The 72,089-nt window shown below is 35.7% G+C and overlaps 1 pseudogene; it reads left to right on the top strand.

The window, feature by feature from the left end:
• Positions 1–52,016: 52,016 nt before the first annotated feature.
• On the top strand, positions 52,017–60,845 carry LOC122276938 (annotated as a pseudogene).
• The last annotated feature ends 11,244 nt before the right edge of the window (positions 60,846–72,089 follow it).

The following is a 72,089-nucleotide window of genomic DNA, read 5'->3' as shown; positions in this document are numbered from 1 at the left end:
CTGGAATGTGCAAACTACAAAAAGGCAAATGAAAGAGCAAAAATTGCATCCTTAAGTGAGAGTGAATCAAAGTCAAGTGATTCATCAGGGAACTCTTCCCCAAAAAGAAATCTGAATTACATGGCATTCACTGTCTCGGTAGATAGCAAGAGTCAACGCAGTGAAAATGTGTCGGATGATGAGAGCAAGTCTGGAAATGAATCTGAATATGAAGATGAGCTGCAAGAAGTTTATGAGAAGTTATACAAGGAATGTGTTAAATTGAGGAAACTCAACAAAGTGCACATTGAAGAGATAGACTTCATTAAAAGAGAAACTGAAGAGCTTCAAGGCAAATTAACTGAGGCCATTGTTCTAACCGATCAGTTTAAAATGAAGAAGGTGTTTCTGGAAGATGAGTTAAAAACTCATGAAAGTAAGATAACCTTGCTGAAAGAAAAGCTGAAATCCTTCTCCAGTGGGAAACAAAAGTTGGATGAAATCCTAAGCTTTGGAAAGTCCCCTAGTGACAAGAGTGGACTAGGATATGATGCAGTAAACTCTGAGACTGCAACCACCTCAAAGGTCTCCCACAAAAATGAGAAGAAAAATGTGTTTGTTTGTGAATCAGCTGTTAATGGAAAGACTAACCCATCTGACAAGGGCAAGAAATCATCTCATGTCCAAATGGGTGTTCTGTCTCATGTGAAACCAAGAACTAGAAATGCAAGACCTATTTGTCATCACTGTGGTAAAACAGGTCATGTTGTAACGGAGTGTTTTAAGCTGAAAAGATACATCGCGTATGAACATGCACCTTCTCAAAGCAAAAGTATGCACCCTCCAAACATGGGTAAACGTCTCATAACTGCTCCTAAGTATACCTCTTCATTCAGGAGACAAAGAGATAGCAAAGAAAACTATGTGTGTCATAATTGTGGTAGGGCTGGCCACATCCGACCAAATTGCTATGAGCTTAGGAAGAATCACATGAAAAATGGAGATAGACAACCAAGAAGAGGGCATCTGAATCTTTGGAGTCAAGTCATGGCCTTAACTAGGCAGAATGAGATGCTGAATGTCAAGTTATACCAATTGTCAACTACCAAAAAGGGTGGTTTTCCAAAAGTTAGAAAGATGTGGGTCAGAACTGGAGAAAGAAACACATGTCATGTGGCACACTTTGCTCTAAAGACTAGAGACACATATGTGTGGTACCTTGATAGCGGATGCTCACGTCACATGTCAGGTGATAGAAGTTTGTTTAAAACTGTTGAGGAATACAAGTGTGGAACAGTAACTTTTGGAGATGGTGGAAAAGCTGATATAATTGGAAAAGGTGAAATTGATATACCTGGACTACCCGTCTTGAGGGAAGTACTGTTTGTTGATGGATTAAAAGCAAATCTCCTCAGCATAAGTCAAATGTATGACAATGGTGCTGAGGTTCGCTTCTTAAAAGAAAAATGCATTATTTCAGATAATGATGGAAACTGCATGATGCAGGGAACGAGGACATCTGACAATTGTTATGGCATCACTCCTAATTTTCAATATAGTTGCAACAGTGCTAAGAGTGAGGCAATAGACTTGTGGCACCAAAGACTTGGACATGTGAATCATAAAAATATGTCCAAGATTGCCAAGAAAGATATGGTGATAGGGTTGCCTGAGCTGGGTAAAGTGGAAACTCCTGTGTGTGGGTCATGTCAATTGGGATTTGTGCTTTGACATAAGCCCTGAAATATGCATAACATGCATTACATGCTTTTCATGCACTTTCATTTTTTTTGTTTGTTGTTGATGTTTGGGTTGTATTTGTTAGTTGTTTAGTTTCATTGTCATTGATTGCTGCCCCTACATGCACTCCATGATTGCGCTATATAATAGTGGGGTTGTTAATTCTAAAATCTAGGTGCATGTGTCTTTTGAGATTTGTATCATATACCTATATTTTACAAAGGTTTGGAACATGAGTATCTCTTGTAATTTGTGACTAGCATCACACACTTCACTCCAAACTCGGTCAATTGACATTTCACCACTTGTGAGTTTATTGGGGAGGCAATCAAAAGTGGTAGGAAGCTCAACCTTCATACAGAATTGACCACGGGCTAGATGACCTCATCATGGTTCATTTGTGCAAAAATATGTATCTCAAAAGGAAAAGAAAAAGTGAAGTTGTAATACATAAATAAATAAAAAAGGTGAAAAACAGAATAAGTTTTCTGTTTTCTTGAACATACTAAAACAAGTATTTAAACAAAAAGATTCAGGTCCTAGCAGCATTGGGTTTGACTTTCTGTGTCTTGAATGAGCTTCCCAAGCACTTATGGTTTCATGTTCAGCCCAACCCCGCTCACGCCTTACGGTTGAAATTTCTTGATTGAGCAAGGACCGCTTTAAACACGCACGTCTATATTACTTGTGATACTTTGTTTTTTTACCTGCATATTTTATGGGAATATGATGCTCCTCTACATTTGATATGTACTCTTGGTGTGAAAATTGACATTCCCAGTATTTGTCCAAGTCATGTGAGTGTTGTGTGCTTCAAAACTGGGCAAAATGTGCTTTTTTGGTGGTCTTGCTCGACCCTCGCTCAACTCCGCTCAAGCGAAAACCGCTCGACAGCCGCTCGAGGGTTTTAAGTTCGCTCGAGCGAACGCCTGCTATAAAACTCGAGCGCCACTTGAGCACAGTGGCCTTTTTCCAGTTTTTCCACCTTCCGTGCGATTTTCTTCCTTCTTTTCTCAAATTTCTTCGTTTAATCGTGTGTTTTCCTTCCGAAATCATCTCTAAATCAAGGTAAAGCCCTTTCTCTTTTGTATTTTCATGATTTGGTGCTTTTATTTTGGTTGTTTTCCGTGTGTTGTGCGCATATGGGTTTCAGATTCAGTTTTTGAGATATTTCTTCGATTGGTTTCCATTTCTTTTGGTTTATTGAGGCTATTGTGGAGTCTGTGTTGGGTTTTTGAGTGTATTTAGGAGGTTTTTGGAACTCACATGGGTTTATGCTCGAGTTTCCCACTTGAATGCACTCCAAGTGTTCGATAAAATGCCTAAATGAAGTGTGTATTCTCTTTTTCATCATGCATTGGCATAACATTGTCCCCATATCTATTTCATGTCTATCCTAGGTTTGGGACATCGTTTAACTAGGATTGCATTGGGTTTGAAGGTGTTTTAGTTTAGAAGTGGCATTGGCTTGCATGTGGGTTGTCATTGCATATGTGTCATGCACATGGGTTGGCATTAGCATGCATGTTGGTCATGCACATGCGTTGGCATTGTTGTGTCAGCATGGTTGGCATGCATTCATCACGTCTTTACATTGCCTTAGCCTTGTCTAACGTCATTGACTTTGTCCATAGCCAAAACCATGTCTCGACGTGTTCGTCCTCGCCAAAACCCCCTGCACCCGCTCAAGCTCACTTCTATAGTGCCCGAGCCCAGGAGTTGTATTCTCAGAACTTCTCGCATCGTACTCCCATAGTCGAGCGTGAAGTGGCCTTAGGTGAGCTTACCGAGACTATCATTCCCCGCATTTTTGAGTCTCGTCAGTGGCAGGCATTGACCACTGGTCATCCCACTCTTTCTGTAGAGTTGGTTAGGGAGTTTTACTTCAACATTCATGACGTGTCTGTTGATGACTCATTTGAAGTCAGTCTCCGGAACGTTGTTTTTCGAGTAACTCTGGGCATGATAGCGACTCTGCTAAATGCCCCTCGTGTGTCCTATCCCGAGTTTCCCTACTCATGGACATCTCCTCCCAGTCCACAAGTCATTGCTAGATGTCTTTGTGGTCGGCCTAGTAGTTGGGAAGGGACAACCCCTATTTCAACTGCTCGTTTTACCCCTGATCACCTCATTCTCAGTAGGATTGTTCTTACGAACTTAGATCCTACTGGTCATAATAGTGATGTGGGTCTTGACCGTGCCATTCTTCTGTATGCCTTGATCAATGGTGTCTCCATTGATCTAGGAAGTCTTTTGTGTCGGGTTATTATTGATGCGTATAGGTCCTCCAAAACACAGACTGGTTTGCCCTTACTATGTCTAATCACCCGCCTAGCCCTCTCCCAGTCTGTTGCTTTACATCCTCAGGAGCTTAGAATTGCACTTAAGGCTCCTATTGGTCGTAGGACGGTCCAGCTGAGTCGTGCTCACACAACTCCACACCCTCTACTTGTTGAGCACCCTCTATCTCCCTCCTTTCAGCCTTCGAGCTCCCGACCATCTAGTTCTCAGCGAACTCAGGCAGATTCAACCGCTCGACCCTTGCTCGACACCAAACTCGAGCGAACCCAGGCAGAGTGTGTCGCTTGACCCTCGCTTGAGCGAACTCAGGCAGAGTCAACCGCTCGATACTCGCTCGACAGGGCGCTCGAGCGAACTTTGGCAGATTGTGGCGCTCGACCTTCGCTCGATACTTTGCTTGAGCCAATGTTCCAGATCTCTTACAATGTAGGGTTTTGAAGCGCCTCATTTGATGGGAACTATAAATGGAACAGCTTAACTTCTGTTCTTTGTGTGGAGAATCAGAGCAAAAACCCTAAGGGCCTCCAAGAACTTCTTAGAGCAAACTCTCCCCCATTTGGTTGATTCTCTCTTGGATAAACATTTCTCCACCACAACACATTCAAAATCAACTCTTACTTGAGTCCATTGAAGTGGACATTTTTGTTGGTCAGAAGGGTCCGGAGCTGCCGTTGATGCAGAGATCGAGAGGTTCTCGTGGGAAGCTATAGGACGGTCGAAGTTCCGACACTACATGCGTGTAGAGATCGAGTGGGTCACTCGTGATGTTGCAAGCCAAGTTTACCTACTACAAAGGTTTTGTGAGTGTCTCTAAATTGGTTGTAACAAACTAAAATTTCTATAGTGGATTTGAGGTGGTGTCTTACACCCGGAGTAGTTTTAGATTTTGAAGATGTTCTTCAACTGAGTTTCCACTCCGTGATCAAAATCATGTGTTGATTATTTGTGTTATTTGATTCATTTATTAACTGCTTGTTTGTCTAATTTTTAAAAGGCCATAAAAATTGGATTACACCTATTCACCCCCCCTCTAGGTGTAGTGTTGGGTAGAACCACTGCCTTTTCAACTAGTAATAGGGATTCAGATTCAATAATTAAGCTTGCAATGCCAAGAGGAATGCAAAACTGCAGACCACGTACCACAGCCAGTAGCTCAATTTCAATTGGGTCATTTACTGCTCTTTCCTTCTTACTCACTGATAATAGCACCTCACCTCTGTCATTTCGTAGAATCATTCCAACACCAGAACTACATTGATCTGCAAAAGTAGCCCCATCCACATTTAACTTCACTGCTCCATTCTGAGGTGGTCTCCATCTGCACTACTGCTGCATACTGTGATCTGTTAACTCATTCATTGCTTGATATTTCACAGCCAAGGAAAAAGCATAGTCTATTGTTTTACTAGGACTGAGTACTTGATTCTCATACAGTTGTTTGTTCCTTCTATACCATAGGCCCCAAGCAATTAAAAAGAAATTTTCAAGCTCACCCTTGTGTCCCCCATCTGCTCACTTTCCTCACTGTCTGTAAAAAATCAGTTTGCTCTTCTTCCACCCTTAAACCATGAAAAACTCAAATCTATTGCCCTCGATGGTTTTGGCAACAATTATTTATTATGGATTGTTGATACTGACATTCATCTTGATACAATGAATCTTGGAATTACTATTAAGCCAGGAAATGAAGCATCCTAAAGGATCGTCCTAGAGCAATAAATTTTCTTCATCATCATTTACATGAATAACTGAAAATTGAGTACCATACATTAAAAGATCAATTGATTTTATGTAATAGTTTAATGGAATGATACGAATACCAAAAGACTGCGTTCCTCCAAAAAGCTCATTCTGATTGGATGTACTTGAAGTTGCAAGATTATTAGTGAATAAAACTTTACACTTAAAAAAAAAAGGTTAATAATTGAAATTATGTAGAGAAAAAGCCACTGATGTGGATATATTTGAAATGAAACATATAACATATTCATGCCTTGAATATGCTCCTGTAGCAGCAATATCGAAAGCAAAATTTTAACAGGCATTGTAAAGTAATATCTTGTTTACAAGTAGTTAAACAAAACAATAAGCTGTTAATGAAAAATCATCAATCTCATTCAACAGCTTCTACTCCATTCCCTATAGTGAATGTAATCTCATTTATCATAATAAAGGAAACTGTGGTAGTAGACATGTACATGGTAGAAAAACCTATCGAAATCAAGAAGAGCGTATTCAAAGTTTTTCAAAAATAAACGCTGCATATCACCAAAAGTGGAACTGCATCACGATAAGGTATGATGAAAATAAAGGCTTGTAGAATAAACCTATAAAAAAAATATAAAGATAAATATCACAGGTGTGGTATGAAAGGGCATTGGTCACATACTGTTGTACATCCAACTTTGGTGGACCTATATCAAGCATATATAAAAGAAAAAAAATGTCAAAGAAATTTTACAGACTACAAGGAATGAGCAAATCATCTAATTCATTTTGATAATTCAAATAGGATGAACCTAACTTATCTCGATGTTTCTAATTTCTATGGATCCTAACAGTGACAGTTATTTTTTTATACTAGTGATACATATGGCCATAACAATTAATTTTCTTCTTTAATTATGTAATCACATTATGTTTGAGTAGTTATATTTTAATACATCTTGTTAAAAAAAATTTTGCATTAATAAATTTTATTCATATTTTTGTGTATAAAGATATATGGGTTCTATCATGTTAGCTAAATGAACAAAATTTAATATTGACAATAATTTGTGTTCTTCGAAATCTAGAAAAAGTTTACTCAATTTTAAAGATATTCATTATAATCGTTATCATATTGAAACCACTAATGAAGGCAATGATAAATATCTTACATTACAACAATAAATCAAGGTCAGAAACTCATATTTGAAAAATTGCTAGCTTTCACTTCTAGGTTATATTATACAACAATAAAAACAAATGGATCACAAGTTGCAGTGCACTAAAAGTGCTCTAACCTAAAGATCTTTATTCCTTGGCGTTATTGTCTTGGTTATTTGAGATCAATCATGAAATAATCTTTCTACCATTTGGGAGAGAAAAGTTTTCTGAAGAAAAAAACAAATAATATGGAGCACTTTGACAGTATTTCATCTTCATTCTCGTACAAGTCAATGTGAACAAGAAGTTCAAAATATCATTCATTTGCAAGCTATTGCAAATCAATAATTGGATGTCTTTACTAACAATACTAAAATAGTGAAGTCTCATATTTCTACTGCTAATACTCTAGCAATGATCAATGTCCCTGCAGGACAATTGAATAATATAGCTAGTAAGTGTAAGATACGCTTGAAATGTTGAAAACCTATTAGTGCAAAGGATAAGACTCCCCCAAAAAGAGAAGTACAAAAGAAAAAAATTGATGCTCATGAAGAGACTATACCTACAAAACATGCACCAAGAATTATAGATCCATTCAAATTCTTTATACAAAATTCTCCTAAAATAGAATCCCCTTAAGCAGAATCTTCTAAAGAGTTATCCCCCAAAGAGGAAAATGTAATTGAAAATAACAAAAGATCAATACATTATATTAGTATAGGAGAGTTATTCGATAGAAATAAAATTGTTGTATATTGCATATTTTCATTTAAAATTGCTTTAGATATCACCATAAGTGATGTTGAAAATTAACAAAAAATCATCGAATAATGTCGACATAGAAATTTTTGGCAAAAACGGAAACAAGCAATTCATGCAGAATTAATGTCACTAGCAAAGCATGAAATATTTGAACATATAGTCCAAACACTTAAAAGTGTGATACCTATTGGATATAAGTTGGTATTTGTAGGTAAGCATACATAACGAGAAAAATGAAATTTTGAGATACAAAGTACAACTTGTTGCACAAGGTTTCTCATAGAAGCCTAGTATTGATTACGAACAAACATATTCTTATGTGATTGATGCAATTACATTTAGATTTTTTATTAACTTGGTAATCACAAAAAGTTTGAATATGCATTTAATGGATGTTATCACAACATATTTATACGGATCACTGGATAATGATATATATACATATATGTGTGTGTGTGTGTGTGTGTGTGTGTGTGTGTATTTATTTATTTATTTATTTTTGATAAAAAACTCACCTTCATTAATCAGAGTCATAAAGAGAATTACATACTGGCATCATGCCAAACAATTTGGGAAATACACTCAGGAACTGAATCCCACCAAACTGTTAAATCCTCTACAAAACGTTCTAGTTTTGCCAGGCCATCAACTGCTGCATTGTGCTCTCTGCTAACATGTTGGAAGCTTACTCTTGGTAACTGTTTTGAAAGGGCGTGGATGGAGTAGATCAGATTGCCTTGGGGAGACATGGACTCCCCTTCTGTTACTATGGCCTTAACACTGAGCAAAGAGTCAATCTCCACAATTAGCTCACTGATGCCCAACGGGATACATAATTGGAGACCTCTCAAGATGGCAAGTAGCTCCACTTCCATAGGATCAGAGAATTCTAGTTCTTTGTTACACGCAGCCAGCATTACTCTCCCCATCTCATCTCTCAATATAATCCCCACTCCTGTTCTACAGTGCCCCTGGAATAAAGCCCCATCTATATTGAGTTTTAGGACCCTTGTGGGAGGGGGTCTCCACCCCACATTTCTTATCAAAATCTATTTACTACCATCTTGAACTCCTTGAGACTCCTTAAGCATGGATAGGGCATGATTTGCAGACTGTTGTGGATGCTGATCTTGTTCTTCAAAATAGAACTTATTTCTTCTATACCAGAAGGACCAGGCAATGAGAAAGAATTTCTCTAAGTCCCTTGCTTGCCCTTCTTTTTCCACTCTCATTGCTATCTCCATAAAGCCCTTCTGGTCACCTTCCTAAAATAAATAGCCAAAAAGTGTCTTCCATATGGGTAGAATGAAAGGACAATAGATCAATGCATGACTTGTGTCTTCCCTGCTCTCATGACAAAACTTACAGGTATCCTCAGTAACAACCTTTCTGACCACCAGGTTTTTCAAAGTGGGCAAACCGTGCTTGCATGCTCTCCACGAGAAGACTCTGACCCTGTGTGGTAGAGGCAATTTCCATAGATGCTTCCAAAAACTTTGTTGGGCCTGATAGTTTGAACAACCTCCTTCTGGCCTGTGATTCTTTAGGGACCAAAACAGCTTATAAGCACTCCTCACTGTATATTCCCCTGAGCTTTCATGGTGCCATATTAACTTATCCTCTCTAGGGGAAAGACCTAGAGGCATCCTCAAAACTTCAGCAGCTTCTCTAGGGGAAAGAGTTCTCCCGACTAACCCAGCATCCCACTAGTTTGTCTCCCTATCAATCAACTGTGCAACCTGTTGACAATTGTTTCTAATATCTTGACCTTGGATTAAGGGAACTTGGTTTTGGCCTGGCAACCAGACATCAGTCCAGATGTTTATGGACTCTCCATCACCCACCTGCCACCTGCATCCTTTCATTAGTAGTCTTATAGTTTATATATATATATATATATATGAAAGTCCCTGATAAAAAAATGCATGGAGCATGTAATTCAAAATTCTGAAATATTCATTCTATCAAGCTACAAAGATCTTTATTGGGGTTAAGGCAATTTGGATGCATGTCATACAATCATCTTAGTGAATATCTAATAAAAGAAGGATTTGAAAATAATCTAGTTTGTCCATGTGTATTCATTAAAAAGTCAGATTATATATTACAATTGTTTTGATATATGTATATAATTTAAATCTTGTTGCGACTCCAAAAAAGCTCATGAAAATCACAACTTATTTTAAAAAGATTTTGAAAAGAAAGACTTTAGAACAACAAAGTTTTGTCTTGATCTACAAATTGATCACTTTTCAAATTCAATTCTTATCAATCAGTCAACATGTACAAAAAAAGTCTTGAATCCGTTTTACATAGATGAAGCTCCTTTAAATACTCCTTAGGTTTTCTGGTCACTTGATGTGAAAGCGGATCCCTTTTGCCCTTAGGAAGATGGCGAAGAAAGTTTTGGTCCTGAAGTGCCATATCTAATTGCAATTGGTGTTTTGATATATTTTGCAAATTGTACACGACTAGATATTACATTTTTAGTTAATTTACAAGCAAGACACATCTCTACATCAACTCAAAGACATTGGAATGGGATCATAGATATTCTATACTACCTTTGTGGAACAGTTGACAAGGGATTATTTTATCCAAAATGGTCGAATCCTCAACTAATTGGTTATATAGACCCGAGTTACTTTTTTGATATGCATAAAAGAAGATCACAAAAAATATATATAACAGCTCGCTAGAAATTCAATAGTGAAATTTCTATTGGTTTTAGGAATCTCGTGAAATCACATAAGTTTTCACAAATCGACCGATCACATAGATTTTAGTCTATTAACATAGTCAGTGTTATCACTCATTACAGTCCTAGAAACATGATTTTAATTATTTGAAGTAGTTAGAAGTGTCAAAATGTGTTATAGTCTACGCCATTAGACTTAATTGATTATTTAGGATTTTATGACGTAATAACCTATTTTCATATTTTTGGATAAAACATTTGTTTGAAACTATAAATTTATTTTTAGGGTCACTTTAGGTTGAATTTTGGTAAACAATTTTCACTATAGGTTCATATGAATATTTAGAATTTTTCAGTACAAAATTTATTATGCACTTTTTTGGGAGTGAATAGTAACCCCAATAAGCTCACAAAGTGCAATGTTTTTAAAACCACAGTGTGGAATATCCAAATTAGGTTAGAGAAGTTTTATTTGCATATTTGGTAAGATCTTAGTCACACATAGTAAATAGTATTAGACACTTGGTACCATAAGGAACGTTTGATAGATTTGAAAGAATCAAGGTGTGAGATCATGCCACCTAAGCAAGAATCCTATTCCATCCCACCAATCAAATTGTGCCGAACCAAAGAAGACTTACACCCTAGTAAAACCCTATATGGTTGGAATCCAAATAAGAACCCAAAAACATGGTTAAAGCTAAAATCCTAAATAGTTTTATCCAAATCTTTAAGTTGAACTAAAATCCTAACTAAATAGTTTTCTAGTATTGTTTTTAATTGCTTAATTAAATTACTTTCACATGCTATTAATCCTTTAAATTTATGTTAAAACATCATTATCTAACCTTTTTAACCTTGGATATTTTATTGGGCCAGGAGAAATTGGATTTGGACTTGATAGCAAAGGAATTTCATCCCCCACATGGCTGATCAGATGTCTTCAAGAGGTCCTAGAATGTTCTAGAAGGGAAAAGCTAAAGGGCCACTTCACTCTTTCAATTTTACACTCCACCAAGGAAATATCTTGGGCTGATTTTTGTATATTGTATGGGATAAGAAAGGCCATCACTCAAGCTTAACTTTAGCCCTATCCTCTTCCATACATTTTGTAAGAAGTTCTCCAGCTCACTTTCGATAAAATTCATCTTTCATTTACACATTTCTTTGAAAGAACACCAAATGCACTCTCAGGAAGCTTTTCTTAACTCTTTTTCATGCCTGATTCGGAGCTCTTGTAAGTGTTTTATCATAAATATTCCTTCATAAAAGTTGTTCCATTTTGAGTCTGGTTTACTTTGATATCTTATTTGTTCCATTTGAAGATCATTTGATGTGCTAAAGGTTGTCTAAACTCCAAAAAGGTCATTTAGAGTGATAAACTGGAGAGGGTGTCAAAGTTATGAGTTTTTGACCAAGCTAATAGATAAATTTTGGGCCGAAAGTTTTATGAAGTATTGTTAACATGTGTATATGATCATTGGTTAAGGATTTGTTCATTATTAAAGGTTTTGATGAAATATTTTCTTAGATCTAGAAACTTAGAAACTGAGAGAGGAAAAATAGTTTCTGTTTTAAGAAAGTTTAAATATTTTGTGGTTTAAACCTATTTCATTGGTTTTAATAATTTTATTGAAGGATCCTAAGCCTCAAAGATATGATACATTTTATAATATCATTTTGAAGATATTTGTGGTTAGATTCAAAGATATGAATTCTTATGCAAGGAGATATTTGAATAGGCCAAAGTGTTGATGTTTTTGGTTAAATTTACGTTTTGGTTGATTTTTAACCATGTGATATTTTGGTTTAAAGATCACATCTTTATAAGTTATGGATCAAAGTGATTGATCAAAACAAGTTAGAAACAAAAATCTGTTTTTGAAGTTAGAAAGAAACCAAAAACTTCAAGTGACGTTTTGGTGATTTTGATGACTTTTGTTTGATGATTCAAAACATGATTGTTCTTAAAAATATGTTATGAATATGTTAGAAGTAAGATTTGAATTTTTGAAATTCTTGGAGATGCTTTGAAATAGATCAAACCATATGATTCAAAGGTTTGCCCTTTTAGTTAAAAAGTTTGGATCTTTTTTTTTAAAAAAGTTTGGTATTGATAATTAGTAATTTTTAGTGAGTTTTTTAATTATGTTTTTAAATTTAGGATAGGAAGATATTTGTTGAAAAAATTTGGTTTAATCGTGAGTTTTGAAATTGGAAGAATTGCAACAAAAATTAAAGAAAAATGCCTATGCAAGTTTCGGTCCCTATAGAGTTTTGATGGTTATGTTTAGTTTTAAGTTTTTATTATTTGATATTTGAGTTTATGACAAAATTTGTTTAAGGTATGTGAATTTTGGTGATTTTTTTAATTAGGATGCAATATCTTTAAGTTAGGGTAAAATGGTCATTTCCTCATATGTAGAGGTTAAAATGGTAATTTTTCTCTAAGTTAGTATTTTTCATATTTCTAATTGTTAGTGATTAAGTTCTAACTTTTAGAAATTACAATTTCCAGTTTCTCATGATTGCGCTTGCATTTGCTTAGAAAACGCGAAGACTAAGGTAAGTTAGTTTTTAACTTACTAGCAGTTTTCTATATATGAGTGATAAGTAAATGAACTACAATGTATGTATGTATGTTATCATATATGCCATGCTATGCAAAGTTATCACATACTTATCTATTACACATAATTTATTCTATCATGAATTATTCATCTGTTATACAAGATATTCTGTTACGTATTACTATACAGTACAAGTATGTCATATTAAGTATGTCATTTGTTATATGTAAGTCATGTCATGTAAAGTTCACTATTGCAAGTATGTTATGTTATGAAATGTTGTCCGTTGCATGTCATGTCAAGTTATGAAATGTTTCTATCTCATGTACTTTCTTGTGCAGTACTTAAGTTATTATTCAGTTTATTGTGACTACGCTATCATGGTAACTCCATGAGACAAGAACATCATGATAACCCCATGAGATAAGAATAAGTAATTATAATGATCCCATAAGATAAGAACAAACAATCATGGTGACCCAATGAGATAATAATACACCATTATGGTAACCCAATGAGATAAGAATAAGCAATCATGGTGACCCCATGAGAAAAGAATACACCATCATGGTAACCCTATGAGATAAGAATAAGCAATCATGGTGACCCCATGAGATAAGAATAAGTTTCAGATCAAGTTCATATTAAGTCAAATTTTAGATCTAGTGCATGTTAAGTCAAGTTTCAAATCAAGTTCATGTAAAATCAAGTCTCAGATCAAGTTTCTGTCAAGCAAGTCAAGTTCAGTTCACATTTCAGTTTAAGTTATGTCAATTATGCTATGTTTTCTGTGAAGTTATGCTATGTTTTATGTGAAGTTATGCTATGTCATATGTGAAGTTATGCTATGTCATATGTGAAGTTATGTTATGCTTCATGTCAAGTTATGTTATGTTATGTTATGTCAGATGTGAAGCTATGCTATGTCATATGTGAAGTTATGTTATGCTTTATGTTAAATTATGCTATGCTTATTTATGACTGTAATTATGCATTAATGCTTTTACTTCTATGCATGCATCCCTAACCTATGTGAAGATTTTCTATTAACTTGCTGAGATTTGAAATCAAATCTTACTATGTAGTCCTAACTACCATTCTCCTCGAATGATAGATCTTGTTACAAGATTTGAAGGAGAGCCGGGAATCGACCAACCGGAAATAAACGACTAAGTGACAGTGCAACGTCAATGATAGTATAGTAGTTAACTTAAATTACTACTTGTACCTATACAGTTGAATCTCCAATACTCTTTTGATCACAGCCGATTTGTACTAGTGTTGTGATCTCAGTTGTATAGTATATCATTCTGTATGACGTATATTTTAAGTATTTGAGATATTTGCAGTTTGGTGCATAGTATTGCTAAAGAAAAAAGTTATTCTCTACGAATATTGTATAATGATAGATGTATGTTAGGAACATTGCATCTTATATGTCATGAATGAGGGCATGTAACCTTGTGTTGCATGTCTCGACGCTTCAAATATCTGTCCAATCCCAAGTGAAATTTAGGAGCATCAGAAGATACCTATTCACTGGTGGCAGTACTGCTATTTCATGGAAATCTATCAAACAAATATTAGTTACTACTTATGATGGCGGTACTGCTATTTCATGGAAATCTATCTAACAAATATTAGTTACTACTTATTCTAACCAGTTAGAGATTATTGCAATTCATGGAATAAGTTGGGAATGCATTTGGTAAGATCATTAATTCAATACATTTGAGAAAAGTGTGGTTTATAGATTATAAAAAATAGTCCAACAATATTATATGAAGATAATGTTGTTTGTATCACACTGATCAATGGAACCTCTGACACTCTCCAATCATTACCTTTCCTATTGGAACCTCAAGTGGTTGAATCTTGAACCCGACAACTCTCCCTTGGAGTGTGCTCTCACTCAATTCTATGAACTGAGCTACTCGAAAAATCCTTCACTCAAGTATTTTCCCTTGCACGATCTCTTGAAGTTCTGCCCAGATCTTCAAGCTCTCAATGAATGTAAATGTGTGCTATTCAAGTATCTTCACTCAACCCTCAGCCAACTTCTTCATAGGTATGCAATACTGTCATTGATCTGGAGAAGGACTCAGCTGACAGGTTTATCCGGTATCCCAGTCAAATACATTTCTAACAACTTGCTAACATCTCGAACTGGATTACTTATTCTGGATTGCATCGAGTTTAGATCAGCTTCTGTTTCTTAATTAAGACTTGCATCTTTATCTCTTCAACTGATGCTTAGACTCAAAACACACATAGGACTCTTGTTGACTCTTATCTTATAATACAAACAAGATTTGATAAGAGTTACAAGTCAAATACTTATCCTTATAGGATCACTGTAGTCCTAGAGTCCAATTAAGATTACATTTATTCCTAACAGCATATGCATCTAATCCTAGCCAAACATAAATTACATTTACAATCTCCCCCTTTGGTTGATTGATGATGCCAACATATATTGGATGAATGTAATCTAACCTGCAAAAACAACTAACTAAACCGACTCACATGCTGACTTTATTCGTCACCTTTCACAACATAAATCATCATGCATGTTTTTCAAAGCATTATCTAACCCATTCCAATAGATTTTCAAGTCCTAAGCAAACTAGATTTCTAAAACTTCAAACATTGTATAAAACTCTAAAGAATCAAGGACAGTAAAGCAGAGTCTTCAAGTAATGTAAAACAAACTTTAGAGAGTGTATTTAGAAAAGAAAACTTACCTTGAGATTGTGTAAAAGGATCAACACAACTTCTTTGAGATGCACAAAATGATTTTGGGGTTTTCCTCTCTCAAAGAGTAGCGGAGAAAGCAACAGAATGATTGGGAATGAAACTTGGGGCTTAATGATGGATTGTAGGTGAATGGCACACAGTTAATGCTGTAGAGCAGCTTTATTTTTAATTTATTGCCCAAGGCCTGGAATGTGCCATACACGTGGGCCCCTTTTCTCTCAACACATAGAGTATGCCTTAGAGGCAACTCTCCACATTAATTCCAATTATTCATGCTCCTTGTTTCCTTTTTATTTTTATTTTTATACATTTTTTTATAAAAGCTTTTGAAAAGGAAAAATAATTTTAAAGAACCTAGAAAAAATATGTATATTTCATCCACAAGGTTTGAGCCTTTTTGAGTAATTTCTTTGTCCTAAACTTTGTGCCACTCAACACTTTTTCATTTGTGTATGAGAACTATTTCTATCTGGTCATTCTTCACCATTGAGCATTTTTCTTAGACCTCCCAAGAATTCGTGTGTGCATGAGTGAGGCAAAGGGATCTTTCCACTGTTATTATTTCCTTTTTTATTTTAAATTTTTTTCTCCCCCTTTCTTTAAAATGTTCCAATAAGGGTGAACTTTCTTTGAAAGCCAAACTTTATGCTAGGGCCTATATACCCGAAAAAGCATTTCCCTCCAAGCACAAAGTCATATGGCCTATATGTCCATTTCGTATTGCTCATCTTTTTCCATAATGAATAAGGCAATGATTTTTACTTACGAGGACAATTAGAACTTAGATCCATGCATGAGTGTTTGTCTATTTCCATAATGACTTTTGAACATCCAGATTTTTCTATAAGGATCGACCTATGTGCACGGCAAGAGGAGACCTTTTTCTGTTTAGGCAATAGGTTTAACTAGTTTTAATCAATTCAAAGGCATAGACTCCCCCTTTCTTGGTGCATTATATGAGGATATGCATATTATCACCAACTGGTTAAGAGGTCAGATTTAACTGCTCACAACGCAGAGAATCAAATTCTTGAGTGGTCTTTCTTAAGAGTTGTGCATCAAAAGTAAGAACACATACCAGAGAAGAGCTACCTCGATCCCAACAAAATGAATTGGTGAAGTCACAAAGCTCACGGACACGGTATACTCAGAAAACCTGTACCTCACATATGATACCAACATAAAGATTTTGAAGAACCAAACAAAAACAAACAACCTCCCTTTTATTTTATTTTATTTGTTTATTTTATTGTTATCATAAAGAAAATAAAGCAAAAAACAGGGCAAGTCACACACACCAATGGCCTTCCTTAGAAATTCAAACCTTAGACCATCTAAAGGTTTAGCGAACAAATCTGCCAATTGGTGTTCGGTATTAACATGTTCTAGTGATACTACCTTTGTTTCAACCAAGTCTCGTATGAAGTGATGCCTTATATCTATGTGCTTGGTTAGTGAGTGTTGCACAGGCTTCTTTGAGATACTAATTGCACTTGTATTGTCATCGTACATAGTCATAGTATCTTGAGAGAACCCAGAGTGTTCAAGCATCTTTTCATCCAAAGAAGCTGAGTGCAACAACTACCAGTTGCAATATATTTGACTTCATCAGTGGACAAAGAGATGGAATTTTGCTTCTTGCTCATCCATGCTACCAGATTGCTACCAATGTGACGCCCCCAAATTCTGCTTAGGATCAAACGGACATCTGAAGTGTCGGAACATGTAACACAAGGTTAACTACCCTATTCAAGACATATAAGATGCAATATTCGTATCATCCATCTAGCATTATGCAATATTCACAGTGGATAATTTTTTTTTTAGCAATACTATGCACCAAACTTACAATATCCTAAATAGTTAAATCGTAATCTAAGTATACTTAACAAAACAAACATCCACGATCTCAGTATGAGTCTCAGAAGACTGTAATTTTAAAAACATGGGAGACCAGACTCCATATTTACATTACCAAAATACACTATTGAGGAAGTTCGTCGAGTAACACTATAACTCGACTAACGTGGCTAGAACACTGTCCAAAAACTAACTATGGAAGTTGTAAGTTCCACGTTGTGTCTGCAGCATCTAGTCAACTTCCTCAAATCTACCAATGTCCGCTCCTTACTTTGATCCTAACATATCGCCTACCATTCAAGTGGAATGGTAGTTGGGACTACCACGGTGAGATTTGATTACAAATCTCAGTATGTTAACAGGAAATTTCCACATAGGTTAATGATGCATGCATGACAGTAAAAACATGAATGCATAATTAAAGTCGTAAGTAAGTATAACATAATTTGACATATAGCATGGCATAACTGACATAATCTGAACTGAACTTGATATGAACTTGAACTTACAACATAACATGTACTAGCAATATAACATGAACGTGAACTTGAAACATAACATGGACTTGAATCATAGCATGAACGTGAACATACATAACATAAACATGAACTTGAATTTAACATAAACCTGAGCATAACATGACATAAACATGAACTTGAGACATAATGTATACATGAACATAACATAACATGAACGTGAACTTGAACATAACATGTAAGTGAACTTAACATAATATGAACATGAACTTAAAACTTAACGTGAACATGAACATAATATAATATGAACTTGATTTGAAACTTGACTTAACTTTGACTTGATCTGAAACTTATTCTTATCTCATAGGGTCACCATGATTACTTATTCTTATCTCATGAGGTCACCATGATTGCTTATTCTTATCTCATGGGGTTGGTGTATTCTTATCTTATGGGGTTACCATGATTGCTTATTCTTATCTCATAGGTTTACCATGATTGCTTATGCTTATCTCATGGGATTACCATGATTGCTTATTCTTATCTCATGGGGTTACCATGATGGTGTAGTCACAATAAACTGAACAATAACTTCACTGCACAAGGACATACATGGGACAGAAATATTTCATAACTTGACATGGCATGCAACAAACAACATTTTGTAACATAGCATACTTGCAATAGTGAACTTTATGTGACTTGACTTACATGTAACAAATGGCATACTTAACATGATATACATGCACTATATAACATACATAACATGATATATATGCACTGTGTAACAGATGAATAATTCATGATAGAGTAAATTATGTGTAACAGAAAAATATATGATAATTTGGCATGGCATGACATATATGGTAACACACATACATACATTATAGTTGCTTAACTTAGCACCTATGCATAGTAAACTGCTAGTAAGTTAAAAGCTAACTTACCTCGATCGTCTTGTCCTATGATAATAAAGCACGAAATATGAGAAACTGTAAGAGGGTATTCTAAAAGTTAGAAATTTAATCACTAAAGATTAGAAGCATGAAAACAAGCTAACATATATCACTTGATTAAAACACTTACACGTATTATTAATTCATCAAATCTTTGTTATGACATCATTATCCAACCTTTTAAGGCTAAGGAAAATTAGATTTCGGCTTGATAGCATCACTAACCCTAACCAAACCCTTTTTAAACCCCAAATTTATGTCCACTTAGCTGAAGCCCACAAAGGCTCACGAATTTGGCCATCTTGGCAAAGCTTCTTGAAGAAGTTTCCTCCCCCACATGGTAGACCATCCACTACCTTTGGCTGCGCCCAATAGTGCCTTGATGTGATGGAGAAACCCACCTCATCAATCTTCTAACCTCATAGCTTCTGTAGGCAGTTCTTTACCCCTCTCTATTCTCCACTTTATGTCACATAGCCACCTCAAATCAAGGTCATTCAAGCTCATATCTTCCCCTTCCAGAAGTCTAGAGTCGTACAAGATACAATTCTTTCCTTTTAATCACTTCTTCATCCCGTTCTTAGAGAGAAACCCAAAAGAGCTCTCTCGGGTAGATTTCTGGGTCTTTTTGTGTGGAGATTTTTTACCCTTTTTATGTATTTCAATACAATGACTCCTTGATAAAAGTTGTTCATATGTTAGTATAGTTTCCATAGATATATTATTTGTCTCATTCCATGGTCATTTGACTAGTAAAAAGTCTTTTTAACCATGGAAAGGTCATTCTGGGTGCAAAACTGGAGAGTATATTATGTTTTGGAATTTTTGATCAAGCTAATGGAAATATCTTTGTCTAAAAATTTTATGGAGTGTTTTTAGCATGTGTTTAAGAGTGTTCATTGAATTTTTGTTGTATGAATAAAGCTTTTGATGATAAATTTTCTTAGATCTAGAAACTCGAAAACTGGAAGTGGAAAAACAGTTTTTATTTAGAGAGAGTTTGAATATTTCATGGTTTGAACTTATTCTAAAGGCTTTGATATTTTTATATGATAATCCTAAGTCTCTTATTTTTAAATTATAATATTATTTTGAAGATATTTAATATTATTTTCAAAGATATAGTTTTTCTATGCAAAAGGATTCCAGTTAGGCCTAAGATTTGATGTTTTTGGGTTAGATCTATGATTCATTGAGTTTTAGCTAGGTGATTTTAAGTTTGATGGCTGGATCTTCTTAAGGACAAATTTTTAAACCATGTGATGTTTTAGTTTGAAGATCTCATTTTTTTAAGCCTTGGATGAAGAGATTGATCAAAGCTAGTTAAGAAAAAGTTTCTGTTTTTGGACTAAGTGTAAAACCAAAAACTCCAAGTGTTCTTTGTGATTTTGGTGACTTTAGTTTGATGATTTAAATTATGGTTGATCTTAGTATGATGTTATGAATATGTTAAAAGAGATTTGATTTTTTTGAAATTCTTAGAGATGTTTTGATTTAGGGTCAAAGCTTGTGATTAAAAGGTTTGGATCTTTTTACAAAAGTTTGCTGTTGAATTATTAGTTTTTTCAAAATGGGTCTTTTAAGTATGGTTTTAAACTTAGGATAGGAAGATCCTTGTTGTAAAATTTTAGTTTAAGCATGATTTTTGAAGTTGAAAGGATTTGCAATAAAAATCAAGCGAAATGGCCTATGGATGTTTCGGCCATAGTGTGTTTTCCATAGTTGTGATTTATTTTAAATTTTTCTGAGTTGATATTTAAGTTGAGGACAAAATGCATATGAGGAATGTAAATTTTAGAAAATTTTGAATTTAGGATGTGAACTCCTTAAGTTAGGGGCAAAATGGTCATTTTCTTACATGTAGAGGGTAAAATGATAATTTTATTCTAATTTATCTCTTTTACACATTTCTAATTGTTAGTAATTAAATTTCTAACTTTTAAAATATCCTTTTACAGTTCCTCGTGCTTTGCACTTTATTTTCATAGAACACGACAAATGAGGTAAGTTAGCTCTTAACTTACTATCAATTTATTATGTATGTGTGATTGGTAAGGGAACTAGAGTTTTGATATGTATGTTACTATATATGTCATACCATCCCACGTCATTACATGTTTATCTGTTACGCATGATTATTCTGTCATGAATATTTATCTATTACACAATCTATTCTGTCACGTATTGCTATATGTTATAAGTATGCTATGTTAAGTATGTCATATATTACATGTATGTCGTATCATGTAATATTCATTGTTTCATGTATGTCAAGTTAAGTATGATATTTGTTACATGTTAGGTCATGTTACAAAATGTTTTCATATCAAGTAAGTCATGTCCTTCGAGTTACGTTCAAGTCAGTTTTATCTAGGATACTCGTGATGATTATGATTGTCTGAGTATCTTCATTTGTAATTCACATGAGGTACTTTTGGTGAAATCATTTTGATTGTCAGAATGCAGTTCAAGTTCAGTTATGCAGATACTCTTAGCAGAATCATTTTAATTGTTAGGGTAACTCATTTAAAATACTCGTGATGGAATCATTTTAGTTTTCAGAGTATTACTAGGTACTCCTAGTGTAATCATTTTGATTGTTAGGGTACGTTATTTAAAATACTCGTAATGCAATCATTCTGATTGTCAGAGTATTACTAGGTACTCCTGGTGTAATCATTCTAATTGTTAGGGTACGTGATTTAAAATACTCATGATGGAATCATTCTGATTGTCAGAGTATTACTAGGTACTCCTGGTGTAATCATTCTGATTGATAGGGTACGCGATTTAAAATACTCATGATAGAATCATTCTGATTATCTGAGTATCTCTGATGGAATATGTTGGGCGGAATCATTCTGATTGTTTACTATTCCTGATGAAACGATTGGCGGAATTATTTTGATTGTTAGAATTCAAGTCCAAGTTCATATTAAGTAAAGAAGTCAGATCAAATTTATGCTAAGTTAAGTTTCAGTTTAAGTTCAAGTTCATGTCAAGAAGTTGAGTTTAAGCAGTTCAAGAAGCAAGATTCCAAGTTTATGTTAAGTCAAGTATCAGATCAAGTTCATGTTATGTTATGTGCATGTTCATGTTAAGTTTTAAGTTCATGTTCATATCATGCTATGTTCACGTTCATGTCATGCTATGTTCACATACATGTTATGTTAATGTTTATGTTCATGTTATGTTATGTTCACGTTCACATTATATCTCAAGTTCATGTTTATGTCATGTTATGCTCAAGTTTATGTTAAGTTCAAGTTCACGTTTATGTTATGTATGTTCACGTTCATGGTATGTTTCAAGTCCATATTATGTTTCAAGTTCATGTTCATGTTATGTTGCTAGTTAATGTTGTGTTTTAAGTACAAGTTCATGTCATGTCAAGTAAAGTTCAGTTCATATTTTAGTTCAGGTTATGTCAGTTATGCGATGCTATATGTCAAGTTATGCTATACTTACTTACGACTTTGATTATACATCATACTTTAACTATCATGCATGCATCATTAACTTGTGTGGGAGTTTCCCGTTAACTTCTTGAGATTTGTAATCAAATCTCATTGTGGTAATCCCAACTACCATTCCCCCTCGAATGGTAGATCTTGTTATAGGACCCAAAGGATAATTGAAATTTGACCAACTGAACATGGTCGACTAAGCTACGGTATGACGTCAATGATGGCATAGTAATTAACTTAGGTTACTACTTGTACTTATGGAGTTATATCTCCAATACTTTTTTGATCACAATCATTTTGGACTAGTGTTGTGATCTTGGCTGTTTAGTATGCATTTATGTATGAAGTATGTTTCAAGTATTTGGGATATTTTTATCCCCCGCGAATATTGCATAATGCTAGATGCATCTTAGGAACATTGCATCTTATATGTCATGAACAGGGGCAGGTAACCTTGTGTTATATGTCCCGACATTTCAAATGTTCGTTCGATCCCAAGCAAAAATCTGGGGGCATCACATGGCAACTCTCCCTTGGAGCATGCTCTCACTCAATTCTACAAACTGAGCTTCTAGGAAAATCCTTCACTCAAGTATTTTCCCTTGCACAATCTCTTGAAGTTTTGCCTAGATCTTCAACCTCTCAATGAATCTAAATGTGTGTTGTTCTAGTATCTTCACTCAACCCTCAGCTGACTTCTTTATAGATATGCAATGCTGTCATTGATCTAGAGAAGGACTCAGTTGACAGGTTTATCCAGTATCCCAGTTAGATACGTTTCTAACAACTGGCCAACATCTCAGACTGGATTACTTCTTCTGGATTGTATCGAGTTCAGATTAGCTTCTGTTTCTTCAATAAGACTTGCATCTTTATCTCCTCAATTGATGCTTAGACTCGAAACACACATGGGACTCCGGTTGATTCTTATCTTATGATACAAGCAAGATTTGATAAGAGTTCCAATTCAAATACTTATCCTTATCGGATCAATGTAGTCCTAGAGTCCAATTAAGATTACATTTATTCCTAACAGCATACGCATCTAATCCTAGCCAAACATAAATTACGTTTATATTTTTGTTGAGAATCGGCGTGCTTCATCCAAATGGAAGTGCACGAGTTGGATACCAGTATAAATTTGCAACGGAAAAGATAGAAGTTTAGTTGGTAAACTAGACTTTGTTGTACTATAAGTTTAAACAAATCATAGAAATAGTTTTTGGACATTCCTTATAAAAAGTGGCAAACCAAATACAAGTCGTCACCCCCTGGCAGGTACTAAGTACAACTCAAAATGTGCGCGACTTCAATGATAGAGACAAGCCTCCATCTTTAGGGTGCAGGGCATGTTTGGCTCCTTTTCCTCGGGCATCATTCCTAGTTCTAAATCTGCATAAAAGTCTATGGTTCTAAGAATAAAACTATATATAGGTTATGTAGCTATGACAAAGAGTCCTAATGAGAGATAATGTTCTTGAAGATGCAATGAACAGTTTCAAGTAAATAGGGAAAGACACATAAATATACTTGGCAAGAAATCACCTTTTTTGGCATAAATACATGGCTCCATAAACACCGCGAGGAATCACCCTCATAGTGAAATACATATAGGTAAGCACGACGAAGAATCACCCTATGAGAAATTATCCTCTTATGTAAGGTATCATTTAAAGTGCAATCAATAATATGGCAAGGAATCACCCTTTGCTCTAGTAGATCAAATCCATAACTTCACATCAGTTCCACAATCATCATCCCATAGACATTTGTCACCTCATGGGTGATTAGGGGATGAGCTGCTCCATCATCAGACCTAAGGAAATACCTTTTACCCTTCCAACCTAGTGCAAGTCAGTTCACCTAGACCCCAATGTTAGTCAACTCTCACACATAGATCACATGTTGCATAGGGGAAATATCTACCTGGCCAATCAACTCGAAGACACCATCCTGTGATATGCAAGGGGATTATACATCTCGTCTATCAGGTGTGGTCTAACATGATATTGATCCACCCCAATCACTCATGGGGAATCCCTTAACCCATTTGAAATTCGTGACGTTGTCTGGCAGGAATGTTGAACTCTGTCCCGTCCCATGATAATTGAAGCACGATACACTTACTCACATAAAGATATAGATATTCACACTAAGATTTTTAGTTCAATGAAAAACAACAAACACATTCAAAGTCTCAAAAATAGGAAATGAACATAAGATAAACATAATGATTAGAAATAGATTTATCCATGTACAAAAAGGAGAATGTTATAGAATATGCAAATGCCTCTTATATACAACATTCACTCCACATTCTCTAGTACTAGCTTAGAAACTAATCTACCTAAGAATGTCGGGTTCATTAAACCATTGCACCACTCCTACCTTGCTTCCTTAGGAGAGTTTGGCTATCAGACGTCCAGCAAAGATGTTTGGATGGGAGTCCTTTATCCTTGAATATTGTACTGCAGGATGATAGACACATAGGACTAGGGCATGATCCGCACTTCCCTATGGTCTACATAATCATTAGTTCTTCCTTGAATAAGTATCTTCCATGTGGCATCGGGTAATACCTCTGGGTTCAGACGATATAACTTCCTGAGTCACTCTTAATAAACCCACCCCAAATGTGAGCCTTCAGATGGAGTATGGGCTTCCATGTATGACATTGCCTCTCTTTTGAACATTTTCCATGTAATTATGGAAAGCTCCCATATCTGACACAGTTCGTCCTTGATCATTACTCGCCTTAGGCAGGTAGCTCTTGTCTCATCAAAGCCATCAACCTCTTCAGCTCCTCGTTTGCCTTAACAGTAGGTGAATTTTCTGGCTTACCTACCATAAGGCAATATACTCATCTCCACCTCGCTTTGGCAGTGTATTTTGGGCTTTTTACAAGGTGCTCCATACATATTGAAATGCTAAACATCCATGATTACAACAAAAGTCCAAAATGTCTGTAATCATAAGAGTACTGGAGATTGAGTTCCTTAAGTACAAGTAGTAACTAAAGCAACTACTAGGCTATCCATTGAGTAGCTCGTACAACTCAGTCAAGGATGCCATGATACTATCAGTAAATCAGAACATTAAGGAACATTAAGGATGCATTGTGCTACCACCGTCTAATCGATCATCTTTAGTTCGTCCCGACACATGGTCTACAATTTGGGGGGAATAGTATTTGGACTACCATGGTGAGATTTAATTACAAATTTCTACAAGTTAATAGAGAACATTCACTATGGATAATGATGCATGCATTACAGTAAAGTCATAAGTAAACATAACATAACTTGATATATAACATGACATAAATGACATAACTTGAACTGAACTTGAAACTTGACATGAACATTTCATAATATGGCATAACATATAACATAAAATATTACGTGATATGACATACATGTAACAGATGGCATAATGCAATAGATAGCAATGTGTGACAGAATAGATTGTGTAACATATAAGTATTTCATGATAGAAAAAATCATGTGTAACTATTAAATATGAAATGATATAGCATGGCATGGCATATATGATAATATACATACATAAACTGTAGCTTCTTTACCCATCACACATACGCAATAAACTATTAACAAGTTAAGAGTCAATTACCTTGATCGTTGTGTTTTACAAGAAATCAAGCGCGAACATGAGAAATTTTAAGTAGTGGTTCTAAAACTTAGAAAATTTATTATTAACAATTAGAAATATGAAAAAATGCTAATTTAGAGTAAAATTACTATTTTACCCTCTACATGTCGAAAAATCACAATTTTACTCCTAAATTTAGTACTTCACATCTTAACTCTAAAAATAACCAAAATTTACATTCCTCATGTAAATTTTATCCAAAACTCAAATATGAACTTAGAGAAATTTAAAACAAATCACAACTATAGAAAACCTCATAGAGCCAAAACATCCATAGGTTAAAACTCTTTATTTTTGTTGTAATTTCTTTCAACTTCAAAACTCATAATCAAACTGAAATTTTGCAACAAAATTCAAAACTCATCATTTAGAAGTCTCCAAAAATCACAAAATATCACTTAAAGTACTCAGCTCCACACCTAATCCAAAAACAAAAATTTTCTCTTAACTAGCTTTGATCAAACACTTGATTCGTGGCTTACAAAGATATGATATTTAAAATAGAACATCACATGGTTTAAAAGTTTTTCCTAAGGCAGATGCAAACATTAAACTTAAAATCACATGGTTAAAAATAACCTAAAACATGGATCTAGCCAAAAATATCAAACATTTGGCCTAACTGAGTATCATTTTGCATAAAAATTGATATCTTTGAAACTAACACTAAACATCTTCAAGATAATATCCTAAAATGTGTATAAGAGGTTTAGGAGCATCAAATAAATATATCAAAGCCACTAGAGTAAGATTAAACCATAAAAGATCCAAACTTTCTTAAAACAAAAACTATTTTTCCTCTTCTAATTTCTAAATTTCTAGATCTAAGAACATTTTTCATCAAAAGGTTTAATCATGCGACAAAACCTCAACCAAAATTCATATACACATGTCAAAAGTAATCCATTAAAATTTAGGACCAAGATTTGTCCATTAGCTTGCTCAAAAACTCCAAAATATCAAACACTCTCTAGTTTTTCTCTCAGAATGACCTTTCCATGGTTAAAATTGTGAAGATAATAACTTTTGGATTTGTTGGGAGTTGTCAATGATATGTATCTCTCAATTAGGTTCAGAGTTGTAGCTTGTATCTTTTTGGCACTAGTGGTTGAGCTTGCAAATTTCGAGGACGAAATTTATTTTTAAGGGAGGAGGATGTGATGACCCGCTTTTACGTGTATTTTCACTGAAGAGTTGTTTTTAATTTAATTAATATATTGGTTTTTTTATTTTAAATTATTGTATTTTAAATCGGTTTTAATTTATTTGATGCGGTATTTAATTTATTTAGTTGTTTTGCGGTTTTTAATATCGTTTTCCGCGAATCTGTTTTTGGTTTCCGGAGTGAGGATTGGATCTCATTTCTCTTTTCCTTTTTCCCTTTTTCCTTTTTCTTTTTCTTCTTTTCCTTCTTTGCTTTCTTTTTCTTCTTCTTTCCTCCCCCCCCATTTTCTCTCTCCTGCGCGCTACTGCTTCTTTTTCTCCTTCCCTCGCCGCCTATTTGTCAGCCCAGTTCTCCGCCGTCCGGCCGCTGTGTAGTATACCACCCCCACCATTCTCTTCTCCTCCCACCAGAGATCATCCCCACCAATTTTCAGAGCCATCGGACCAGCCGTTAGCCGCCACGAGCCCCTGGAAGTCACGGCACCTGCTTGTTTTTCTCCCCTGTCGCCGGTTACTTTCGCAGCCAAGAACCGCCGCTTGTGGCATGGCCTACACCACCCAGTTTTCTTCCCCTCTCATCGGAGAACATCCCCACCAAGTTTCACCTCCATCCGAGCCACCGTTAGCCACCACGAGCTCCTCCAAGCCACACTGGTTTTCACCGATTCTGGCGCCGTCGCACCACCTCCGGCCACCATCTCTTCACAACTTCTTCCCCTACCTCTTGCCGACCTAAACCACCCATTTCCAGCCTCGATCCGTTGCCGGAGCAGCTCCCACGAATTCAACTCCGATTTGAGCTTTTTCCGCTTCCTTCTCCATTTCCACCGCCACCCACGACCAAAACTCGTTTCCTTTAGTTTCATAAATATCTCAAGACTATTTCTTATCAATTTCGTGCCTTGGTTTGTCCCCGTTCGAAAGTGGGTTATTTATTACCCACGGCCACAGTGTAAATTACACTGTTACGTTGCTTTTCCTCCGCCGTTTGCAACACCGCGAGCTTTCAAAAAATAATGTATAGCGCTGTAAGTATTTTCCAAACTCTACTTTTAGATTTAAATATATTTTTCTCTTACAATAATTATTTGACTGCTGGTTGGTTGATTCCGGACTGAGTCCGAGGAGTTCGGGGGTCGGATGGATTGAGGACGGAGTTGTTTGGTTGATGTTGTTATTTGTTTGAGATATTTGTGCCTTGATGTTTGATTTATATAGTGCACGCATGTTCATGTTTAAAAAGAGGAAACCGGATTTTTCGTGTAGTTGCATGCATATACATGTGTTTGAAAAATGAAAGTTCTGCTGGTAAGCGAGAAATGATTTATGGTATATGTGAACAGTTGGACTAACTGGTTTGAGTCAGAGGCACGCGTAGGGATGGTGGTAGAGTCCCGCCTGTGATTCCCGCCTACGGTGCTAGCGTAGGGACGGTGGTGAGCAGGGATGGTGGTAGAGTCCCGCCTGTGATTCTCACCTACGGTGCTCGTGTAGGGACGGTGGTGAGCAGGAATGGTGGTAGAGTCCCGCCTGTGATTCCCGCCTATAGTGCTCTGACGGTCTGGTTTTTGAGCCATTATCGGGGATAATGGCGAGGTTATGTTTAAAGAATACATTTTGGGGCCAAATGAGATTTTGGCGTGCGTGGAAAAAATGTGATTTTATGGGATGTGAGCATTTGCAATCTTTCATGCATATTGTGGAGTTTATTATATTTTTATCTAGTGGTGTTTGGATTTTACTTACCTACAGCACCATTTTTGGTTTCGTAGATTTTGGTGCAGATTTCGAGGAGGAGGAGGAGGCTGAGCCCGAGGATGGGGCTCCGCCGGAGTTCTGAGTTGGGTTATGCTTTGTTTTCGGCTTTGAAAATAATAATTGTATCTTATAATATTTTAATATATAAGTTTTGAACAGTTTTGTATTAAACAAGAAAAATTCTAGTACTTAGTTATGACTTTTGTTATCCGCTGCGTGTTTCTTCATACACATTTGTTGCTTATATACACACTTGGCACTCGTCGATAGGGTGGTGACCCGTGATGTCATTACCTAGACGTCTTGATTTTCCCGTGTGCGTGCGTGGGGATATGGAGGCGTCACAAAAATTACTTTGACCAATCAAATGACCATGAAATGGAAGAAAAAAGATACCCACAGAAACTAGATGCAAAGCAAAAACCACTTTTATGAAGGAAATATTGTGAGAACATACTTATAAAAGCTTCAAAAAGGGCGTGCAAAGTGACTCAGAAAAATTGTTTAAGAGAACATTTTTGGTTTCTTTCCAAGAAAAGTGTGAGAAAGGGATGGAATGAATAGTAAATGGGCTGGAAGACTTCTTACACAATTGAGGGATGATGAAAGGGCTGTAAATGACCTTGAGTGATGGTTTTGTCAGTCCAAAATAGTGGGCAAAACCAGCCCATAATATTGCTCTCCAAAAGTGCCGTTAGAGAGAAGATGATTGAGGTGGCTCTAGCCTTCACTTCAAGTACACTCTAGGGCTAAGTGGGCAGAGGTTGGTTAGCTATGTGGGGGTAGAAAACTTAGCTAAGAAGTATTACCAAGGTAGCCAAATTCGTGGGCCTTAATGGTTCTTAACCGAATGGGTTTTAATTTCGGATTTAAAGAGAGTTTGGGATGGTATCAAGCTCAACTCTAATTTTTCTTGGTCCAATTAAATTTACAAGATTTAAAAGGTTGGATAATTATATCACAATATAAATTTTACGGATTAATAGCATGTAAAAGTGATTTAATCAATTGATTAAACACAATGCTAGAAACCGAATCAATTGAAGGTCAACTTTAGGGTTTGGAGAAAACCATTTAGGGTTTCTATTTCAACCAAAACTTTGGGATTTCAATTGGATTCCAACCATTTAAGGCTTTACTAGGGTTGAAACTCCTTTTGGTTTGACACAATTTGGTTGGTTGAATGGAAATAGGGTTTTGCTTAAATGGCATGATCTCACACCCCGATTCCTTCACAACCCATCTAATAGTTTCTCAAGGTGCCAAGTGTCCAATACTAATTACCAAGTGTGGCTAAGATCTTACCAATTGTCCAAATAAAACTTCTGTAACCTAATTTGGATATTCCATACTGTAATTTTAAAAACACTGCACTTGATGCTACTATCGATGTTACCATTCACTCTAGGAAAGTGCACAATAAACTTTTCACTATAAAATCTTAAATATTCATACAAACCTAACAGTGCAATTCATTTATCAAAATTCAACTCCGAAGTGCCCCTAAAAATAAAAACATAATTTGAAACATGTGTTTCGGCCAAAAAATTGAAAATAGGATTATTGGGCTATAAAATCTTAGGTAATCAATTGAGTCTAATGGCACAAACCATAATGCATCCTAACACTTCTAACTACCTCAAATAAATAAAATTTCACTTTTGGCACCATAGTGAGTGATAATACTAACTATGCTAACAAGCAAAAACCTATACAATTTGTCGATTTGTGAAAACTTATGGGATTTTCATGAGGTTCCTAAAGCCTATAGAAATTCCACAATCGAATTTCTAATAAGCTGTTACAATCCCTCTATTGTGGGACCCAACAATTCATGTCATGTTCTAATTAAATTTCAATTTGTTGAGGATCTAGCCAAAGATTGGTTCAGGGATACTCACATCAAGGAGGGCGCCATATTCAGATTTTTTACATGGATAGGGGATTTTACATCAAATGAGGAATCACCTATTACTCCAACTTGGATATGACTTCCCTTACTCCCTCTTAACATTTTTGTTAAATCTTCTTTCAAAGCAATGTTCACCCTCTTGTCAAATTCTTGATCACTGAGTTGCCAATAGCTAAACACACCCACGTTTGTTTTGTTTGTATTTATACTCAAATGGTTATTTTTGTCACCAAAGAAGACATGATCTGATTGTAATAAGGGAAGAGGGCTTGTGGCCAAAGATCGGATATGGACAGCTACCTAGTTTCTGCATGCATTGTAGTGAGCTATTTGGAAATGTCTCCCTGACTATGTCTACCAAGCCTGTCGTTGGAAACCTAGTGGCCCTAATGCGAGAAAACATTAACACCAAAGAATAAACCTGCTGTTCCTCCTACTGCCTCACCCTCTCAACAAAATACTACTATTGAAATGGCAAAGCCTATTTTTACCTCTAGTGCTACAAACCCAATAGTCAACGGCCTAAAGGAGGAGTCCATTTTTGAATTTTCTCAGGAACCCCAACCTGAAATTAGAACTAAGAAATTTCTCACGAGGATATTCCTATTTATAATTCTTTCTATATTCTTGGTAATGGTTTGAATCTGAAGTACTCTTCTTTGGCTTTATCTAAGGAAGAGAAAAAATATTAAAAACAAACTACTCAGACTAAAAATTTCTTGAAAGCTCTGTTAAGAAAAAAAGCAAAAGAGTTACTAAAGTAACAGGAATTGTGCTCAATACCAAGGCCCAAATAAATTCTTGTTGAATTCAATTTTGATTTGGAATATGAGAGACATTGTCAATAAAAGTACTTTACTTACATTTGAAAATTTTGGTGAATTTTTATAAGTTGCCTATGATTGCTATTTTAGAATCGACGGTTCCTTTTGTTAAAATTTTTACTATTGGTAAAAAGTTGAGATTTTTCAAAGTTTTTCACAATGAGGATTATGTTGGCAACATGTGGATTTTTGCTTTGGTGATCTCTGTTTTATTGTCCACCAAACAACATTTTACTTTTTATGTTGACTGGTTTGGTATGGCAAAAAACCCCATTCTTAGAAGAAATTTGTTGAACTCTCTTTCCAATATGAGACCCTGTAACATACCATGGACTGTGGTGGAGGATTTCAATACTACTAGTTCAAATGGGAAGCTAGGGTACGTTCATTCCTCTCAATATGCTAAAGCTGATTTTAATGAACGTAATGATGATAGTTCTCTTTATAATTTCTCATTCTTTGGCTTTAAATTCACTTAACCTATTAAAAGAGATGTCATTTACTCCTAGGAAAGGCTTGACCGAGCTTTTGTTAGCCATTCTTTGCTGTTGAATTTTCTCATTTCATTCTTACACACTTAGAAAAGAAAAACCTGCCTGATCAGTACCCATTTTTGCTTGGAAATAAAAAACATGTCTAAATTTGGCCCTTTCTCCTTCAAATTTCGAAGGACATAGATCTAGCATCTGGGTTTTTTAAACTTTGTTTCTACTAACTGGAGACTGCATTGTCATCTTGTTCGATTGAAAAAGTTGATTTTCAAATGTAAATGCTCAAAACTTTCTCTAAAAGTACTTTAAAAATGTTTGTCTATGGTTACAGTTTTTCTAAACTTTTAAAAGATAAAATTCAAACTGTAAAATCGCTTTCAACAATCAAGTATTGATTTTAAGCATTCTCCTGTTACAAAATCTAGAAAAAGAATACAGTAACGTTCTTCTTCAAGTAGAGATTCATTTTAAACAAAAGTATAAAATTCAATGATTGTCGAAGGGAGGTAGGACTACAAATTTCTTTCATAAAATAATTTGTCACAAGAGAAGAAAATCTACAATTACTTCTCTTACTTTTATAGATGGAACTATATATTTCCACATGTTGTAGCTGTTGATTTTTTTCATCCTCAATTGATGATTGAAAATGTAAAAATTAAATGTCACTCATTTTCTTGATTTCATTCCTAATCTAGTTTTTAATGTAATAATGATGTCCTTCTTAATATTCCCACCTTAGAGGAAGTAAATCTTGTTGTTTCGAACACCCCTTTAGAATCCCTCCTGGTCTTGATTACTTATCTTTTTCCTTCTATCTTACAAGCTGGTCTATTGTCCACCCAAATATATATGAGGTTGTTGTCGACTTCTTCCATGGTGGGATATCATCCCTTAATAGAGATTCTTTAATCACCTTCATTCCTAAATTCAATAGTCCTTCCGCCACTCTATCTGACTTTAGACCTATCACTTTATGTCAAGTGATCTCTTACAAAATCTTCTCTAAAATTCAAGCTTTTCATTTAGCTACCCTGGTGCCCAAGCTAGCATTTGTGCTTGAAGAAACTTCTGTAGAAGGTATTTTTGAGGTAATATTGCTTTGGCCCATGAACTAACCCATAGTTTAGCGAGAAAAATTACAAGTAATAATTTAGGTTGAGGGCAAATGTGTCAAAAGTTTTTGATAGAGTGAATTGGCATTATCCTTCCAATGTCCTTTCTTTCTTTGGTTTCAATGTGAGTGTTGTTTCTTTATATCAATAACATATTTTATAACCTGCCTTTTTTGTTTGCTTATGGAGCCACCACTAGCTAACACTTACACCGTGAAGCTTACTTTTTTTTTTTTTCCCTAAGTTTTATTGAAAAAATAACGTCTTATTGTTTTAAGCATTTGAGTAAGATGAAATTCATATTTATATATTTGAGAATGAGATGAAATGAGATGAGAAAATATCTCATAGTTTCTTATTATTTAGTAAAGGTGTAATCAGTCCAATACAATCAAAGACAATCACAGATTGAAACAGACCTGATTGGAGCAATCAGCCCTAGGGATCGAATCGAACCATTAGCTATTTGTTCGGTCGGTCTGTTTGGTCCATATCGATCTAGGCTATTGTAAAGTGGGGGCCAAATCATACAAAAAGCCCATTAGCACTCAAAAAAGCCCACAATGTGTACTTTTGGCCCATTGGTATATAAAGAGCCCACAATGTTTACAATTTTTAATAATACACCTATTTAACTTTATTTGCACATTCTGCACTTAAAAACAGCCTAAAAATTTTGAAAATATTATCAAAGTTATCCATATCCATCCATTCTCCATTCTAAAGTTAAAAACTTAAAAACAAAATAGTAAAAAAATAGGGAAAATCAAATGAAAAAATGCAATATCATCCAAACTCTAAAAAATTAAAAAACAAAAAAAACATAGAAAAGTAAATGAAAACTATACATAAAATTATCCATATTCATCCATGAAGGTTAGCAATCATCATAATAAAAGAAAGAACTTTAAAAAAAAGGAAGCATCATCCAAATTTCAAATAAATGAAAAAAACCAAAAACAAAAGGAAAAATATACATAAAAATTATTACAATCCATTTAGCCATAAACAACCTAGTTAGTACTTATAAAACAATAATACAAATTACTCCAGAACCTAAATAAGATAAAATATATCTAACAACCACCTAAATAACCAAAAGAAAATTATAAACACAAGTTTACACAAGCCTCAAAGAGTCCAAAACTCCAATTCTCTACAAGTCACAAGTCCAACTCTCCACAAGTCACAATACACAATCAAATGATTTTACTGCAAAAACTTATAAACAATCAATGAGTGAGTTCTTAAATTAGTAAAAAAATATTATTTAAATTATTAAAATTAAAATTAAGTGATTCTTAGTTTGGCAAATAAATTAATAAAAGAATGGTTTAAATTACTAAAATTAAAATTGAGTTCTTAATGTGGATTATGTAACTAATTCATTGTAAAAATATTTAATTATAATTATATTTATGATGTTAATAGTTACAAACTTAATACTTAATAGTATGTAAATTGTATTATGATATTTAATGCATAATGAGCTATATAGAAATTTTAACATTTCATATATGGTTAATGAATAATTTTCGCTAACGATAAATATTTCATACTTAATTGCAACTTAGGTATCTTACAAAAAATTTACTTAAATACTTTAATTAGGTGTAGATACTAGAGTATGTATCTTTGCATACAATATTATGAATTTATGAATTATCATGATTCATATAATATATTAGTTAATTTGTAGCATGCTAATAATTATATATTTAACATTTTATATTGTCAATGGTGATAGATGGGTTAGATAAAAATTACATACTTTACTTATACAACTACTATATAAAATAATATACATAATTTATAAAGTAATATTTAAAAATATATATATTTATAATTCAGTTCGTGGTGAAAAAACCCCAACTAGGGAATGGGCCAATTCCTAAAATCTCCCTTCTACTAAGATCAAAATTGACTATTGACCATATCGGTCAATCGGTCCAGTTTGATTTTTCAGTTTGGACAGAAAATCTTAAACCCGTATTTCGCATGCATGGCCTAAATATCGGAAGGTGCTCAAATATATAGTACCTAATTAAATGCCACGAAGAGAATTTCACTGATTTTGAGAAGTTGACAAGAAGATCAAAGCCACTCTCAAGAATGATGTCCTACATGATCTGGGCTAACGTCATAGCCTCGTAGGCATGCACAGGGCAGAACTATCATGTTGTAGATTGGGGGCAGTAGTTTTAAAACTTACACTGCATAATTGCAATTTTCAGTTTAAATACTTTTAAAATATTTAATATCGCCCCCCAACACTCAAACATACGGTGTATCACTCAAATTATTTTAAGTCCATAATCAACAATATAGTTTTGATTTGACATACTAACAAATCAAAATCACACATGACATGATGTGCTTTCAACTTTCACCATTTGAACCTGAGAGGGTAGTATTGACACAATCAATCAAATTTAAAAGTAGCACTGACATAACCTAAGAGAGTAGTTAGCATTGACACAATGTGGTAAAAAGCCTACTTGACTATCTTTATGCCATGTGCCCAGCCAAATGCCATTCCTTTTACCAAACCAAACGGATTTGGGAGAGAGTGGAAACAATTCTTTTTTCAGATTTGAGATTGAGAGGAAGCAAAGCAAAAAAAATCCACAGAATTTGAAAGTTTATCCCAACACCATAGACACGAAAAGCAAAAACGATAAAATATTTGATCTCTATCTTTGTTTACTTGCCTTTGGTGTGAACTATGTGGTTTGTTTAATTTTGATATCATATAAGTTTTTCTTATCTTTTTGAGCTTACATAGTTCCATGATTTTTTATTTTTATTTTTTCATCTGGGTCATCCTAAAATGACATTTTAGTTTGAAGGGAAAATCTTAAGATGACATTTCAGTTCTTTTTTTTTTTTTCTTTTTGTTAAGTTCTTTAGCGGACTAAGGAAGTTCTGAGGAAAATTATCTTATAAGATAATTTATAGTCATGTATTCTTTGTATACAATTTTGTGACGTATGATTCTTTTTTCCATAACCACATACAAAAAATACATATTACTTATGCCGACGCATACTACAAACTTTGCCAATTGCTCCCCAGTTACCAAATCCTAGTTCCGCTCCTGGGTGTGCATGATTGAGTTTCAATTGAGGTGGCTTGTCCCTTAGTCTTGGACTGGGGACAAGCCACCAAGGTATACTACTTAGTGGAGATGACATGATGATTATTTTAAGCTGGTGATTTGAAGTTAATATTTGGGGCTAACGATGGTTGATATACATTGACAATACAAGAGATCAGGATTTTTCTAACACTCAAAATCGTCGCAAAAATCCAATATAATCACTGCATTTGTACAGTTTTAGCAATTTTTAGTTTGCTACGATTTCAAAGAAATTAATTCTTCACTTCTGAGTTAACCCAACGATAGGCAAAAATAAACAAAAGAAGGTTCTATTCCCGGAGATTTAAAATCGCCATAAATAGTGAATACAAACGCCAGGAAAAATCCCTACAGTTGGTGATATCATCATGGGGAAATCTTATTTCCAGTGAATATGTTTCATCACAAATATATACAATTTCACTACAAATAACATTTTGCCTGTTTGTGACGATTCTCTAAAATCATTGCAACTGCTCATTTCCATCGAGTTAAAATCCTTGTAAATAGTGAATGCAAATGCCAGAAAAAATCCCTACAGATGCTGATATCATCGTTGGGATAGCTAATTTATGGCAAACATGTTTCCTTGCAAATGTATAAAATTTTGCTACAAATAGCATTTTCCCCATTTGCAACGGTTCTATACTTATTTCTAGCAAGTAAAAAGCACTAGAAAAACTCAATTACAAAATAAAAAAAATTACTACTAAAACTATATGGCTATCATAGCCTAAATATGTGTACATGGCCAAGTCTAAGAATCAACCCCCTTTTTCACTTGTGTTAGAACATCATGAATTGTGTTAAGATTTGGCCTAGGTTATAAAATTAATCGACACGTATCAACCAAGAACATTACTCAACATAAACTTTAGTTAGAGAAAGTCAACTACAAGGCACAATCTCAATCAACATTAACAAGAAATCAACTCAATCAAACTTTATTCCCTCCTCCTCACCATCCAATCAAACTTTAAGTTATAACAATTTCATGTTATACCTCTATAGTTAGTACTAAGTGAAGCCATCTAAACTCCTAATTTTGTCGCATCTGATCAAGAAAATCATGGTCTATTTAATAACATGCTTGCTGACCAAGAATGGCCTAATCAGTTTTCTACATGGAAGATAGGTGAAAGTCATGGATAATGAATGTATAGATTACAGGAAAGTGCTAGCAGATTGAAGGGAACCAGATTGTATGTAAATCTGGAAATTTCACCAAAATAGATGTTTGACAGCTTTTGGTAATTTTGTTGAAACCAAAAAGTTTGAAGAACTAGGGCTCACTTGATAGCTAGTATTGCCCTTTATTTTTAGTAGTTCATCACTCAAATTCGTAACTGCAGTTAAGTGGAAGATCAAATGGAAGATAGAAATGAAAATGGCCTAATTTGAACTAAAACAGAATGTATATCAGAAAATTCCTACTCAAGAGTTTTATAGTCAATAGCCTAGTTGTATACAATATGGTATAAGGTTGAGGAAAAGGTTAAAAATACATACTAGCAATTATGCAAGTGATTCAAATACAGGAAGAAGTAAAGTTCAAAGTATAGCATAATTTTTTGTAGAAAGTGTACAAGTTGTAACAAAACAGGTACTCAAATCATCTAACCTCTTAAGGCTTTAGGTTGCACGATTTATGCTTGTTTCTAACTTCGCTTCCTTTGGTTATACACCCAACTAAACAAGTATGAGAAGGAAATTAAAAAAATGTCAGAACAAATGAGGTTGGAACATACCGTGACAGAATTTATAGTACTTAAATTTCAGAACTTGGGAATTTCTTGCAGGCATCTTTAAGCTAATTTCTCTAAACAATTGTCTCCTACAACAATTATAGATTGTGGCACCCAAATACATGCTCACCATTCCAATACAAATTGTATACGGCTAGTTTGATATCAGCATTTCTTCCTATTTAATCACCACCAAGTTGTCCATAAAAGTGATAGATGAAGGTCAATGAGTAAAAATAATTCCTCTAGAAAGAAAGCTCCTCTGGGTGCATATTTATAAAGAAAAACACATACATTGACTCCAGAGAAAATTGTAGGCTCTATGAAATAACCCTTCTCACCATTGAGTAAATAAAGAAGCCATGATTTTCATTATCACTTACCTAGATTTCCTTGGCCCCATATATCACTAATAACCATTTTGTATGCAAATAGTAATTAATTAATAAAATAACACTTGCCACCCAAATGAAGTTTTCATCCAGAAAACTTCATGACGGGCTATCACATAGTTTTTAATCACGGGGTGGATGGTACGTTGTTGGTAGGATTCTGAATGTGAGTGTGAGGCCTTATATTTTCCTAAATGCACATGTCTCTTCTTTTAGTGATTCTAATGAGACTTGCAATCAACTGGTTACAATGATCAAAGCTCGAACAACCTACCTATCAGCCTACCATAACCCAAGACAAAGTCCTTCTTACTCTTCCTGTGAACCCTTGCATTGATAACATCTTTCTGCATAAAGGTCCCATCTCTCCAAATTGAAGACTACTAAAAGAGTGTCTTGGTATTTTAACCATCATAGAGTGCCAACACAAGTCTAAGCAGGGATGAGAACAAAACTGGGAAGCTGAAGGTTAGTAAAGACTTTAAAATTCTATTTGGCTATTCATTGAACGAATTGTAAACAAGATGGTCTATCGATGTAGATCTAACCAATTCATCCAAAAGATACAAGCAACTATCTCTCACCACCAACTCCCTCCCCCTCTAAAAAACCCAAGAAACCATGACAGAAATCCAGTGTGGGTAAATACCGTAAATTTACTCTCCACAAAAAGAAAAAACAAAACAATAGTAGCATGCAAACAAAATCCACTTCCACAAAAGTTTTTTCACAATCATGCCTCCAAAATTTTATGTAATAAAACTATTGTAGAATATGTACAAGTAAAAAGGATAAGATCTAAAATATAAAAACTACATGAAAAGAAAAATTATGAAAATTGACAAGTGCAATATAATTTAAGCAATTATTTATTTCTTAGTGAACATTTTCAATGTTAAAAGCTGCAGTTGCACACCTACACAACACAAGGAAACTGCCACGAGCATATTTTTTGTTTTCCTTTAAATAGACCATTCACTACTCTTTAATGTAATTGGATGTGATGAGGAGTCATTGGACTGCACCCCCAATGAGTTTGGCAGCTTACAAGATGTACTCAAACTCTATGAATGAGGGATTGAGCCTCTCCGATACACCTAAGAATATTAGAGACAATGTCCCAACAGAGATGCTTAAGGAAATCATCCAAACCAACAGTGAAGGACTTCTTAAATTCTTGGTGATCCTAAAGTCATTTAAGGTACTTTGTATATATATAACTTGTAAGGCATCAATATTATGTTTTAAAAAGATACTATAATGGCTCCTTCCTCCCTGCTCCCCCCTTTATTTTCTTTTGTCTACTATTTATTGAAGATCCTACCTTATTGTTATAAAAGGGGGAAAGGGGCAAACAATATAGGGGATATTTGTTTATTTCAAATTTTTTATCCGATTCTTTATTTCACTTTAATTTGGTTATTTTAATGATATGGTGGAGCAAGGGATGGGTCTGCTTGGAGGGTTGATGAAGAATTTGCAAGGAAAATGCTGGCTAGAGTCAACCCCATCATCATTTTTCGTCTCCAAGTAAACATAAGCTTTCATTAATCTATGTCTAAGATACTCTTTGAACAAGAAACATACAGAAAAATGAATGAAATTGGAAGAGGCTTTGAAATCTATATATGATATATATGTTTAAGTTCAGTTTCTTTTCCTGTCTTCTCAATTGCTAAACCAAGTAGGTCATGTTTCATCTGCCAAAACATACCCATTCTAATTTATCTGCAGGAATTCCCTTCATCAAGCAAGTTGAATAGTAAAATATATGGTAATCAAACTAGTACAATAACCAAGGAGCACATACAAAACTACTTCAATAGGCTCACCATAGATAAGGTAATTGTACTTATTATTAGCTCACAATAGTCTTATAGTTATTCCATAGCCAATAAATATGCTAAAGAATGTCTATCACAACATCTATCAAAACATTTCCCAAATGTTACTATGTTTCATATACTTATAATCTACAGTTAAACAATGCAAAATTGAAGCCTTGTGTATGGAGGCTTATGCCAACAAACTAGAGCAGTGTTATACCCTTTGTAGATACAGTTTTGCATATTCTTTAAATCAAGTGTTAACAGTAGGGGAAGCCAATTTTAACACTATTACAACCACAAGAATAAACAAGCCAATAATGTAGAAGGTAATGGCGCTATAACTACTAGCAAGACATCAGAGTTGAATATGATGATTGGGATGTGCTTATAACTAGATGATTTTATTGAAGTATAGAGAAAGCACTTACCTGCAGATTAGAAGGTAAAACAAATGGGGCATAACTTTAACAATAAAAGGCTCTATAAAATATGTTAGTAAAAGAATAGGTGAATGTTATAATTAATGGAATCCATTTAGTTTTATAAACTATAAGAATTTCCATATGACAAATAATGTGAAATCTCATTTATCATATTTTAAAATATATTTATAACAATATAAAGAAATAAGTTCGATTCATTTTAAAAGAACCAGCACTTAAGATCATTACAAATTGCACAATCTTACTTATAATGGCGAAAGTGAGATTGATGATATTATTTGTAATAGATAGATCAAGATAAACCCAAATCATATGAGATTTATCAAAAATTATAATTGACCCTTTTAGAATAGATATAAATTATTGTCAAAACTTCAATAACTTTTTTCGCCAAAGGAGAATATGTGGGTGGCCCTCATCAAAATGGGAAGAACTTCCATGCACCTGGATTATGATTAACTGCAAGAATTTAGTGAGCTCGGGAATTCTGATAACTAGTGAGACTTCTAGGTTTTTACCATACTAGAGATTAGGAAAAGGGAAAAGAGGGACAATAAAAAACATTTGCTACTTAAGGCCTTAATTGATACAAAGTGTATCGAAGATCCATAAATTTATTTTTTGGATTTCTATATTAATTGATGTGGCTTGTTAGTGAAAATATGGTTAACTGTATCCAGCTTAACATAATTTTATCAAATAAAAGATCTGATATTGGGTTTTTGTAATGCCCCCAAGCTAATGTGATCCTTATAACTGGCCCCAATTCTGAAGCAACTAGGGTTAATACAAGAGCATGATACTTTATACTTGCAAGCATGCTCAAGAACTTCTTGGCCTAAAAAGTTTTAGATGTTCTATTATGCTCTGATCTTGATGATCATGATGATCTATGTGCAATGTAAAAAAGTAGGATGAGTTCTTTATTCAAACATTTGTTTTATTTTTCCAACCCGGCAAATATCATTTGAAAGTAAGATATGTTCTTCAACAATGACGGCACAACCATCAATTTTCAACATCAATTTTGCAACACTGCAACCTAAGGGGTAGAGCTAGACAAAGGAAATGCAGAGATACTTGTACAGAAGATAATTCTTGGAGCCTCGGTCGATAATGCTGGACTGCCCAAAAAGATTAACTTCGAAATAAAAATTTTGTCACTGTGCAGGGATTTTGTAGAGGGACGAAGGGTAGGGCCTAGCTTCCATGGGACGAGAATCAAGTGAAGGAGTAAAAGCCTTGTAGCCAAAAATGGAGAAAAAAATTCAAACTGAGGTAGTTGATGGGTGGATTTGCAGGTAGCCAAAAATGAAGAACCACAAACAAAGCAGAGAAGGGTGTAGGAAAATGGGACTCAGAAAATGAGCATCCAAGAACGAGGGACGAGTTGAAGCAACGGAGCCTCAAACGGAGATCAAGCGATATGCAAAGGTAGGATGTGTGGATTTTGAAGGTAGATGAAAATGCAAACAACAGTGTCGAAGAGGAGAAGGGTGTTGGGGGGAAATAGATTGGAGGGAAATAATAAAAGGGTTTAAATTGGTTTTAGCACCCTGCAAGGAATACCGATGTGAATGCCAACATCACAACAAATTATTTCATATTGCGAAGGAAGAAATCATTGTAAAAGCACATAAAATCTTTGCAAAAAATCATCCCATGGCAATTTTGTCGAAAAATTGAAGGTTGAGTTTAAAAGCTGTGATATCCCGTATTTAAATGGATTTTAATTAAATAAATTATTTTATTAATTATGGATTTTCTTATTTTAAACTTTAGATGATTTAAATGGTGTTATTTTAAGACTTTTAACTGTGAAATTTAATTTAAAGTGTTTTCTTGTTTTACATATTGTTTATTATTTAAATTACTCTTTATTTTAAATTGTTTTATTGTTGGATTTTATTATTTTACTTTTTCATTTAGTCACTGCATTTAAATTATTTTATTTAACTCGTCATTTTAAAATTATTTTCGTTGGATCAGTTTTGAGACCCAAATTGAAAAGACAGGACCTTATTTCTTTTTCTTCCCTTTTCTTTTTCCTCTTTTTTACCCTTTTCTCTTTCCTCTTTCCTCTTTCTTCTTTCTTTTCTCTTTCTTCTTTTCCACTACACCTCCTTCCCGCACGTGACGCCCCTCCCCTCTCCCCCATTCATTTTTTCAGCTACCCAACACACCATTGTGCGCCGTCCGTGGCCTCCACCACCCCTCCTATTGTCTTCCCCACCAGATGGCGACCTCACCCCTCCATTTGCAGCCCTTCCAGCACCACTGTCAGCCTCCACACACTGCTTGAAGCTACGTGGTTTTGCTTTCCAATGCTGCCGTGGCGCCACCTTAGGCTACCATTCTTTCACCATCTCACCTGCAACCCCTCAGCTACCTAACCCATCATTCCTCAGCCCCAATCCACCACCCTTGAAGCCCCACCATCTCCATTTCTAATTTGAGCATTTTGGCCTTCAATCGCCACCGACGCCGCCACCCACAGCCAACAACCAGCAACACTAGTTTCTCCAACATCTTTATGCCCTTCCCTAGCCAACCCAAGTCTTCGTTTGTCGCCATTCAAAATTTGGTATTTTAGTCCCATGACCTTGGTTTGAAAACATTGTTCCGTGATTGTGCTGTCACCTTTAATGTCACCTTTGTCCTCCGAGAATTATATTTTATCATTGTAAGTAATTTTTTCAAAAATCTTTTGAGATTTAAATATATTTTTTCTCTAACATATTTTTCGAATTTGGTTGGTTGGTTGTGCCAAACTTGGAGTCCGAGGAGCAAGGGGATTAGGTTGGATTTGAGGATGGGTTTGTTATTTGAGATGAAATTATGCTTGCATATATTATGATGTGTTTTGTGTCATGATTTTTATTGCATTATGGCATGCATATTCATGTATCGTAAATGAAAATTGGGTTTTAATGTGAGAAATGATTTATAGGTATGTTTGAAATGAATGAAATTGAAAGGATTGAAAGAGAAGAAAAATGGACTCTAGGGATAATAGTAAGCAGCAACGGTAGTAGAATCTCACTTGTGATTCTTGCCTACAGTGTTTTGACAGATTAAAAGAGAGGATAAAGGAACTGTACGGATGGTAGTAAGCAGGAACAGTAGTAGAGTCCTGCCTGTGATTCTTGCCTATAGTACACATGGTAGGGATATTGGTAAGCAGAGATGGTGGTAGTCCTGTCTATGATTCCCGCCTACAGTGGGAGCTATAGGGATGGTGGTATGCAGGGATAGTGGTAGTCCCTCTAGTGATTCTTGCCTACTATTCACGCGATAGGGATGGTGGTAAGTAGGGATAGTGGTAGTCCTGCCTGTGATTCCTGCCTATAGTGGTTTGATAAATGGATATGTTGAGCCATTTGTAAAAAAATGGTAGTTTATGTTTAGGCCATTTTTTGAAAAATTGGCGAATGATATTCAATGGCCTTTCTTGGGTTAAATGGGATTTTTGGCATGCATTGGAAAATGGTCATTTTTGGGAAAAATGTTGGTCTTGGCCGCACGTGCATGTTTCATCGTCTGCATGCATGCATGTTGGTTGCATTAATGTATTTTTATCTTGTGGATTATTTGGTTGATTAGTTACTGAGATTCATATCTCACGTGGTATTCAATACCATATGGTTCCATTTTATGGAACCGTAGATTTTGATGCAAAGAAAAATGTCGAGCCTGATGGATTGGCTCTGCTAGAGAAGTAACATGTGGTCACTTGGGATCATGGGCTATGTGTCACTTTTTGGCTATGTAAATATTGGTTTTTATTTTACTTTTGCTAGACAACTTATAATTTTATATAATACTTTTATTTTGGTAGTTTTGTATTTAAATTTTTGGTACTTAGATGACTTCTTTATTTATCCGTTGCGATTTTATTGTACACATTTGTATGTTGCACACATCTTGAGCACTTATCGCTAGAATGTATGACCCGTATTATCATCATTCCGATATCACGATTCTAACATTTCCGTACGTGAGAGTCTGGGCATCACAAAAGCCATCGGCGACTTGAAGATTGTTGCAAAAAATTGCTTATTATTAATTTTTTTTTTTTTTTGCAATGATTTTTAACTCGCTGCAATACACCATTTTTCTTGTAGTGGAGGCATAGATAAGAATTAAATAACTATTGTCTCTTACTATTTTCTTGTCTGCAAATATTTTTTATAGCTAGAGAGTACTTAAATATAAGATGTAGACACTATAATAGTTAAGGTTGAATTCATAATTTCTACGGACACCATAAAATACTGTGAATTTATATATTAATTTATATATCTACCTCTCACCAATCATGATGCGCAAAAGATTGCAGTCCATGAAATTTGGCCACAGGTATAAATGTGATTAGAATTCGGACGAAAATTTGGTAAGGCTTGCATGCAGCCACAATTAATTGGGGTTAGAGAATGGCCGATCAAAGGGGTGCATGCAATAATGCATGGGGGCTACAATTAATACCAGCCAACCTTCATCTAACAACCGGACTAATTTACATTCTTATTATTGGAGATGGATAGGCTTTACAAAATCAGAAAGAAAGTCAAATTACCACGTTGCTAAATGCTAGCTAGTTCAGTTCCTTGGTTGATCTGCACTTGTTCGGTGTTGACGCGCGTGTAACTATGATTAAAAGCAAGTCATACTGGCGTTGATTTGTAACTGAATAAAAGCAAGTCATACCGGCGTTGATTTGTACCTATTTGTAATAAATACTCAACCCGTCAAGAGTTTATAATAAACAGTGATGTGCAGAGTTGAGAGGTAAGTCGTAATCTGAATTACCAATTACATGAATTTTGTAAGACTCTTTTTCAAATCAAAATTTGTACAAGTTAAGCCTTTTTCACATATGACATGGACGTAAGATATAGCTCATGATCTGAACATATAGAAATCTATTGCTTTTTGTTTTTTGAAAAAAAAAGGAGAGAGAAGAAAACTCTTGCCCGTACAAGTAAGTATTCGTCTTTAATATAAATCTGGGTAGAATTCCAATATTTTCCTAAATTCTAGAATGGTCAAGGGGTTAGGTTGATTCATTTATTATGCATCATTCTGACCAAAATTAACGGTGATGATAAACCTGCAGTCAACCCATGCATGGACTAATATTGATATATATCAGACTGCGTCAATGGCGGTGGCTACTTTTAGAAAAAGTATTTACGTCCGGGTATCCATAAAATTCTTTATAATTTAATTTAAAATTATATTTTTTTAAATTTTTTCTTAAATTTTATTCATCTTTTAAAAATCTTCTACATCTCATTTCCTATTTCTATTTCTATTCTATTAAATAGTATTTCTCTATTTTTTTTAATTATTTTTTCTCTCACTTCTATTTACGCTCTTAATTACTAACTCTTTTGTCTTATTATCTTCTTTTCAAATATCACTTTCTACTAAATATTTATCACTTTCTACTCAATATTTATGCAATTTTGACTACCCAATACAATATTATTTTTCAAACCAAAATTTATATTATAAAAATAGTAATTTTTTTTAATATGTGTATTTTCTAATGGGATGGCCAATTTTTTTTAATATCTACTCTTCATCAATTTCTCTAGCAATTGATACATAACCTTAGTCTCGTCAAACTTGTATGTAAACAAAAAATGCCATGTTAAACTAATGTACACAAAAATCTATAATTATTCGTAAAATAAGTAAGAGTATGGAAATTCTACCTTGTTTTGCTCGATCATGCCACTTTGATTCAATCTTTCAACCTAGGCTAGTTTCGCACAAAATTTGTTTGTGACATTTTGAATAACCGACTACCGATGTATTAAAGACTTTATAGTTCGATTAGTTTTGTTTCTTTAAATTGCTGGAAGTATTCAAAAAAATTCTCATAGTTAGGAGTGTTTTTTATCTGTTCCATGGACATCAGAGAAAAGTAACTTGTCTTTTTTGGGAGTGAAGTTTGCACCCTTGACTGATTTTCTAACGCCGATAGGCTCATTAGAGAGTATGGATGGAGAGTCATCAAGGGTCATAAGAGAGGTTCCACTTTGCCCAACGTAAGTGGGGTCGAGTTGAGGATCTTGACTAAGAAGATTAGTGAAATACATATATCCAGGGTCTTGTGAATCCATCTCTAAAAAAGCATTGAAATGTTAGACACGTCACTTTGAAATTTAGGGTTTAGTCGGGGTGGCCGACTCAAGAACCGAATGGTGACATCTTTGAAATTTGGCCACCCACTCATGGCTGCATCAACCAGTTGGCAGTACTTGTTGGCCGTCTAGGTTACCTAACCATTGAGAAAATGATCATAAATTTCCTGTATCCCCACATGCGGTTGTCATCATCACAGCTTATCTATCACAACATAGTACAAAACAATAACCAAACAATATGCAAATCACAATAATGCTAAATAAGACTATCCCCATCTAATTTAATATATTAACAAATAAAAAAGCTCATAATGGTGTAAATATTGACAGCATGCATAAGCAAGGAGCTCAACATCGAATGGTTGCAAAACCCCACCCTAACCCTGATTGCCTTTTGTGAAATGTACCACAAACTGCAATAAGGCCACTGGGGTGAGAATTACTCCGCCATATTGATGGGGCCCCATTAAGACTTATGAATTAACCCACACTATAACACCATCATCACAGCCTAATAACAGCCCCTCTCTTGTGAGAGATATGTAACACTGCAAATGACCCAACATAAAATAAAAAACTAGAACATCAAATGAACTGTTATATAAATAAACATCAAAGCATTTAATAATGAGATAAATGTACTGCTATAACTTTACCAATAAGTAGCAGTCACATTGAAGCTCGAACTATATAATATATACACAAAGTATATAATATGTATTGCCATCACTTTACCAATAAGCAACATGAGAATAGAGTAAATTTAAACATGAGTGCGGAAAACGTGAGAATAGAGTAAATAAATAATATATACACAAAGTATGAATTCCTCTCCCTATTGACTACCTCTGCAATGATGTATACCACAATGTCAAAAAGCACTAATATTACCAAGGACATGCAATATTCCAATAACTAAGCATATAGCAAAATTGGATGTTACTGGTGCACTATAAAAAAAACCATCCATTCATACACGTAAATAAATAAAATTATTACCCCGACAAAAGCAACCAAAACTCAAAGATAAAGTCAATTAATCCATAACCAAGAAATATATGAAGAGGAAGATAACCAGAGTACAAAGAAGAGTGTGGAAAATGTGAGAATAGAGTAAATATATAACATAGACACAAAGTATGAATTCCTCTCCCCGTTGCACAAACAGACAAAATAAAGAACATCAAGAATGAATATAGAAGACAAAAAAGCACACGAGAATAATCACCATAAAGATTAAAAACATAAATTACTTATTTAAAAACCCATTCTTGCATTTCCAGCAAGGGTTAATAAAACTATTTCATGAAATAAGAAAAAAAAAACATAAAGGCAATACTTATATTCATTCATTGACATTTACACCATAATAACATAGATATGTAGTCCCATTAAAACATATATCAGTGAGAAGAGACCCAAACTGGTTAGTCATTCCTAGAATTACAAAAATAAGTAATTTTTTGTCTAGAGAATGTTCATTGTAAATATTTTAATCACAACTATGAATGCAGAATGCGGTATGTAACAAATAGAGCTATAGGAGTGCACAACAATCCAACATTCAGAGTCACGTGGGGCACCAAGGAAATGGCTCGTTCAGTCACATATGTGTCATAACCAAAATTTCACAATACAAACAAGCATAAACTTTAACACTTTGATTCAACAAATATGAGCTCCAACAAAAATTGAAACTCTATATACATCTACAATGTGGGATGTGCCAGAATACCCAAAAATATTCACAATAATGCTAATAAAATAAAATAGTCACAATCAAAGTAAAAGGTAGCTAAAAAGTAGCAGATTTATTCAATGTAAGGAAGGAAGCAAAACTAATTCGTGAATCTATATGCAAGACATCCTTTTTGCAAGTATATAAACAACTAAAAATCTTTCGAAAACAGACACTATTGGTTGCAACAAGCGAATGACATGCACAAAGACCAAACTTAGGGATGAACATGTCAAAGCAGGGTCTTGCAAGGATAGAAACACTCATAGAACCAAGAAATATTCACAAAAGGCGTCGACAGAAACACAGGAACTAGAAAAGATCAACAGCAACACTGAAATCAACACAAGAACCACCCCGAAAGAAAAAAAAAATCAAAAAAGGCAAGAATGGGATACCAAAGATCCATATGCAAAAAGGAAAAAGAGAGAAATATGCAAGTGTTGCATTGTGAGGGGGGGAGGGAGAAGAAGAAGCGGGACGAAAGGTACAATCATTGGGGCCAAGGAGTGATGGGGATGTACAGTTGATCTACCATATATGGGGATTTACTGTAGCACCTATAAATTTCATCGGCAATTTAGGGATCCGGATGGAGTGCTATTTTTACATAAAATGCTAAAAGTTTTCTTAAAATATAAAGATAGGGGAGTGATGCGATGCCGGATGCGAGTGCTCTAAATTGATGATCACAAATGAAACAATACACAATATATAATACTATGATTGACAGAATCTACAGCCTCAGTATTGTCCATGATCATGCATTTTGTAAGAAGGTTTCTGCTTCTCTTTCTACATACGCTGCTTCACTTCCTTCTCCAGTTTGGCACTTCCCTAGACATATAGAAACACCAATTTCTCCCCTTAAAATGCCTAATAGGAGGAGTAGGGTAACTTTTTATAAAGCCAAGAATGAGTTTATTCCTAAGCCATGTGGGGCTTCTCAATATGCCTCCTCACATGTGAGCCGGTATTTCCGGTACCATCATCGTGGGTAGGTCGCGGGAGCCCATCATCAGTCATAGGTCAGCCTGCTCTGATACCATATAGAAACAATCATTTCACCCCTTAAAAGGCCTAATAGGAAGAGTAGGGTAACTCATTATAAATTCCAGGATGAGTTTGTTCCTAAGTCATGTGGGACTCCTCAATATGCGCTCTCACGCATGGCCCGGTATTTCCGGTACCATCATTGTGGGTAGGTCGTGAGAGTCCATCATTGGTCATAGGTTAGCCTGTTCTGATATCATATAGAAACACTCATTTCTCCCCTTAAAAGGCCTAATAGGAGGAGTAGTGTAACTCCTTATAAAGCCCAGGATGAGTTTGTTCCTAAGCCATGTGAGGCTTTTCAATACGCCCCCTCACATGTGGGCCGGTATTTCTAGTACCATCATCGTGGCTAGGTCGCGAGAGCCCATCATCGATCATAGGTTAGTCTGCTCTGATACCATATAGAAACACCCATTTCTCCCCTAAAAAGGCCTCCTATGGAGGATTAGGGTAACTCCTTATAAAGCCCAGGATGAGTTTGTTCCTAAGCCATGTGGGACTTCTCAATAAAACACCATAACTATCAGTCTACCTGTTACAGATGGTGAGGTTTTGGTATTCGACAGAGAGACCTTTGCACTTGGTTTCTTTAGTCCCGATAAGTCCACCCACCGCTGCATCAAAATTTTGTATTAAAGTGCTCCGGGACAGGCCGAGGTGTGGGTAGCAATCAAAGAAAATCCTATTAAGAACTGGTCTGGAGTTCTCTCAATTGATATTCATGGAAACCTAGTCCTTAGTGTCAAAGATCAGAGCCAATACATCTGGTCCACAGATATTGTTTCAAAATCAAGCAACAATAGTACCATGGCTCAGCTCTTGGATTCAAGAAATCTAATCTTGACCCATAGTGATAGCATAAAGGTGGTACTATGGCAGAGCTTTGACTATCCAATGCATACCCTGCTTCCAAACATGAAATTTGGGCTGGACTGAAGAACTGGCCTGAATCAGGTCCTAACATCTTGGAAGTCGAAAGACGACCCTGGAACTAGAAATAGGTCGTATAAGATAGACAGCAATGGTTCCCCTCAGTTCTTCCATGGTGGCGTAATGGTCATTGGCGTGGCGATGGATGGAGTGAAGTCCTAGGATTGCAGCATAGTACCATCATCAATATCAGTTTTGTGGACAACGAGAACGAGATTACCTCTAGTTATCGTGCCTTCGACCAAACACTGCTGTCTGCATTAGTGCTATACGAGTCTTGTCTCCTCGACTGGTCTATGTATAGGGAGGGAGACCGCCAATGGTATCTGCTTAAACCGTCCTTACCTTTAGACCAGTGCAACACATACAAAAAGTGTGGCACTTATGGGAAATGCAAGATCGTTTCTAATGGGTTCGAGTGCAGTTGATTGCCTGGGTTTCAGAGAAATGCATCAGGCAAGTGCGCAAGGAAGCGTGGAGCAGCATCCATGCACGGGAGTGGTGAAGGGTTTTTTAGGGTTCCCAATGTGAAGGATCCAGATATTTCAGCAGCACAAGTTAAGACTGGATTGAGTATGGAAGCGTGTAGGCAATTGTGCCTGCACAGCGTATGCAAGTCTGGATGCGTTGGAGGAAGCAGGGGGCTGCATGAACTGGAAGCAATCTGATTGATACAAGAGAGTATGTGGATGAGGGCCAAAATTTTTATGTACGTGTGGATGCATTTGAGTTAGGTACAAGTTTTTATCCGAATTTGACATCGTCAAGTCACAAAAATAGACAAGAACTTAAACTTCATGTGTTTTTCTTTCTTTGGCTTAAGGCCTTCAAGCTAGACAAGAACTTGAAGAAATTTTTTTCCATAATTTCAGGTTTTTCCCTTGCAAGGAAGCCAGAAGGGTTAAAGGCCGGAAATCACGATGGTGGGCATGCTTGTTACTTCATTTCTTATTTTCCTCTTTGTGCATTTGGTAATAAAGAGAGAGAAAAGGTACCTGACTTTCTTTTTTCTTTTTTTTCGTATTTCTTTTTTATTTTCCTATACATTTTTTTTATTTTATTTTTATCTCAAGATGCATCTTTGTAATTATGATCAATTATTATGCATGGTCATGATCAATTTATAAACTAAGAACGATAGAATATTCCTCTATTTTGTTCCTTTAATTACTCAACATTGTAGTAGCCATCTTTTGTAACCATGCATGATTGGACAGGGATGGCCCAACAACCCATGTTGTTCAACGATGCCAGTTCGATACCCTTTCAAGATTCTTCAAAACTTGATGAAATAAGAGGAAAATCATATTTACCACTTTTTGAACTAAGCACAGTTGTTGCTGCCACAGACAACTTCTTCCCTGCTAATAGGCTTGGACAAGATGGTTTTGGCCCAGTCTACAAGGTACACATCTCTCATCATAGAGTTAGGACTCGAATTCAAAAATTCTACTTTTAGTACATGTTATGTCACCAATTCTTCCTCGATGCGAAGGGATCAATTTAATTATTTAAACTATTAATTTGACACACTGCGAATCTTATACACATGGCAGAAGTTTGAGATGGATAAACTAGTATCATACTTTGATACGTATTAACTGAAACTCTCATAATGATGTCATAATCAATTCAAGTCTTGTTTGTAATTACAGGGTCAACTAGCCAATGGACAAGAAATAGCTGTAAAAACTCTCTCAAAAAGTTCAAGACAAGTCACTGAAGAATTTAAGAATGAAGAAATGCTAATAGTAAAATTGCAGCACAGGAGTCTTGTTAGGCTTTTTGGTCGTTGTATTCATAAAGAAGAGAAGATGTTGATCTATGAATACATGCCAAACAAAAGCCTCGACTTTTTCATCTTTGGTATGACTTCTCTTAAATAAGCAATTGCTTTTAAGTACCATTTGATTAGTACTTTGTAGAGAAGATATGTGAAAGAGTATTTTGAAGATATACACGAAGAATTAAGGTTGATCAATTAGCTTAATCGTGTCCAATTTCAGGGGACTACATCTTTTGTACAATATTGACTTGGAAAGATTCTAATGGTTTTGTTGCATTAGGATATAAATTGAAATCTTAGAATAAAAAGAACTTCTACTACTCTTGTATGTAGCTCTTTTCACTATGCTAATAATGGCAGTTTTTAATGTTTGGTTCAGATGAAATAAGAAGACAATTGTTAGATTGGAGGAAGTGATTCGAAATTATTGTTGGGATTGCTGGATGACTCTTATATCTTCACCATGATTCCAAACTGAAGATCATCCATAGGGATCTAAAAGCAAGCAATGTATTGCTAGATGCAACAATGAACCCAAAAATCTCAGATTTTGGTCTAGCAAGAATGTTTGGGGATGACCAAATTGAAGCAAATACAAATAGACCAGTTGGCACATAGTAACTCTCTCTCTCTCTCTCTCTCTCTCTCTCTCTCTCTCTCTCTCTCTCAAGTGCAAAAAGTAGATGTTAGTTTTTTTTTTTTTTTTTTGAAAATGGGATACTAATTCCATTGATTATGCTAATAACAACTCAGAGGATACAATCGAATGAATGCACACAGGACATTCTTCAATATCCTGTCGATACTAGCCAGTATATTGATTGAGCTGAAATATTGCACATTTTAACTATTTAAAATCAATGTATTTTAAATTCATCATGACATTATTATTGGTTTTAAATGGAAAAATGGTTAAAATGAATAAATCAAAGTTGTGATTTTAATTGATTAAAAGCATGAATTTATGCTTGAATTCTACCAACTATTGATTACTTGCATTCTAGTTCATAATTTTTCTTGCTTTCCATTATCATTTGCATTTTTGTACCATTGTTTTTCTTGTTCTTCATGTTCATAAGATTTCTTGAGCTATCTTTTCATCTTTTGGGTTCAATTCATGAACCTCAAAAGATAGAAACACTTCTTGCCATCTTTGAATGGAAGTTGCTCAAGCTAATTTTGCATTTGTGTTATTTTGTTGTTAAGTGTTTTCTTTTTTTTTTAATCTCCATCTCCATTTTTCATGCATACCATGGTTCATTATGTTCATGCCTTGATCATACTTTGTCTTGAGCCTTCCCACCATTTAAACAATCCTAACTCCATCTAACCTCATTTCGGCTAGCTACCATCTCACCAATGGATCCCTTTTCGCACTCAAATAAATCCACCAACTCATTTCCAACCCACCTAAATTATACATTAATTGGAAGGCTGCTGGTTTGGCTTAACTTACATTGGTTGTTGCAGCTAAATTAAGGTGAGGAACATGTGATGGATTGGAAGAAGAGGGCTGCTGCTGTCCACCGAAATGAAGGAAGAAGTTATTGAAATCAAAGGGCTGCTGTCCACCGAAACTATATGAAGAAAAAGGCTGCTGCTCTCCACCAAATTTAACATTGAAAAAGTCATAAAAGACTGCTTCCTTTCCATTGAATTAAACAAGAACCGAAATGAAGAAAAAAAAAGAAAGAAAACATGTGACAAATTGAAGAGATGCCGTGCTTGATTCTTGAAGAGAAGTCGGCTGGAGTGAATTGTAGTTGGGGAAATGAATTGAATTAGTTTGGACCAGTCAAAGCAGTAGGTGAATGAAGGAACATGTGCTGAAATTAAAATAACAAATTGAAGAAACAAATTGAAGAAATCGGCTGGAGAAGCAATGAAGAAACCGTGCAAAAGTTACGCAAGAGTTAGGCATCAAGTTAGTCAACAAGTTAGGCAAGAAGTTAGGCAAGAAGTTAGGCATGTTGGACTTGGTTGTTTGGTTTGAATTGATAAACCAATTGAATAAAATAAAGAAAGAGGAATGCAATGGAAGACACGGCAATTGAAGAGGAATGCAATGCAAGACACAAAATAAAGAAAGAGGAATGCAAGTGGCCGCAATTGAGTGTGAAAGCAAGATTGAAGATTTGGTTGTTGGGTGTGAATGCAAAACCAATTGAATGAGAGATGAAGTAGCCAAGATGTTTGGCTATAAAATGAGGTGCACACCGAAGCTTTAGAGGACAACAATTGAGGACAACTCAATCTTAGAAAAACACTTGTCAACACACACAATTTTCTGCTATGTACTTGAAAGAATTAGCTCCTTTCTGTTTTAAGAAATTTTGTTTCTCTTTTTAGTTTCAAAGCTTTGTTGTTTTAGTATTTTTTTTTGTGTATTAATATTTGTTCTAGAATTGTATTTCATTAAGTGTAATACCTTAATTTCCATTAAGTTACTAGTTTGTTTCATTACTAGTTTATTTCATTACTAGTTTGTTTCATAAAATAAAAGAAATTTTTTTAGAAGTTTTTAATCAAGTGTGCTATTTTGTTTCATAAAGAATTGTTTTAGAAGTTCTAATTAATTGTGTTACCTTAATTTATTGCAAGAAAGGTTTGGTTTTAAGCTTTTGTTTTTGTTTTTGATTTTTCTGAATATCATACGTGAAGAGCAGAGGAATTGTTATAGAGTTTTTATTAAAGGTTTAGAGATTAATTTTCAAGAGTGATACGTGAGAAATTGTTCCTTTTCGTTTCGAATTTCAATTGAATCGTGAAAGGACGTTTTCGTTTAGACTTTTCGTTCCCTATTTTATTTAACTTCAGTTTAAAGTTTATAGAATACTTTTGAGTTTCTGTTTACTTATTTCGTGTTATTTATTTGTCTTACTTCTTTAAGTTTTCATTTAATAGTAATTACAACTGTTATGTGTTATTTTAAGAATTCGTGATTTAATTCTAAAATCTTGGTTTTGGGCATTTTCAATTTTCAATTCATGTTTTGTCAATTACTTTCTAATTTAGTTTAATTCTTAATTTAGTTTTATTAATTTCTGAATTTAATTTATTAGTCCTTTATATTCCAATCAGAAAATCAAAATCAAAAGACATGAATCTAGTCCATGACTAGTACCCTTTTCCATCCATTGCATATACCATCATTTTATTTTCCTTTTGTGAAGTTTTTCACATTTTTTTCAACGAGTTTAATTTTAAGCAACTTTCCCTGAGGAGACGATCTAGGAATTTATTCCTAATTATTACACGACATCCTCCTGCACTTGGGATAGCATTAGTGCTACTCATTTTTGAGTGAGTCATATATCCTTTGCATCTTCCACTAGTAGACTACCCAGGCTCCAGTTCTTTTCCTTTCCAAGTAATAGGTTGATGACTTGCTTTGAATCCCCTTCTAGAATCATCTAGTTTAGACCCAATTCCTTGCAAAAAATGGCTGCAGTTACTAGGCCGAGAGCTTCTACTTCAAAAGGGTTTCCTGCAATAGGTCTCCTTGCTCTTTGTGCTCCAATAACTTTTCCTTGGTAGTCTCTGATTAGAATTCCCAGCCCCATGTGTCCTGTTTCTACTCTTAACGATGCATCCCAGTTGACCTTGTATGATCCTTGTATTGGTGGTTGTCAAGTCTGTGTACTCTGGTTTACTTTCTGTTGGAGGACTCGTTGGGGCAGTTTTGCTTCTTTGTAGGCAGTGGCTTTTGATTTGGCCCCTTGTAAGAGAGTCGTTGGGTGCTTGAAACCTTTACCATGTATTAGCTCATTTCTCTTGGCCCATAAGCCCCTCATCATAGTAGCACATTCCTCGAGCTCAATTGTATCAAGTTTATGGTTCAAAATAGACCATATTTTGGAAAAGAGATCGTTATGGTATGACATTTTTTGGATTTTGATACAACCCTGACTCTAGACATCTTTAGCTGCTACACAGCCCCATAGTACATGGCCAGAAGTTTCAGGTTCAAGATTACAGATGGGGCACTCTCTCTTTTCTACAATTTTTCTCCTTTTTAGGTTTGCAAGGGTAGGTAGAGCTTCTTTGCATGCTCTCCAAATAAAGTGTTTGACTGCAGGGGTCACATCCAGCTTCCAAAGTCTCTTCCACATGCCAATTTCCACTTGCCTATTCAAGCTCTCCCCTTCATCTTCTGTTTCCATCTGTTTCTGGTGGTGGTATCCACTTTTAACTGAATATTGACCATTAGTTGTTAGGTGCCAGGTTAATCTGTCTTTCCTACTTCCATTACTGATAGGGATAGAGGTTATAGCCCTAGTCTCATCTTCAAAAAACATCTCCATTAGGAGGTTCTCTTTCCAACATTTATGTTCTGAGTCAATTAAATCACCCCCATTTTCACACCAGCAATCAGCTTCTCGGGGGGTTGCTACTTGAAAGTGGGGAAGGGAAGGAATCCACTTATCTGACCAAATATTTATGTTGCATCCATCTTCAACTCTCCACATAAGGTCTGACTTGAGGGTGTGCATACCAGCTATGATGCTTCTCCAAGCAAAAGAGGGAGCAGAACCTGGCTTGGCCTCCAATAGATTCCCTGCTTTGAAATATTTCTGTTTGAAGACCCTAGCTACTAGGGAATGAGGGTCTTAGATCATTCTCCAGCTTTGCTTGGCCAGCATTGCTAGATTAAAAGTTTTAAAATCCCTAAAACTGAGGCCTCCCTTTTCCTCAGCTGAATTAAGTTGGTCCCAAGAGATCCACTGAATTTTTTAGGAGTCCTCATTAAAACCCTACCAAAATTTTTTAAACAGCTGGTTCAACTTATAGGTGATGGACTCCGAGAGGAGGAACATGCCCATTGAATAAAAGGGGATGGCTTGGAGTACTGCTTTGAGGAGTATTTCTTTTCCAGCCGAGGACAGCTGATTTGTTTTCTAGTTTGCACCTCGAGACCATGTTCTATCTATTAGAGAGTGAAAAGCTGCTACTTTTGTTCTTCCGAACATTGCAGGAAGGCCGAGATATTTCTCAAAAGTTCCTGTAGATTTCATTCCAATAAGCTATAGCACATATCTCTGCATCTCTTTCTTTGTGTTTTTGCTAAATAAAACTGAAGATTTGTCCCTGTTAAGCACTTGTCCTAAGGCATGTTCATAGGTATCCAATATGTCAATCACACTAGAGAGTTCCCTGGGGGAGGCTTGGCAAAAGATTAGACTGTCATCTGCAAAATACAGGTGACTCACTCTAGTGGGGCCTCTACCTATTGGTGCACTAGTTATGATCCCCCTCTCTTCAGCTTTTTGTAGCATTGCAGATAGGGCTTCCGCTCATAGGATAAAGATGTAAGGAGAGAATTGGGTCTCCTTGACGAATTCCTCTAGTTGGTTTAAACATCTGTTGGGGTTCACCATTGATCAAGATAGAGTAAGTGACTGAGTTAAGGCATTTCTGGGCAAGGTGAACCCATAGAGGAGGGAAGCCTATCTTGATCATCACTTCTTTCACAAAGACCCATTCAACCCTATCGTAGGCCTTGCTCATATCCAGCTTGAGGGCTATAAAACCCTTCTTGCCTTTAATCCTCGAGTTCATAGAGTGGAGAACCTCAAAGGCTACGAGAGTTATCTGAGATGAGCCTTCCGGGAACAAAAGCACTCTGGTTAGTTGAGATGAGTTGAGGAAGGACTAGTTTCATCTTGTTTGCTAGTGTTTTCGAAACCACTTTGTAGAGTACATTGCACAGGCTTATTGGCATGTATTCAACAACTTTCCTTGGGGTTTTGACTTTTGGGATAAGGGTAATGAAGGTGTCATTCACCTCATTTAGGGACCCCTTCTGGTTCAGGGCATGCAGGCCAAAACAGTAAACATCTTTTCCAACTACTTCCCAATTCTTCTGGTAGAAGTGTGCAAGAAACCCATCGGGGCTAGAAGACCCCAGAAGGTTCATTTGGAACATTGCCACTCTTACTTCTTCCTCGGTGAAGGGTTTATTCAGGCTAAGCTTCATCTCAGTAGTGACTTTTGGTTGTAATACAGACAAACAAGACTCAATATCATTAGGCGAGGAAGAGTTGAATAAAGATGAGAAATAACCTATGAAGATTGCCCCAATTTCCTCTTGCTCAGTTGTTGTGCTTCTAGAAGGACGAGTTATGGATTTGATGGAGTTAACCTTTCTTCTTTGGGTTGCTTGCTTATGGAAATAGCTACTATTTCTGTCTCAATTCCTCAGCCAGTGTTGCTTGGCACATTGTTTCATTTTAGGTCATTTTCTTCAAGAAGTGTCTCAGCTTTTCTTTGTAGTTCTTGAATCAGTATTACTTGACCTTCCCCTCCTGTGTCTTGTAGGTAACTGATTTTGGCCCAGATTTGATTAGGAAGCTACTGTTTATTCTGGTTTAAGACTTTTTTCCAAGCTGTGAGTCCCTTTTGACAATGTTCTAGCTTTGTCCTCATAGTTTTAGCAAGGTTTTTTCCATCTATCCTCTTTTTCCATTATGTCTCTATCACTGCACAATTGCCCTCTCTGACTTTCCATGCTGCTTGGTACCTAAACACCCTATTCTTCCTCCTTTCCTTTCTTATCTGGTCTGGTATGCTGCATGGAGAGGTGAATGGTCAGATTTAATTGCTGCGAGGACATTACAAGTAGCTGATCTGAACTGGTCTAGCCAGGCTTTGTTTACCATTGCCCTGTCTATTTTCTCCTTTATAAAGCCTTCTCCTCTTCTATTATTCAACCAGGAGAATCTTTGTCCTAAGCTAGGAATGTCTCTGATCCCACAATCATCAATTGCCAATCTGAAATTTTCAATTCGTCTATAAGGTCTACTCAGGCCACCCACTTTTTCTTTTTAATGTAATATTTCATTAAAATCTCTTGCACACAGCCAAGGGGTCTTTGGATTAGGCTTAATTCTCGTGAGTAGCTCCCAACTACCTTTTCTTTTTATCTTGTCAGGGTGTCCGTAGAAGCCAGTAAATAAGCAAGGAGAATTTGAACCATGTTCAGTAACCAAAGCACTTATGTGCCACCGAGTGTAGTTAACCACTTTGACCTTCCACTGCTCCTTCCATAGTAGAGCTATACCCCCACTTAGTCCCACACTTTCTACATCAAAACAAGCATCTAATTTTCATGACCTCCTCACCTCATCAATCCTGACTTTATTGCACTTAGTTTCCACAAGGAAAACTAGTTTGGGGCACTTTTCCTTAGAAAGTTTCCTAAGGATTCAAATTGATCAGGGGTTCCCAAGCCCCCGATAATTCCATATTAGGATACTCATTTAGGTGGGCAGTGCTGGAAACCAGCAACCGCCTTTGCTCTTGGGATTCAGAATTATTAGTGCCATTATTTTTTGTTCTTTTTTGTGATTGGCACATCTCTTTTCCACATCTCAATCCTCTCCTTTTTGAACCAGCTTTGTTTTGGAGGTTTGTGACATCTTGAAGGGCCGTAGTAGCATTGAGTGGTCCCTTTGCCTTTCTCTTCCACTTGCCCCCTCTGATTTTCTCTCCTTAGTCATTACTAGTCATTGTGGGGGCACTTCCAGCCAAAGAGTGGTTCTCATGGATCTGTAAGTCTTGCACTTTTATGGGATGGTCAGTGGGCCCAAAGTGTGTATTCCCCTCCCTTTGACTAGTCGCTTGGATGGTGCTTGTAGTTGAGGTCAAAACCTTTTCATAACTATCATAAGGCTAGTGGAACTGCGATGGATACATGTCACCATAGTATGCAATGGAAGGATTATATTCTACAAAATCAGATGTCTTCAACTATGTTGTCTTAGCACTAGAGATAATCAGGGGCAAGAGAAATAACCATTTTCATGTTGGAAGCCCTTGCCTAAATTTGATTGGACATGTAAGCAAACTATATATACATACATACATATATATATATATATCAGCGAAACTTCACCATTCATATATACAAACTAACTCCAGGATATCACTCTTCTACTACTCTAGGCATGGTACCTATGGATAGAAGGTAAAAAACTAGATATAGTTGATTCTTCATTGGGTCATGAGGCATCATATCCTAGACATGAAGTTTTGAGATGCATTCAAATTGGGCTTTTATGCGTGCAAGAACAAGCTGCGGATTGTCCAACCATGCTAGAAATTGTGTTCATGCTGGGAAATAAAGCGAATATTCCTTCTCCCAACAAGCCAACATTTATCAATGGAAGAATTATAGATTCTCCCAAGAAGCCAACATTTTTCAATGGAACAATTATAGATTTTCTAAATGACATTACCATTTCTGTGCTTGAAGCTCGATGAATGGGTGCTACCTCTCATCAATTAAGTTCTAGAATTTTATATCCTTTCAAATATAGGAATGTTATGTTTTTCATGTATGGATTTGAACAAGTACCACTTTTAATGATCTATAATTGTAAATCTTAACTAATGTTTTATTTTATATTTTCAAATTCCCCCTTCCTAAATAGGTCCAACACTTTGTAAAATATTTTAAATGAAATAAAGTGAATACTCAGAGTTAGAATTCAGAACCCCTACTTTGATGTTTTTTTAAATCACCACTATTGCAAAAGTTTTAGCTAATATGAAGAATTAGATTTTAATGTTTATTCTATACCTTAACAAAAACTAAAATTCCTAGAGATCAAATTGGCACTCTTAAAGTACTGTAAAGTCCATGGAAATTTTTATTTATGCCACCTATTAACTACCATTCTTCTAATTTTACACTATACTACCAAAAATGGCAATGCGAAAGCTTATGAAGGTTCAACATGCAACAACAAAGCCATGGTCCTAGGCCCAATTACGTCAAAAATCCATTCCCATCTCAATCTTCATATCTCCCTCCCTATCTGTGTTGCCAAGCCATTGCCCTCTAGACTAAGCTGTCACTGGTAAGTGCTTTACCCCTTCGTGTCTCCTTTCCTTAGCCACTGTTGTCTTTACCCTTGTTGATTTCAATGCCACACTGGTAAGTCCTCTCTCTCTCTCTCTCTCTCTCTCTCTCTCTCTCTCTCTCTCTCTCTCTCTCTCTCTCTCTCTCTCGTGTCATTGTCCTCACACATTGTCACTCCCTCTACCACCTTAAGACATTTGCTTCTTTTCCTTCTCTGTGCACGAAACTACAAACTGCTATGACTCCATTGCATCAACATTTTCCCCTACACCATGATAACATCATCGGTAAGTTCCACCCCCCTCCCCCGGCTGGCATCTACGCTCTTCGGCTTCCCCTTGTCCATTTATTACTCTCTCAATTTGGGTGTTTTGTTACATGGTCCAAAACATTACCCAATCGCCGTTAGTAACCCCACTCCATGCCACTGCAACCAATGTCCGCTATACACATGGGTAAATGTCAACTAGAAGTTTGAGAATTTTGCTTTATCTTTGTTTCTAGTTCTTTTTTCTTTCTTTTGGAATTTTTGGATTGTATGATATTATGGTTGGTAGATGTTGGATGGTCTCCACTTGTAATGTCATGGACAGAGGCTGGGATGGTCGTAAAAATGTTGATCTTTTATTTTGATATGTTGGGGTATGAATGTACATGTGATGTGTGTTGGAATAAGATTTAAGCAAATCTAAGGCATTGAAATAATCTATTGGTGGAGTAGTGAATTCTTGATATTGTGCCTAGGCCATCGTAAAATCGACGCACCATGATGAACTATTTATATGGGTTATATGGAGCTATAGTTTGGGCTTTAGAATTTTATTAGCTAGTATATAATAGTGGCCTCTGACCTCACCATAAGATATAATAATGGCCTTTGGCCTTGCTGCGGGATACAATAGGGGCCTCTGACCCCGCTATGGGATAAAATAGTCACCTCGGTTCTGAGTGCAATCATTTCGGTGGCAAATTGGTTTATGTTCTACTTGGCTATCCACATAATGCACAACCCTAAAATAGGTGTAAATATGGCCTCTGGTTTGAGTGCATCACCTTGGTGAAAAAATAGTGATATGTCCTACTTGGCTAACCATAGAAAAGCACAATCCTACCATGGGGTAAACATGGTCCCTACTTCTGTTTCTTATGTTGTTTCAGTTATTCTCATGCCTATACTCATTTTCATATTATTATTTAATGAAATACTTTTGAAAATACTACTGCCATATTTATTAGAACTGTCTTTTTCTGCATTTTATAACTGGCTCATTTTTACACACTAGTATAGGCTTGTTGCTTACTGAGTTGTAGATAAATCACCCAATTATCTCCATTAGTTTTTAGACGACATTGATATTGTAGCTAGGGACCAGGAAGAGGAAGCATGGGTGGGATTAGTTGAGCATAGAGGAATAAGTTCCTAAAAGACACAAGTAGGCTAACAAATTGCAATAAGTGCGAGAAGGTACAAGTGATTATTAGAAAATTGTTATTTAGGATATTTTTTGTTATACATTTGAGTAGTATTTTTAGACAATGATGCATTATTTGAGATCATGTGGTGTTTGTTTTTTTTTATATGTGGAAATGGTTTCATTGACATCTCTATGGAGGAATGTATATTTGAACAAATGAAGTATACATATTATAGAGCCAAGCACTTTTATTGTTGGAAACCTAAATTTTAAGTGACAAGAACTAACTCCCTAACCCTCCGGATATGGGGCCTTACGGTTGCTATCAAAGCCTAGGGTTTAGATTTTGTAGACTTTATGGAATGATTTTTTGGAAAATTTTGGTGTATGGCTTTGCTGACTATAGGAAATTATACGTGTGACTTTTGATGTTTTAGATGTTACAGACTTTAAGAATGATGTTAATGGTGTCTAGAATTTTAGATTTTGGTTCAGGTTCAAGGTTTTAGATTATAAGTTTGATCAAACACTAAGGTTTAGATTCTATAGACTTTAGGTAATGGTTTTCAATGAGAATTAAGGTTTTGAATTTTCCATACTATAGGTGATAGTTAGGTATGGGTAGCAATGGGTAAAAATAAGAAATTGAGATGTTCTATGTTTGTTTTTGTACTTCCATCTACGTATGTGCTTTTATATGAGTATCTTCTCAGAAATGTCTGATTGAGTCTAAGTTTTCAAGATGTCGCCTCGTCATTATGTTCGTAACCTTGCGGATTTGAATAGATCTAATATTGATGGGGAAGTCAATTCGAGTGCTTCCAAAGTAATCTAAAAGGTGGCGCAACTAGTGGTGGAAGAAATCACTCAAAACCCCTGGTTGCATCAACAACTTTAATGAGGAGGTTTGTATACTTGAACAGGTCAATCAGATGCATGCACCTTCATTTGATAAAACGGGCAAGCCAATTTTGATAAAGGATTGGATCCAGGACATAGAGGAAATATTTAGAGTCCTAAATTGCACAAGCCAATAAAAGGTATTATGCTCCACCTTTAAGCTGACCAGTGAAGCTAAATGCTGGTGGATTGTATAGAGGACTACTAAAGAAGCTGATGGGAGAGTAGTCCTTATTACCTGGCCCCATTTTAAGGATATCTTCTCTGAATGCTTCTTTTCAAAATTAGTTAGAGATGCTAAAGCCAAGGAGTTTGTCAACTTGGATCAGGGGACTATGATTGCACATCAATATGTTGCCAAATTTGTGGAATTTTTGTATTTCGCTACTAACTTAATCCTTGATGAAGAGAAGAAAGCTCAAAAATTTGAAAAGGGTTTGAATTACAGAATATACGAACAAGTGGTGGGCTTCCAAATCCTAAGTTTCTCAAAACTAGTTAACAAGGCATTAGCGTTTGAGCAAAGCCTCAAGGAATAGCCAAACTTCATGATCAAAGAGGTCTATACCATAGGGGTCCCACTTTAGAGAGGACCAAGGACCATGGAAGAAAAGGAATGAAGGGAATAGCTCAAGCCAGAGACAAGTGCATGAAAATCAATGGATTAACCCCTGCAAGTCATGTAATCTAGAAAACTTTGGGGAATGCATAAGAGAAGATGGACAGTGCTTTCGATGTGGTAAACATTGTCACCTCATTAGAGATTGTCCAAGGCAATTAGATGGTAGTATGAACCCAAACCTGCCTTAGAGTACTGATATAGTGACACAGGGCAAGAATCAATGCAATATAGTTCCAACTCGACTTTATGTACTAACCTCTAGAGAGGCTAAGACAACAATGACATGGTTATATGTACTTTCCTCTTCTCTCCAAGAAAGCTACAGTGTTTTTTGACTCTAGGACTACTCATTCCTTTATTTCAATGGATTTTGCTAAATTATGTGACTAAGAAGCTTAAGTGTTGGGGTGGATTTTCACAAAATCAACCTCCCATGAATGATCACTCCCTTGCCTAGTCTTGAACCTTGTGGTTAGCCCAATAGTCTACTTGAAACAGTAGGCAAACATTCCACACACACTCGACAAGCAAAAGGCCAAAACTGATCAAGCCTTTCACCAATTTCACATCAATTGTCATGCTTTCCACCCACTCCAAATCAGTTCTCTCTTAGTCCCCTATATCCCCATGCCACTCCCTCATTCTCCCTCATACTTGAGCAATTTTTCATTTCCTTCCTAGAGAGCAAACTGAGATAGAGCTTTGGAGAAAAAGTTTGGAGCTTGCCCTTTTGGATTTTTCTAGCTTTGTAAGTTTATTTTCCTAGCTCTCTTTTATTTTTATTAATCTTTGAGTCTTGGATTTTTGGAAGAGTATTGGTTAATTTTTATTGGACGTTTGGAGGTTGGATGATGGTATTTGGTGATAAGGTGTTCGGTTTGGAGTATGTTGATATGCTTTGGAAGTTTGTGTAATATGTTGAGTAGTCTTTATAATTTCAATGCCATGGTGTATTACTTTGAATTTTATGCAAATTATTGGATATATTTATGGCATATAAGGTGTTAATAAAATACAATTGCATGTTCCACTAAGTGTTAGAACCAAAGCCCTTCAAGCATGAGATTGTTGGTTTAGTTTTTCATTTTAGCTTTAGGAACTTAAATCAATGGTTTTGATTTTATAAACTCTTGTTGTTAAAGCTTTGATTTATGGTTTAATTTGGATTTTTAAACCTATAGGACTGAAGTTTTGTTGGATTTTGACAAACATGCAAAGAGGTATGTATTTATGCATGGTTTGGAAGATCTCGGGTTAATGGTTGCTTTGATGTTGTGGTTTTCTAAGATATGTTGAATATGATGCTTTGATCAAGTTAGGACTTGAATGAGAGTTATACGGATATGTTGTTCCAAGAATATATGGACGTGAATCAAGAATCTAGTCTTTTGGTTCAAAACCAAGGCATGCTATGTTCCAAGTTCCATGTTATATGTATAGGCTGATTTTCATTTAGTGAATAAGTTGAGTTATGTTGCTTAGTCATGCTTAATATTCAATACATTTGAGTGATTAACATGTTAGAGGTTAAGATTTGTGGACTTTTATAGTCCTTGGTGTTAAAATGCAAGAGAAAGGCCGAGAAACCAAGACTAGGTTCGGTTTGACCTAATCTTGATGTTTTGTGCGATTCTTTAAAATTGAAAGATTATTATTTTGAAGAATTCTTGATTTTGTGTCTTGACATGATATTAGAACTAGGGATTTTATATCTATGATTTGTTAACTTTGGATTAAGCACGATGATGTGCTTAAGGGCCAAATAGCAAGCAAAGTGTGATTTTTGACCTAAGTGAGGTTCGGCTTAGAGGAGTTCTTGTTGTAGATTCAAGTTTTTTTAAATTTGAAGTCCATAGATGGACATAGAATGAAATTATGTAAATTTCGCTAAGTGTTAGGACCCGTTTGTAATTTTCATAAGTTTATGGACAATTGGCAATTTCCCAAGAGTTAAGGGGTGATTTTGTAAATTAAGCTCAAAGTTAGTAAGTCACATTTTTATGAGGTTAAGTGATAATTTTTAACCGTAGAATGTCTCTCGTTTCAGCCCACACTACGCTTTCATTTCACATAGATATTTGTTACTTGTAGTATATTTTTATATCTGGGATGGTAAGATTCATGCAACTAGTTTCATGTTATAAATTATGTTTGTCTTATTTGAAATATTTATGACATGCCATGTTATTTTAATTATATGATTATTATGGTTATGATTCTTATGCCATGCCACGTTATTGTGATGTTATGGCGATCCTATTCACAATGTTATGTCATGTCATTATAAGCATCAATCACGATCATATGTCACATAGCACGAATACATGTCACAAAGCATATGAGTCTGTCATGAAATATTTTTGAGTCAAGCATAAGACGTTGATCAAGCTAAATTGTATTACATTAAAAGAGATACGATCTGCCAAGTACTATGGTGAAGGCAAATGAGCTGCCAGGTACCGTGGTGAAGGGGGTACATCTAATGTAATCCAAAGGTTAATCAAGGTGAAGGCGAGAAAGCTACCTAAGTAATCCTTCTCTTAATAAGAATGAATGAAATAAGTTTACACAAGCAAGCACACCATGTTCATGATAAATTCTGATGTTTCTAAGTTGTGTTATGCATAAGCAGGTCCATGTTCATCAAGCATATATGTCATATTTACTGTCATGCATGCTTATTTATACTGTTAGTCGCTTAGGAGTTTTACTTACTGTGTAACACCAGGCCTATACATAGGCCCAAGAGGACAGCCCACTCACCAAAAATGGTGTCATTTTGAGGTCAGGAAATCATTTCCCTTTTCCCTCTTCTTTCTTCCCCTCTACCCATCAGTTGCCCCCCTTTGCAGATGATTTCTTTCCCTCCCAAATCTTCCTCCTCCCTGTCACTCCCTTCCCCTTATTTCCCTTTCTCATTCACCCACATCTCTTCAATGTCGCTTCCCTGTCACTCCTTATGATTTCTCTCTCAGTCGATCCCTGAAGACCCTAAGACGGCTATCTTACAGTGACTTACACCACCAAGTCGATGGCCCATCATTTCAACCCTTTGGTTTCTCCACCAAAGCTCACGCTCGACCTTATCACACTTCCCAGTTCTCATGGAAATGCCACCATGAGCTTCACCACCACCACACATCGAGCAAGCCACGAGAGCAACTCCAACACCGAGAATCACAACTTGCAACTACTGATTTCAAATTAACCACCCCACATTCACAACACACTCTCATGGTCCACATTTGAGCCCTATTGCCTGAGCGACACCGGTTTTCCCCAAGTCTATTTTCCCTTTGTGCCCCACTGTATAGTCAATGTCAATCACCCCTCATCATGCTAGTAAGTCGCTTCTTTCCTCCTCTGTCTCTCCACCACCGATCTATATATATATATATATATATCTCTGCCATGAGTAATAGTTTCTCTTACTTCTTCACAGTGATTTACTGTCGACTCGCCCCTTCCTTGTCTAGGCCCCACCATCATAGCACGCTCTTTTCCTCTCTCCATTGCCGCCCTAAACTTTGTCTCTCTCATGTGTTGCTCTCAAGTGAAGGGTAACCTAATGCATACAAAGGGTAGACCTAAAAGTTTAATTACCTACATATCCTCTAATCCATGGCTATAGCCTTTTGGACTTAAAAGTGTTATCCCTTGCCTCTACTAATTGGACCTAATTTTAGTAGGCTTGAGCTATCTATTTCAGAAAAAACTGTTCTAATATTTTAAAATTGTACTGGGGTAATAAATAAATTGGTCTAGTGTTGTTTGAATAATTATGTTTGCCCAAAAACCTATGATTTACAGAAAATATTAGGTATTTATTTGTTTATTAAATATAAAATTTTTATGGTTAGATTTCAGTAGTATATAATAAAGAGTTTAAATTTATTTTGAATGCTTTAAATTGAACAAGTCTATTTTATGAAATTAGTTTCAACTCTTACTTAATATATATTTAAATAAGATACGAATTTCCTATTAAAGAAAAATGTGTTATTAGTATTTAATTAGTTATATGATAATAGCATTTGATGATTTTTTATGAAATAAAATAATTATTAAAGTTATTTCCATAGTTTGTATCTACTTAAATGGAGAATGTTAGCATCACATTTTAGAAATTTAGTGACATTTAGTAGTCCATATAGGTAACAATACGAAATTTAGTGATGGTGGAAAAACCAAAAAAGTTAAAAAGTCAAGGTAAGCGGACTCTTATGCTAGATTTTGCATAAAAGAAATAAATTGTGGTTGATTTTGGGAAAATATGCATGTTTTGTTATAAAAAGAAATTTGAAGCAACCCCAGTTATTTGTTCTGTATTACTCATGAAATCTGTATAAAAGAGAAAAGTATTTTTGTCATGACTATTGTAGACACGAGTAAATTTTTGGCATTCTATTTCTAAACTCCAACCCTGCTTTGGGATACAATAGTGGCCTCACGAGATATAATTGTGGTCTCTGTTCTGAGTGCATCAAATTGGTGATGAACAATAATAAGTTCTACTTTGCAAACAGTAGACATGCAAAACCCTACCACAGGAGTTAAACATGGTCTTTATTCTGATATGATATAGTATGATATGATGATGATGTTCAGTTATACTATGCCAAAGGACTTTTGAATATGAATATTTTCAATTGCCACTCTGATATTTTGATAACATGCTTTGGTTCTACATTTTGATACTAAAAGTATTTTGTTCAACATTTCTAAACTCTATAAATGCTTATATTTACATACTAGTATATGCTCTCTGCTTACTAAATTGTTAATCACTCACCCCTATCTTCACAATATTTTCAGCTAATTTTCAATAGTTTGACTGAGGATCAAGTTAGTGAAGCATGGGTGAAATTAGCTAAGGATAGCGGAATGAGTACCTAAGGGTACTATTACTATTAGACTATTTTATTTGGTAGATTTGCTTTATTAAGTTTATTTGGTTTATTGGGATGTGTTAAACAATGATATCTATGTGTAAATGAGAAGTTGGAGTTTATATCTATACTATGAGATATGATTTTTTAGGTGATAGGTAGTAACTCTCCTACCCCATCCGAGTTCAGGGTATTACATGCTAAGATTTATAAATCTTACTGTGGTAGTCCCAACTACCATTCCTCTAGAATGGTAGAAGCTATAATGGAGACCAATAGAACCAAACTGAACGAGGTTAAGAGTGGTGTGGCCAAAGCCGATTGATGCTAAGTTCACAGTGGATGATTGTTTTCGATTGATAGATTGTAATAAGGAGATCATTATAAGTCTAGTGAGTGGTATCAAAGGAATTTTGGAGGGTAATCCAATATGTGAAGAGTTTATCACCCTTGAGAATCGTTCCATATCAGCCAATCATTTTATGGAAGTTAACTCGACATTATTGGACGAGATCATAGAGACTTTGGAAGGCACATGATGAGGATTAGGATCTTGCAGCCTTGTACTATGTGCTTCTTCTTTTTTAGCATTAAAAAAGGGGTCCATGTTGTGGTACCCTACTTTTGTTATAGGAATAGTTTAACTTAGTATTATTGATTAATGATTATGTGTGAATATAAATGAAATGTAAGAATGTTTTGGGATTTGTATTCTAGTACAATGTAAGAATGTGTGAATATGAATGAAATGTAAAATTTATTCACTGCATTTACTATAGATTGTTATAAGCATGTTAGGTGTATTGCTTTCTTATCTGTTATGAATGAGAGTATGTAACCTTGTGTTGCTATAATATCCCGCTTATTCTCTCTCTTATGGTTACGAGCCTCGTTCCGCATGCTGAGAATCGAAGGCGTGGTTTTAAACATATCAAATGATTTTTAAAGCAAGCCGAGTGTTTTAAAACCTTCGAATAATTTAAATGTCTTGGAAATATTTATATAAGATATTTTCAGTGTTATTGAACCAAGCCTAGTTTTAAATAAGACAATTATAATATTTTTGAAGAGCCCCAAAAATATTATAGTTGTGAAAAATTATTTTAATTAAATGACTTTAGTCATTTAAAAATATTATGAGATTTAAATTTATGTTAAAAACTCTAATTCATTTAAATGGTTTTATTCTCTTAAAGTAATTAGCAAAGCTTCATCATTTATTTAATGATGAAAGAATATTATTTAATAAACTAAAGTTGAGTTTAAATTAGTATTAATGTGTTTATATCTTTAAATATCTATTTTTAAGTTAGTTGACTTTATGTTTAATTCCCAACCATTGGATTACATTGGGAAACCTAAAATGAAGGGCCAAGATTAAATACCTAAGCCCTCCCCCTTTTTTCCTCACTTTTCCCTTTCCCTCTCTCTCCTCCCTCTCCCTCAGCTCATGCACTGCAACTTCTCCCACTCCCTCCACCGAACTTCTTCTCTTCATTAGCCCAGCTGCCATTGGCTGCCTAGCCTCATCACCACCACCAGCGTCTTCCCCTTAAGCCGGTGAGCACTTTTCTCCCCACCAGTGAGCCTCCACGCAACTCTCTCTCTCTCTCTCTCTCTCTCTCTCTCTCTCTCTCTCTCCCTTGCATCAACCCTAATTGGGTATAACACAAGGGTTCCCTGTCGTGCCATCACCAGACGGCGCTACCATCAACTAGGCCCCCGCCAGCCCCCGCCGTAGCCATCGGCAAACTCCCTTGCACTTCCCTCCTCCCTCATGATTTCCCCCTCTTCCCCCTTCCACCGTACGCACACACAAAACCCCATGCCATCGTAAGCCACCCTATGCCACTACACTGTGCTCCTCTCTCCAGCCACCTCACCTTCCACCAAACCCACCATCGGTAGCCCCCACGCGCAGCTCTCTTCAGCCACCCTACTGTCACCTCAACGCCACCACAGCTCCACCAAGACCCTCCCAAGCTCCCTCATGCCCCGCCATAACCAGCCAAGCTCTCTTTCCAAATTCCCTTGTTAAAAACCCATGACACAAACTCCTTCAAGAGCAACCATGTCTCTGATGTGTGCCACCTCGGCACCACAATGAGACCATCACCCTAGAACCTTAACCCAATGCCTAATAGCCTAGCCCAAAGCCCAAACAGCTCCCAAATGCCCTAAACAACCACCATACGTGGTTTATCCATCACATACGACTCTTCCGACGTCTTCGACTATGACAAGGAACGAGCAACGCATGGGTTAAATCCTGACAATGGTATAACTTTCTCTCCATCGCTATTTATGTCATACGTTAGTTGGTTGTTGTGGAGATCGTTGTGTAGTGAAGTGTTGGGCATAGTTGTGGGGTGTGCTGTATAGTATTGTGGACTGTACTATGAAGTGTGGGTGTGAAGTATGTGTTGAAGTAGTGTGCGACGTAGTGTGAATGGAAGAGAGTTCAAGTGGAGTGTACTCCGTGTAGTGAAGTCGTGATGCATCGGATGGCATGTCGCGAAGGTTTGGATGGCGTAGCTGAGGAGCGTAGAGCGTGTTGTGTAGCGTTAGGAACTATGGAACAGTGTCCTGAATTAGTTGTACAGCTTGGGATTTGTCTCAAGCTACAGGACGAGACGGAGGTGTAATGTGAATGGGTCTTATCATGTAAGTGTTGGGATGAACTTGTAAAGTACCGGAAAGTAGGACAATCCTGCTAACCTGGTTTGAGTAGAAGTTGGTATCAGAGTATGGAACTTGTTTATACAAGTGGGAATTCAACGGATTATAAGTTGATCTTAAGTGATAAGGGAGTAAAAT

This window comes from Carya illinoinensis, chromosome 9 (assembly GCF_018687715.1).
Source record: "Carya illinoinensis cultivar Pawnee chromosome 9, C.illinoinensisPawnee_v1, whole genome shotgun sequence".
NCBI classification, from domain to species: Eukaryota; Viridiplantae; Streptophyta; class Magnoliopsida; order Fagales; family Juglandaceae; genus Carya; species Carya illinoinensis.
The sequence above is the reverse complement of the archived record's forward strand: the minus strand, read 5'-3'. Positions and strand labels throughout refer to the sequence as shown.